Below are 62,531 nucleotides of genomic sequence, written 5' to 3' on the forward strand. Positions count from 1 at the left end.
TTAGTTCTCTCCCTGGATACACCACCACTCCACCTCACAGGAAAACTCCTGCCTGAGCTTTTTACTGTCCCTTTCCACACTGCTAATGCAAGAGGAAGGACTGAAAACACATTACTGTGAAGTAATATAATGATGATTCATGTTTATTATTACCTGTTTTTATGGTCATGTTTTGAAATTATACTTCATTACTATAATGATTATCAATACGCCTGAACATTAATTCAGTCACCTCTGGTCGACAAAAACATATTTTCCTAGTACATTAATTGTCAAATTCATTTTTTAATTTTTTATTTCACCTTTATTTAACCAGGTAAACCAGTTGAGAACAAGTTCTCATTTACAACTGCGACCTGGCCAAGATACAGCAAAGCAGTGCGATAAAAACAACAACACAGAGTTACATATGGGGTAAAACAAAACAAAGTCAAAAATACAACAGAAATAAATATATATACAGTGTGTGCAAATGTAGCAAGTTATGGAGGTAAGGCAATAAATAGGCTATAGTGCTAAATAATTACAATTAGTATTAACACTGGAATGATAGATGTGCAAGAGATGATGTGCAAATAGAGATACTGGGGTACAAATGAGCAAAATAAATAACAATACAGGGATGAGGTAGTTGGGCGGGCTAATTTCAGATGGGCTGTGTACAGGTGCAGTGATCGGTAAGGTCCTCTGACAACTGATGCTTAAAGTTAGTGAGGGAGATAAGTGTCTCCAGCTTCAGAGATTTTTGCAATCATCAACCAGCATCGAGCACTCTGCCTTCTCTCGCAAGCGAGGGGCATGTTGAGGTAAATATGCTAACCGCGACGGTTGCATTATGTAATTTATTGGTGGGCTGGAAGATGCTGTGTTTTTTCTTTTCTATTCAGAGGCTATTTACTCCCAATATGAGATAATTTTATATAGAATGTTTTTATAATGCATGTTTACTAGGGTTGAGGTTAGCGCATCTGAGTAGGGATTATTTGGCCGGGGTTCAATACCTGTCCTACCTATCAATCATATTGCTGCTTGTAGCCTATAACTGATGATCCCCACACTAGAAACACCGAAAACTATCTGTGCTAGCAAACCCCATGTTCCACCCCTCCCCTGCGTAACCTTGAAGTTTGTTAAGAAACAAACACTTGTCTACGAAAAGAGACATGTTTAACGGATTCCGCTTGGCACCCAGCCGAGAGCACACGAAAACCACTTGCAAATTTACCAAAACTAACCAATTACTTGCGGTCTGTTCGTAAGCAATAAACGGAGGCAGATTAGCCACCACAACTCTTATCGAAAGAGGCGACATCTGCACCAACACACCCCTCACAAAAATCCCACTCACAACAAGACAAACCTTTTTCATTAACACAACCACCGCCTTGTTCATTCTGGATGCAGAGTGCAGATGTTCTGCTCTAACCTGTTCGCCGACCATGAGCAAAACTTCCTCCACACCGTTCTCCGGAACGCATCCGAAGAGACAGCGTTTCTTCTCCACTCGGTTGAGGCCATCACGCCGCCCTAACAAACTACCCCTACTCCCCCCTCAAATCTAAACGATAAACAGTGGAAACCAATAAACAAACCCTCCACCATGAGAAAATAAATTCAGAAAATACGCAAGAACCAAAAGAAAAAAAGAATAGTAGCCCTCCTCACGAACCACAAAACTCTCACACAACCAACTTCTTCTTCTATGATATAAAGGCGGTCCACAAACCAACGTTAAAAAGTGCATGCCGCCACCTACTGTGCTGGAGTGTGTGGTCAATCACGGTTTCCAACATTTCTAAATCCTCCTACCTAACTCAGTACTTCTGAGAAAATAAAGAAGAGCCCTACTAACTTCAAAATAGACCCTCCCCCATCCCCAAAATCCCTTCCAAACCCCCCCAACCTCAATGACCCTACACTTCAATCTTTCCGTCTCTTCAACATACTTACAACAATATAACAACACATGTTCCACCGTTTCATCGACCATACCTTCCAGACACAAATCATTCCCATGCTTGCCAACCAGATGTAATGACGAGATCATTGTACAATGTTCTAAGCGCAATTGAGTAAACACCACCTCTTCCTTCCTAATCTGACATTTGAATCTTGGTCCATCGACCTTTCTGTAAAACTGTAAACTATTCATATAAATGCCGGCCCTTGTGCTCAGAGTACCATCTCTTCTGCCACACATCTATCAAAATGTCTCTGATCTTACATTTGGCCTCACCTCTACCCAGTGGAACATTAATATCAATTATATCTCGTTTCAAAGCTCTTTTAGCTAACTGGTCTACAATTTCATTCCTTTCCACACCCAAATGTGCTGTGACCCAGCAGAATCTCACTACTACACCCATTCTCTCAATTCTCCATAATAACATTAATACCTCCAATAGCAGGTAACTCCTATTAGATTTCCCAGATGATAAACTATTCAATACAGACAGAGAATCTGAGCATACTATAATTCACCCACTGGAGGGCAACTATTATCACCAACAGTTCAACTGAGTATACTGACAGTTCATCTGTTAGTCTTCTACATATCTGCACATCAAATTCAGGAAGGTAAACGCCTGCTCCTGTGAGCCCACTATCTGGGTCCTTGGATCCGTCTGTGAAAAGCGGTAGAAAAGCATAAAAACTTCTACCAATGTAATTGTCAACCAGTTTCTCTATATCACTGACTTCTGACCAATCTTTCCTTTTCTCTACCAAGGTTAGATCAACAACAGCGTCTGGGAGTAACCATGGAGGAACATCCCCTATCACCACAGAAGGGCCAACCTCCAACTCCCTCAAACCACTCTCATCAGCAAGCTTTCCAACTGTCCAACCAAAACCACTGCCTTGTCTACTAGTATATTCCCAACAGTCATCTAGAACAGTAGCAGTGGGATGCTCAACCTCACAGCCTTTCAAACCAATAAGATAATGACCATTTTTTACGCTGTATATCCAAAGGCATCTCTCCTGCCTCCACCAGTAAGGCACATACAGATGTTGATTTAAATGCACCAATACATATCCTTAAAGCTATATACTGGATTCTGTCCAGGTTCTGAAGGCAAGTCTTTACCTCTGTTCCATAAACTGTACACCAGTAATCAATTGTCGTCCTGATCAGAGCTCTATAAATATCCATCAACAATTGTCTGTCAGCACCCCATTCATAACCAGAGACCCACACAACCAACTACCGCGAAAGTTAATGAATGAGAGAGACAGAGACATCGTTACAACACTGTACATAGCCATAATATAACGGTTCTTCTTCTTTGGAGTTTAACGGCGGTTGGCATCCAATATGTTGCATTACCGCCCCCAACTGGACTATAATATAAATCCATTATACTTTGTGATACAAAATGGGAAAAGGGGAAATTATAATAATACAAAAAACACCCTTCCAACTAACCCTACACTCATTAAATACCCACTACCCAATTCCACTACTTTGACCCTATCTGCTCCTGCACCATGCCAACGGCCTGGGAGGACGGGACACCACCACTCAACACACCCTGTAACTCTTCTGAAGTCTAATCTTGTATGCCCAAATACTTCTCTGCAGCTGCCACCACAACATCTTTTTTCTTTGATTTACGTTCCATTTCTGCTGTACAATTGATAACCATTGCTATGAACGCTAAAAGCTAACTTTACTGAAGCATATATCACTTGTTGGCCTATCCCTCTGTGCTGGCACAGATCTACAACCTGAAAGAGCGCAGTGGATTCGGCACTATGACTCTAACGGGATAACTGATATATCCTACCATGACTTTGTCGGGTAAAGACTCAAAACTCAAAAGGACTGACAGTGACTCCTCTGTTTCACCACGCTCACCACCGGGTCTGCGTTGCACCAAATGGCGGGAATCACAAACACCAGGAATCTTCAACTTGAATTGCTCCACTTCTACACTTAACGCTACCCCAGAAATCACTCCTTTCAATGGTGCCCTGTTCCTAAGAGCAAAGCAAGAAACAGATCTTGACCAAAGTTGCGTGACACGGAGCGCCCACTCCCTCTGGTCAGAAGAAACACAAACAAATATCACAAGTCCACTACAGGTTACCTTCACTGATTCAACTGCACCCAACTCCTTTCCCACCCACCCTGAAACCACAAATGGATCTGCCAAAAGGAATGGATCCACTTTCTCCAAAAATGTAACTCCTACTGCACCAGATTCTTCTATATCATGTCCATTGATGCCAGGCTCTGGTTCTGAGCTCATCACCACACCTTCTACCTCACTTAACTCTCCCTCATTCATTTCCATTTCACCTCCTGAACTCAGTCTGGCGAATGGCTCACTCTGTTTGCACTTGAGTTATAACATTTGAAATGTCTCTATTCCTTTGAAACTTTTGTGAGTGCAATGTTTACTGTTCATTTCTGATTGTTTATTTCACTTTTGTTTATTATCTATTTCACTTGCTTTGGCAATGTAAACATATGTTTCCCATGCCAATAAAGCCATTTGAATTGATTTGAATTGAGAGAGAGAGAGGGCTCCATGTTAATGTATAGGGGACATGAGTCAGTCATGGTTACTCATGGTTATGTGATGAAGTAACCCTGCCTGCGATTTCAAAATCAGTGTCGGCCCTCAGCCCAATAGGGAATGTCCTCTTGGTGTAACGGTCAAGCTGTTGCTTTCTCCCGCGGTAGACCTGGTTCATATCCCGGCAGTTACATTAAGCAGTCTATTCTCTGAACAGAGTCCAGACAGCCTGTTCCCAACAGTGAGGTCAGTGGGATTGGAGTCCTCTCTCGCTCTCTCTCTCTCTCTCTCTCTCTCACACACTCACTCACTCACTCACTCACTCACTCACTCACTGGAAGAGAGAAGTGAAATTGTGTGTCTCCTCTCGTCAACAATACTCACCTTGAGAGACTCCACAGCCTGTTGGAGCTCCTTCAGCTCCTTCTCTCTCTCCTGGAATCTCTGCTGGACCTTCTGCTGACTCATCCCCAGCTGCCTCTGTGGAGAATCACTCTTCAATGAGCTATCAAGCTTTATTTGTCCAGTAGATCAATAGTATAGTAATGGGACATAGGGCCCATAGAAGATAGGGATTAATATGTTGAGGAAGTGTTTGTGTGAAATTATATTATTATGTTGTTATGTGAATGATTATAGTTTTAACAGTGCACAAAACAGGGAGCTGATTGGGAGTTTGATAACGAATGATAATGGTGTTTGATAATGAATGATAATGATGTTTGATAACAAATTACAATGGTGATACCTTTGGAGAATCTGGGTTAACACATCTATATAATCAAGGTTTGTGTTCATATTTGTTCTGCCATGGATCGATTTCATTTGAATGATCTCATATTCAAACAGCCTTAGTTCCTACTGTATCTTTAATTATTTGTTTATCAGACAGTCACCAACAAGTAGTTCTGGTCTTACCTGTTTCTCAGTCCTCTCTGCTGCAGCTGACACTGTATCATGGCCTTTATGTTCATCCATTGTACACAGATAACAGATACACTGCTGATCGGTACGACAGTAAACCTCCAGCAGTTTGTCATGATCAGAGCAGATCTTCTCCTGTAGTTGTGCGGTGGCTTTGACCAGCTTGTGCTTCTTGAAACCAGGAAATTCATAGTGAGGTTGGAGGTGAGTCTCACAGCAAGAGGCCAGACATGCCAGACAGGACATGAGGGCTTTCTGCTTTCTGGTCCCAGTGCAGAAATCACACGCCACATCTCCAGGTCCAGCATAGCACAGAGCAGGAGGGGGAGCAGCCTGGAGTCCTGTCTTCTTCAGTTTGTCTACCACTTCAGCCAACACAGTGCTTCTGTTCAGAACAGGCCTTGGGGTAAAGGTCTGTCTGCACTGTGGACAGCTGTAGACACCTTTCAGATCATCCTGATCCCAGCTTTCTTTAATACAGCCCATACAGTAGCTGTGTCCACAGGCAGTAGTCACCGGATCCTTCAGTAGATCCAGACAGATGGAGCAACAGAACAGTTCTAGATTGTCAGCCATTTTAGTGCTCTCTCCCGTAGGTTAAGCAATGGCAGTGTCAAAGATTACTTTCTGTTCAGTGTCAAAGGTGACTTTCTGTTTCATGGAACTCTACACCAGAGGACAGGAAGTGGCTTCCTACTTGACTGTGTACTCTGTATGTAGAGGGGGTGTGGTTTCTTTGATAAGGAAGTGTGGGTAGTAGCCAGAGATGTTCAGTATTTCTCTTACATCTATTTGAAATACGTATTTTAATGACTTCTGAGTATTTTGTCATTTGAATCACACTGGGCTGAACTAAACTTTTCAAAATACTAAATACTTTTCTATACCATTTAAAAAAAAATTGTGATTCACATTTTGCATTAATTGAAAGTCGCTCTGGATAAGAGTGTCTGCTAAATGATTACAATGTAAATGTAATTGCAAAAATTAATAATTGCAATCACTTAAAAACTCAATTTAAAGAGATTCTTCGGGATTTAGGCAATGAAGCCCTTTATCTACTTCCCCAGAGTCAGATGAACTCATGGATACCATTTTAATGTCTCTGTATCCTGTATGAAGGAAGTTAGAGGTTGTTTTGGGAGCCAATGCCAACTAGCGTTAGCGCAATGACTGGAAGTCTATGGCATGCTAGCAGTTACTATAGACTTCATAGCGCTAATGTTAGTTAGAAACTTCCTTCAAACTGTAGAGACAAATAAATGGTTCCATTCATTCATTGACTTTTAGAACATTTTCAGGTCATTGTTTGTTTTCAGTGGAAAGTCCAAATACATTATTTTTCAGACGTTGGGTGTAAAACTGGCAAATCTATAATGTTTATTTATGCTCCATAAAGTTGTCCTAGAACCTGTTGTTACCCTGACCTCTCCCACAGATTCCATCAGGTTACTACATTCAGACCATGAACTCTAACCTGCACCTGAACAGCTTCCTCCTGCCCATCAGTGCCATGAACGTCATCAGCATCCTACCTCTGCTGCTGCTGGCCCCTCTCATGGAGTGTGTCACCTCCTGCTACCTGTCCATGGAGAAAACACCCTTCTCCCCCGCCAGAGTCATCAGTAAGCAGACACACACGGCACAGATACACACACAAACACACACAGAGAAAGACACACACACACACACAGACAGACAGACAGACACACACACTCACACACACACAGACACACACACACACAGACACACACACAGCCACACACACACACATGCACAAATACCATCCACATCAATGAGGCAGTCAATGTTAATGTCTCTCTCTCTGTTTCTCTCCCTGTCCCCTCCCTCCTCTCCTCTCTCAGTGCTGGGTCATGCGTGTGCGGCCCAGTCTGTCCTGGTAGCGGGCCTGTCTGAGGTCCACAGGAAGGGCTATCCTCTGACGGAGCAGGCCCTGTCAGGGAAGGTGCTCCAGGTGTCCTCCATGGCCTGCTTCCAGCTGGCTCCCCAGTACATCCTACTGGGGCTGGCTGAGGCCCTCGTCACCCCTGCCTGTGAGTGACAGAGAGCCAGCACGTATTTCTGACACACCTATTGCTGCTACACTGTTCGTACACAGAGACAAACTGGGTTTGAGATTTAGAATGTCAATGGACACCATATGTAGTTGGGATGAAGTTAAAATGTGGAGTGTTGGAACCAACTGCCAACATGGAGGATAGTATTCTGACCTCTGGAAGCTAGGGTTAGGATGCCCCCTACTGGTGTATTAGAGACAGACAAGAGACGTTTGAAACAAATGAATGCTTCTTTCTCTTCCCAGCCTTCCTCTCTTCTCTGTTCCAGGCTCTGTGATCTCCTTCCACCGGACACCCAGTCATATCAGAGGCATCTCCCTGCACTTCCTCCCCCTGTCCTACAGAGGGAGCTATTTCCTGGGAGCCCTCATCATCCAGCTGGTCTACCTACTCTCTGGAGGTAAAGGCTTCACTAACAGATGCATCATCGTAACCATAGAAACTGAAGAGGAACATACATTCATGTTGGAATGGTTGATGGGGTTCTGTCTGCATTATGGTGATTCAGTCCTATGGCCACTGATAGCACTGTTCTCCTGTCCAACTACAGGTAACTTCTACCCAAACACACTGCATGAAGGGAATCTGGAGCATTTCTTCTTCTTCTTAGCCATGTTGATGACCATAAACACTCTGGTGTTCTGGTGGATATCTTCCAGGTCCAGTATGAGAACCTCTCATGTATCAATATAGTCACTGTAGATGAGGCAGAGGACATGAGGAGGAGAGGAAGCCATTAGAGTTCTTTCAGTCTTGGACTTCAACATTTTCAGTCAAACAAATTTGAGAATTTCCTTGACCCCTTGAGGTGACCTGAACAAAGTTTCAATATAGTCTGTGCAGATGATCCAGATGACAATATTGAGACAGGTGACAATATTGAGACAGGTGACAGTATTGAGACAGGTGACAGTATTGAGACAGCTGACAGTATTGAGACAGGTGACAGTATTGAGACAGGTGACAGTATTGAGACAGTATTGAGACAGGTGACAGTAATGAGACAGGTGACAGTATTGAGACAGCTGACAGTATTGAGACAAGCTGACAGTAATGAGACAGGTGACAGTATTGAGACAGGTGACAGTATTGAGACAGTATTGAGACAGGTGACAGTATTGAGACAGGTGACAGTATTGAGACAGGTGACAGTGTGGAGACAGATTACAGTATTGAGACAGGTGACAGTTTTGAGACAGGTGACAGTACTGAGACAGGTGACAGTATTGAGACAGGTGACAGTACTGAGACAGTTGACAGTACTGAGACAGGTGACAGTACTGAGACAGGTGACAGTACTGAGACAGGTGACAGTTTTGAGACAGGTGACATTATTGAGACAGATCCACCCTAGCAGACTCTCCTCCCCTGTGTCCCAGGTACCTAGACCTGAGTGTGGTGCAGAGTAGAGGAGTAGGAAGCAGCCTTCTGGCAGAGAAACTCCTGCAGTACAAGACCTGCCTGTGATTCTACGACACCATGGAACGCTCCTCCACAACAGTCTCCATAGAAACAGTGTTGTGACCTCTACACTACCTTTGTCCCCTGTAGCGCTGGACTTCCACTTGGTTTATTTATGTATGTACTGTGTTTTCTTTTCATTGACAGTCAGTTTTAGACAGTTTAGATGGTTATAGACTTCAACCTTTGTGTTCCTTCCTACTCCAATATAATGTGTGGGTGTATTATGTGTCGTCTATTTCTCTAAATGGATGTACTGGTACATAGATGACTGGAAATAGCTGATTCATTGGGTCAATCAATTCAATAATAGAGCAATTCCAATGTCATGATGATGAGTTTTATTTTGAAAGATCACATTGATTCAGAATCCAGAATTGTTTGTATTCATACATGTACATGGGTGATTTAAATATTCTCATCTGACCATAAATGGATCAACAATGATCCCAGTTTCTGATTTGACTGGTTTGCCAGTACTACAGTTTACGTCAAGAGAAAAAGAGACACATTTACAGAGGATTGCAACAGCCAAGAGGTGATCAGGTAGACAGTAAAAGTCTGAAGCTTGAGTGTCAGTCTGTATGTGCCATCATTCCATCTCTGTAGCTCAATTGGTAGAGCATGGCACTTGTAACGCCAAGGTAGTGGGTTCGATCCCCGGGACCACCCATACGTTAAAAAAAATAAATAATAATATGCACACATGACTGTAAGTCGCTTTGGATAAAAGCATCTGCTAAATGGCATATTATAAGAGCACTAACCGATCTGGGACCAGGCTAATAAGAATGTGCTATGTTTAAAGAATTCTTTTTTTTACAATAATGTTAAAGAAGGGGAATTGAACCAGGTCGTAGGCCTGATGGAAGACTGTTAATAACCAAGAAGCTCTCCATCTATATATCTGAAATAGTTGAAATAATCTATATCTACTGGTAAATATTTTGATATATGATTTTGTACCAATCCCAAACCCAGGATAGAGGGGCTGAGTGAATGTGGTCTGGACTCTGTGGAGGAGGGTCATTGTGTCAGAGACACTGTAGAAGGACAGAGTACCTGCCTTGTGATCCAGGTCCACTCCTACTCTGGAGGACTGAGGGCCTGATACTTTAGTCACAACATTATTGTGTCTGAACCAATAAATACCTCTATAACACAGTAAACTCCAGGACTTGTCATTGAATCCAAATACACCATCATTACCTGTCTCTGTTCGGCTGATGTCTTTATATGAGACTGCTGTAACAACATTACCACTCCACTCCACTTCCCAGTAACAGCATCCAGACAGACCCTCTCTACACATAACCTGGTAGTCGTTGGTGAATCTGTCTGGATGATCAGGATATGGTTGGACTTGGCCTTTATAGGTCACCTTTCTGTTCCCTTCAGACAGAGATAGGTATGTGTGTGCTGTGTTTGGGTCCAGTGTGAGCTGACATGAATCTGGGAGAAGAGCAGAGCAGAGACCAATGAGGGGAGTTAGAACAATAAGTTAAGTCAGATACTGTATCTACCCTGTCTTTGATTAGAGCACAGCAGAGATCAAATCAGAGAGATATGAGGAGTCAGATAGATACCCAGTCTTTGATTAAATCTACTATTGCGACAGTGGCTTGCGAAAGTATTCACCCCCCTTTTGGCGATTTGTATCATTTGATTTACACAACATGCTTACCATTTTGAAGATGCAAAATATTGTTTATTGTGATTGTGCATAACTATTCACCCTCCCCCCAAAGTCAATAATTTATAGAGCCACCTTTTGCAGCAATTACAGCTGCAAGTCTTTTGAGGTATGTCTCTATAAGCTTGGCACATCTAGCCACTGGGATTTTTGCCCATTCTTCAAGGCAAAACTGCTCCTGCTCCTTCAAGTTGGATGGGTTCCGCTGGTGTACAGCAATCTTTAAGTCATACCACAGATTCTCAATTGGATTGAGGTCTGGGCTGACTAGGCCATTCCAAGACATTTAAATGTTTCTCCTTAAACCACTCAAGTGTTGCTTTAGCAGTATGCTTAGGGTCATTGTCCTGCTGGAACGTGAACCTCCGTCCCAGTCTCAAATCTCTGGAAGACTGAAACAGGTTTCCCACAAGAATTTCCCTGTATTTAGCGCCATCCATCATTCCTTCAATTCTGACCAGTTTCCCAGTCCCTGCCGATGAAAAACATCCTCAGATGGTGTTCTCGGGGTGATGAGAGGTGTTGGGTTTGCGCCAGACATAGCGTTTTCCTTGATGGCCAAAAAGCTCAATTTTAGTCTACCTTCTTCCATATGTTTGGGGAGTCTCCCACATGCCTTTTGGCGAACACCAAACGTGTTTGCTTATTTTTTTCTTAAAGTAATGGCTTTTTTCTGGCCACTCTTCCGTAAAGCCCAGCTCTTTGGAGTGTACGACTTAAAGTGGTCCTATGGACAGATATGCCAATCTCCGCTGTGGAGCTTTGCAGCTCCTTCAGGGTTATCTTTTGTCTCTTTGTTGACTCTCTGATTAATGCCCTCCTTGCCTGGTCCATGAGTTTTGGTGGGCGTCCCTCTCTTGGCAGGTTTGCTGTGGTGCCATATTCTTTCCATTTTATAATAATGGATTTAATGGTGCTCCGTGGAATGTTCAAAGTTTCTGATATTTTTTTATAACCCAACCCTGATCTGTACTTCTCCACAACTTTGTTCCTGACCTCTTTGGAGAGCTCCATGGTCTTCATGGTGACGCTTTCTTGGTGGTGCCCCTTGCTTAGTGGTGTTGCAGACTCTGGGGCCTTTCAGAACAGGTGTATATATACTGAGATCATGTGACAGATCATATGACACTTAGGTTGCACACAGGTGGACTTTATTTCATTAATTATGTGACTTCTGAAGGTAATTGGTGGCACCAGATATTATTTAGGGGCTTCATAGCAAAAGGGGTGAATTCATATGAACGCACCACTTTTCCATTATTTATTTTATAGAATGTTTTGAAACAAGTTATTTTTTTCATTTCACTTCACCAATTTGGACAATTTTGTGTATGTCCATGACATGAAATCCAAATAAAAATCCATTTAAATTACAGGTTGTAATGCAACAAAATAGGAAAAATGCCATGGGGGATGAATACTTTTGCAAGGCACTGTATATATTTCTAGAGGGATTGTTAGGAGTGTCAGTAAAAAGAGACTGTTAGTTACTTCAGAATAAAGAGACTCACATTGTAAGAACTGTTCTCTGGTCTTGGGCTCTGGAGGCAGTAAAACATCCACTATATTCACTACAGACACACAAACACATTCACAGAGAGAGGGAATGTTATCATCATACCATATTCCACATGTATATGATTAGTAGGGAACTTTCAATGGTCTAAAGTTGATGTTATTTTATTTTCAACACACCTGTAGTGGAGATCTTGGTCCATTCTCCTTTAAGAAAGTCTTCTAGTTTCTCTCTCAGTTCAGACACAGTCTTACTCACATCTCCAAAGTACTGAAGAGGACCGACAACGATACTGGGTAAGTCTGAAGATACACTGATACTGGAGAGAGACTGATAACTCTGGAGACAGAGAGAGAGACAGATGGACACACAGACAGACAAGAATAGAATTGGAGGTGGAGGGTCCGTCATGATCTGGGGCGGTGTGTCACAGCATCATCGGACTGCGCTTGTTGTCATTGCAGGCAATCTCAACGCTGTGCGTTACATGGAAGACATCCTCCTCCCTCATGTGGTACCCTTCCTGCAGGCTCATCCTGACATGACCCTCCAGCATGACAATGCCACCAGCCATACTGCTCGTTCTGTGCGTGATTTCCTGCAAGACAGGTATGTCAGTGTTCTGCCATGGCCAGCGAAGAGCCCGGATCTCAATCCCATTGAGCACGTCTGGGACCTGTTGGATCGGAGGGCGAGGGCTAGGGCCATTCCCCCCAAAAATGTCCGGGAACTTGCAGGTGCCTTGGTGGAAGAGTGGGGTAACATCTCACAGCAAGAACTGGCAAATCCGGTGCAGTCCATGAGGAGGAGATGCACTGCAGTACATAATGCAGTTGGTGGCCACACCAGATACTGACTGTTACTTTTGATTTTGACACCCCCTTTGTTCAGGGACACATTATTCCATTTCTGTTAGTCACATGTCTGTGGAACTTGTTCAGTTTATGTCTCAGTTGTTGAATCTTGTTATGTTCATACAAATATTTACACATGTTAAGTTTGCTGAAAATAAACGCAGTTGACAGTGAGAGGACTTTTCTTTTTTGCTGAGTTTATAAAGTGCTTTTGTGAGTTCTCCTAGCTGTGCCGTTGAGGAACTAGAGCAAGCACACTTGTAGATGTTTTGTTTGGAACACAACCCTGCATCCTTGCCATCACACAATTACAAATCAAATCAAATCAAATGTATTGGTCACATACACATGGTTAGCAGATGTTATTGCAAGTGTAGCGAAGTGCTTGTGCTTCTAGTTCCGACAGTGCAGCAATGTCATTATCAGAGTGGCATAGGCTAAGATGCAATAGATAGTATAGAATACAGTATATACATATGAGATGGGTAATGCAAGATATGTAAAGATTATTAAAGTGACTAGTGTTCCATTTATTAAAGTGGCCAGTGATTTTCAAGTCTGTATGTAGGCAGCAGCCTCTCTGTGCTATATCTTTTTGGCCTTCCTGTGACATCGGGTGCTGTAGGTGTCCTGGAGGGCAGGTAGTTTGCCCCCGGGGATGCATTGTGCAGACCGCACCAGCCTCTGGAGAGCCCTGCAGTTGTGGGCGGTGCAGTTGCTGTACCAGGCAGTGATACAGCCCGACAGGATTCTCTCAATTGTGCATCTGTAAAAGTTTGTCAGGGTTTTAGGTGACAGGCCAAATTTCTTCAGCCTCCTGAGGTTGAAGAGACGCTGTTGTGCCTTCTTCACCACACTGTCTGTGTGAGTGGACCATTTCAGTTTGTCAGTGATATTTACGCCGAGGAACTTAAAACTTTCCACCTTCTCAACTGCTGTCCCGTCGATGGTGGATAGGGGAGTACTCCCTCTGCTGTTTCCTGAAGTCCACGATCATCTCCTTTGTTTTGTTGACATTGAGTGAGAGGTAATTTTTCTGACACCACACTCCGAGAGCCCTCACCTCCTGCCTGTAGGCTTTCTCATCGTTGTTGGTATTCAAGCCTACTACTGTGAACTTGATGATTGAGTTGGAGGCGTGCATGGCTACGCAGTCATGGGTGAACAGGGAGTACAGGAGGGGGCTGAGCACACACCCTTGTTGGGCCCCAGTGTTGAGGATCAGCGAAGTGGAGATGTTGTTTCCTACCTTCACCACCTGGGGGCGGCCCGTCATGAAGTCCAGGACCCAATTGCACAGGGCGGGGTTGAGACCCAGGGCCTCAAGCTTGATGATGAGCTTGGAAGGTACTATGGTGTTGAATGCTGAGCTATAGTCAATGAACAGCATTCTTACATAGGTATTCCTCTTGTCCAAATGGGATAGGGCAGTGTGCAGTGTGATGGTGATTGCATCGTCTGTGGACCTATTGGGGTGGTAAGCAAATTAAATTGGGTCTAGGGTGACAGGTACGGTTGAGGTGATATGATCCTTGACTAGTCTCTCAAAGCACTTCATGATGACAGAAGTGAGTGCTACAGGAGATAGTCATTTAGTTCAATTACCTTTGCATTCTTGGGTACAGGAACAATGGTGGCCATCTTGAAGCATGTGGGGACAGCAGACTGGTATAGGGAGAGATTGAATATGTCCGTAAACACCCCAGCCAGCTGGTCTGCGCATACTCTGAGGACGTTGCTAGGAATGCCGTCTGGGCCTGCAGCCTTGCGAGGGTTAACACGTTTAAATGTCTTACTCAAGTTGGCCACGGAGAAGGAGAGCCCACAGTCCTTGGTAGCTGGCCGCGTCGGTGGCACTGTGTTTTATCCTCAAAGAGGGCAACTAACTTGTTTAGCAATTGTAGTCCGTGATTGTCTGTAAACCCTGCCACAATGCTGCCATCAATCCATGGTTTCTGGTTAGGGTAGGTTTTAATAGTCACAGTGGGTACGACATCTCCGATACATTTCCTTATAAACCCACTCACCGGATCAGCGTATACGTCTATCTTATTCTAAGAGGCTACCCGGAACATATCCCAGTCCGCGTGATCACAACGATCTTGAAGCGTGGATTCCGATTGGTCAGACCAGCGTTGAATAGTCCTAAGCACGGGTGCTTCCTGTTTGAGTTTCTGCCTATAGGAAAGAAGGAGAAAAATGGAGTCATGGTCAGATTTGCCAAAAGGAGGGCGGGGGAGGGCTTGTATGCATAGTGGAAATTAGTGTAACAATGGTCCAGTGTTTTTCCAGTGTGAGTGCTAAAGTCAATATGCTGATAGAATTTAGGTAGCCTTTTTCTCAAATTTGCTTTATCGTATGTACAATAAATGCAGCCTCAGGATATATGGTTTCTAGTTTGCATAAAGTCCAGTGAAGTTCCATGAGGGCCGTCGTGGTATCGGCTTGAGGGGGGATATACACGGCTGTAACAATAACCGAAGATAATTATCTTGGGTGATAATACGCTCTGCATTTGACTGTGAGGAATTCTAGGTCAGGTGAACAAAATTACTTCCTGTATGTTGGTACAATTACACCATGAGTCGTTAGTCATGAAACATACCCCCCACCCTTCTTCTTCCCTGGGAGATGTTTATTCCTGTCGGCGCGATGTACTGAGAACACAGATGGCTGTATGGACGGGGACAGTATATCCCGAGAGAGCCATGTTTCCGTGAAACAGAGTATTTTACGATCCCTGATGTCTCTCTGGAAAGCAACCCTTGCCCTGATCTCGTCAACTTTGTTGTTTAGGGACTGGACATTAGCGAGTAATATACTCGGAAGCGATGGGTGGTGTGTCTGACTAGGAGACCGCTCCGGCTCCCTCTCCTCCGGCAGCGTTGTTTTGGGTCGGCCTCTGGAATCATTTCAAATGCCCTGGGTGGTGCGGACAAAGGATCCGCTTCGGGAAAGTCGTATTCCTGGTCATAGTGCTGGTAAGTTGACACCGCTCTGATATCCAATAGTTATTCCCGGCTGCATGTAATAACACTTAAGATTTTCTGGGCTAACAATGTAAGAAATAATACATAAAAAAAACAAAATACTGCAAAGTTTCCTAAGGACTAGAAGCGAGGCAGCCCTCTCTGTCGGCGCAATCTCTACACTTTGTTATTTACGCAATCCAAAAACGGTCCACTATAAATCGCAATCTGGGTCAGGTGGGCATCATTTGAAAACGTGTTCTATTGCCAACATGATTAGCTAAGTTATAAGAAAGTATATTACAGAGTTAGGCTTTCACAATAAAATTCCTGGAAACAGATTGTAATTTTGATGCGCATAGGAATCATGAGTGCATTCAGGTGCTTATGCCACGGCTAAATTTATTCACAGTAGACAAACAGGCTCATTCTGTTCAGAATAACCCAGGGTATGACGTCATGTCATCTTGTAACTATACATCAAATATAGTGATCATAAATGTTGACACTGTATTTGACATGAGTTTTATAATAAGGAAATTTGAAGTGCACATTTGGACTCATGGGTGTTTGGCTTGCTTGTATGACATCAAAGCAGTATTTATTATAGTCCTCAACGTCTCATCTTTCAAAATACATTGAGTCCTCTGAAGCGTAGAGCCTGTGGTCTGAAGTCATGTATAGCATGTTACTGTACAGCCACTGCGTACCAATTTAGGCGTTTATCAGTGCCATTTTCAACCTGTATACTGTAAAGGGCTACATACAAATTGTGCAACAATATTGCATTTTTAAAAGCCTGTTATATTAAATGAAGTGCCCTTTAATATAGACCACATGTAAAATTCAATAAATCAGATTTTTTATATGAATAAAGACTTGCAAAAGTGCTAAAATTCTGCATTTTGGCATGTCCCTCTGTGCACCCTCTGTGACTTCTAGGACTATTTTAACCCACTTAACCCCATAATTCCCCCAAGTTTTCAGGATCATTGTAAAGCCCTAGTTATTTTGTTGCTTTGACAAAGTCATTTCGGGAGATTGTGATTTATTTAATGTGATTAGTGATTCATTTTAAAGGGGCAATCAGCAGTTGCAACATCCATTGATTCTTGAAGAATATAACCTATAAATGCCTCATGAGCTTAGTTCAACTGTCGTACCCTGTCACGCTCTGGCTCCGGGACTATGTATGTTGAGCCAGGGTGTGTTCGTTTCTTTGTGTTCTGTTTCTTGGTTGGGTTGTTCTAGGTTGTTGTATTTCTTTGTTTGAGTGACTCCCAATCAGAGGTAACGAGTGTCAGCTGTTGGCTCGTTGTCTCTGATTGGGAGCCATATTTAAACTGTCTGTTTTCACCTTGTGTTTGTGGGTTTTTGTTCCTTTACAGTCATTGTCACTGTGGACTTCACGAATCGTTATTTGTTTTGTTGTTTCGCTTTAATTTAATAAAGCATCAAGTTCGTGCAACACGCTGCGCTTTGGTCTACTCCTTTCCAAGACGATCGTGACAGAAAAACCCACCGTAAAAGGACCAAGCAGCGTGTCCAGGAGCAGGCAGACTGGACATGGGAGGAAGCGCCAGGAAAGGAGATAGAGAGGCTGGCGATGGCCCAGGTGGGCAAAGTGTGGTCCTGGGAGGACATGCTCGGGGGCAAGGGACCTTGGGGTAGGATCAAGGCCCTGGCGAGAGAGGAGCAGCGGCGTCAGCAGTGCCATCGTCGGACGGACGAGAGGCACCCCCAAGAATTTTTTAGGGGGGGCACACGGCATGGGCGACTGGGCAGCAGGAGGCTGCCACAGGGCGTATTGGGCGATTTGGAGAGGAGGCCACCGGGTTTGGGGGGCCAGAAGGCAGGTTCGCGGAGCCTGGATGGAGAGCGGAACCAACTTCCCGTGCTCAGGCATGGCAGCATGGGACGGGGCAGGTTCCGCGGTATGCGGAGCGGCGTACTGTGCCACGAGTGGTCCGGCATAGTCCTGTACGTTCTGTGCGAGCACCCCGCACGTGTCGTGCGAAGGTGGGTATGCAGCCAGGACGGAGTGTGCCGGCTCAACGCGGTCCCGGATTTCCTGCTCCAGTGTCACGTGCTGTTATGCCAGTACGGGTACACAGCCCTGTACGTCCTGTGCGGATGCCACACACAGTGCGTGTGAGGGTAGGCATTCAGCCAGGACGGGTGGTGGCCGCTCTTCACTCCAGGTCTCCTATCCGTCTCCACAGCCCAGCCCGGCCTGTCCCTGCTCCACGCAACAAACCTACGGTGTGCGTCGCCAGCCCTGCCCGGCCTGTTCCTGCTCCTCGCACTAAGCCTACGGTGTGCGTCGCCAGTCCAGCCCGGCCTGTTCCTGCTCCACGCAACAAACTCGTCGCAGCCCGCCGGCCTGTTCCTGCTCTCGCACTAAGCCTACGGTGTGCGTCGCCAGTCCAGCCCGGCCTGTTCCTGCTCCACGCACCAAGCCTACGGTGTGCGTCGCCAGCCCAGCCCGGCCTGTTCCTGCTCCACGCACCAAGCCTACGGTGTGCGTCGCCAGCCCAGCCCGGCCTGTTCCTGTTCCACGCACAAAGCCTACGGTGTGCGTCGCCAGCCCAGCCCGGCCTGTTCCTGTTCCCGCACAAGCCTACGGTGTGCGTCGCCAGCCAACCCGGCCTGTTCCTGTTCCACGCACAAAGCCTACGGTGTGCGTCGCCAGCCCAGCCCGGCCTGTCCCTGCTCCACGCACAAAGCCTACGGTGTGCGTCGCCAGCCCAGCCCGGCCCGTTCCTGCTACTCGCACCAAGCCAGGGGTGCGAGTCGTCAGCCTGGTCCGGCCCGTTCCTGCTACTCGCACCAAGCCAGGGGTGCGAGTCGTCAGCCTGGTCCAGCCCGTTCCTGCTACTCGCACCAAGCCAGGGGTGCGAGTCGTCAGCCTGGTCCAGCCCGTTCCTGCTACTCGCACCAAGCCAGGGGTGCGAGTCGTCAGCCTGGTCCAGCCCGTTCCTGCTACTCGCACCAAGCCAGGGATGCGAGTCGTCAGTCCGATGAGGCCCGTTCCGGCTCCACGCACCAAACCAGGGGTGCGAGTCGTCAGTCCGGTGAGGCCCGTTCCGGCTCCACGCACCAAGCCAGGGGTGCGTATCGTCAGCCCGGTCCGGTCCGTTGCTGCTCCACGCACCAAGCCAGGGGTTCGCATCGTCAGCCAGGTCCGGTCAGTTCCTGCCTCACTCGCCAAGCCAGGGGTGCGCGTCGTCAGTCCGGTGCCTGATCAGGTACCGGGCAGCTGCTCCACAACGGAGCTTGAGCAATCCGCTCCGTCGATGTCCGGTCCAGATCCAGCCAGCGGGGTCAGACCGGACCGGGGGCGCTACGGGGGAATTGTGGAAGGGTGGTGGTCAAGCCCGGAGCCGGAGCCGCCTCCGAGGAGGAATGCCCACCCAGCCCTCCCCTGTTTGGGTTTTGTTAAGGCGCGGTCGCAGTCCGCGCCTTTAGGGGGGGGTACTGTCACGCTCTGGCTCCGGGACTATGTATGTTGAGCCAGGGTGTGTTCGTTTCTTTGTGTTCTGTTTCTTGGTTGGGTTGTTCTAGGTTGTTGTATTTCTTTGTTTGAGTGACTCCCAATCAGAGGTAACGAGTGTCAGCTGTTGGCTCGTTGTCTCTGATTGGGAGCCATATTTAAACTGTCTGTTTTCACCTTGTGTTTGTGGGTTTTTGTTCCTTTACAGTCATTGTCACTGTGGACTTCACAAATCGTTATTTGTTTTGTTGTTTCGCTTTAATTTAATAAAGCATCAAGTTCGTGCAACACGCTGCGCTTTGGTCTACTCCTTTCCAAGACGATCGTGACATACCCCATCAGAACCCAAAATATAAGCTTGTTTTACTCCGATGTTTGTAAACAAAGTAAATGTAAACAAATACTGTAAAGCCTCAAAATATTGTTAAAACTATCATTTTTATGTCATGGATGGTCAGTCCTTGCTTCCATTGCTCTGTATTTGAATTTGAAAGGGATTACATTTCTCCAGCCCCATCCCTCAGCTTTTTACTAAAACAAGAGTTGGGAGTACGCTTTGTTATTGTTTCTACTGCTGATTGCTGCTTTAAGGTAAAACAAAGAAAAAATGTGTCCCTCATTTGAATAATGGTGAAACTATTCCTTTTTTTTTTAAGAAACATTGAACATCTAATAGTAAAATCAGAGTGTAAAAGCAGGTGAGCTTGTTCTACTATTTTCTGATGTTTTGTGGTGGAAAACTGAGCGGGCCGAGCATAACACGTCAACCCTGTTACCCATAGACAGGCTTGATATGTCTTAACGGCCCAGTGCAGTCAAAAACGTGATTTCCCTGTGTGTGTATATATATTTCCACACTATGAGGTTGGAATAATACTGGGAAATTGTGAAAATGATGATAATGCCCTTTTAGTGTAAGAGCTTTGTGAAATTTCAGCCTGTTTTAGTGGGATGGAGTTTTTGCCTGCCATGTTGACATCATCCGGCGGTATTGAGCCTGGTTTAGTGGGATGGAGTTTTGGCCTGCCATGTTGACATCATCCGGCGGTATTGAGATAAAAACGGCTGCATTGGACCTATAACATTTCTAAAAAATGGTGAAGCTTGCATTCAATTCATGCTTCCATTCCTCCTGTCACAAGATGATTAATGGCTGATTTAATAAGAAATCGTCAACCCTGTTACGGTCAACCCTGTTACTTTATTTGGCGCTTAATAGGCACTTGCTATAGATATTATTATTGTTTTACCTCTTGAGATGGGAAAACAGTTTTTTTAAAGTTAGACGTGCTCTTTATGATAGAATGTTACTATTAATATGTTTCACCAAGTTACACTACCCAAAATGGACTGATTTCGTGGAAAGGCCCAACTACACTTTCATATAACACCATTGTTGTGGCAGAAACTTTGTGGCAGTTTTTAATCTTTTGAGCTTGAGTGCTTTTGTTTGAGTGGCAAATTTGGGAATTTACACTAACAACTTCATCCCAATGAGAGTAAAGGCCAGCTGACAACACAGGTTGAAATTGAAACCCCCTGCTCTGTTGAGGGGCAGCTCTCGAGGGGAGCTGTGGGGGGATCTTGGATGGTTGGTGGCCTGGCGGTTGGGAGCTTGGTTCAGGTCCCCGATTCTACTGGGTGGGTGATCTGTCCTTGTGCCCTTGGGCGGGGCGCTTGACCCTGGTTGCTCCTGTAGGTCGCTCTGGATGGGAGTGTCTGCTAGATGACTGAATGTAATGTAAATGTTGAGTGTCTTCACTGCAGGTAGATTGTATGTTTTAAAATTCAATACAAAAATATTTTAAAAACCCTGCTCTGGAATATCCCCCACAGTGTAGATCTGGCATCTTCATTCTACCCATAACAGTAATGGCCAAAATATAACTATGGCATTTACAGCCCTTTAGTTTAGTTTAGTTTATTAATTAGACCATTTTAAAAACAAGCACAAATTAAACTTGAAAAAGCCATACATGCACATGAGTAAAATCATGGAGGATAACACACAATAAAGTCTGGGACCTATTTCCATTGTGGTCCTCTTGTAACAAGATGGCAACACAGTTGTATACAGTATGGCAGTGAGATATAAAAATACAAAAAATACAAAAAGCAAACATTCAAACAAAGACACCATAGCACCTCTTTAATATTTACAGCAGAGTACACCACAAGACCACTGTGACTCTCTATGGGCTCTCCCTCCATTCAACAGAGATGATAAGTATGATCATTACACTAGGCTTGGTGAGCCAAAGCAGATCACAGTTCCTTAAGTGTTAAGGGCGCAGTGGTCTCAGCCCTCTACCAGCCCATAATTAAACGCCTCTGGAGAGCCCAGCAGGTCGAAGGAGGAAGTGCTCACTTGTCAGAACATAAGGGCACACTTTATTTAAAGCGTGCTATGCGGCCTCCCTCAGATATCATGGAGACAATTAAAATGAAGAGGAGGAGGTCATTAATTATGATCAATTTCGCTGGCTCCAGACAGTGGGCTCCAGGTGGAGTGAGATTCCACACACACACACACACACACACACACACACACACACACACACACACACACACACACACACACACACACACACACACACACACACACACACACACACACACACATGTGCATACCAATGTAGGCACTCATTTAAACTTGGAGATGCTTGAGAGCTTGACACACTGAGTTCCAACTAGCTGTATAACGGGCAAGGCAATGAAACTTAATGGAGGAAAGCACACAACTCATTAAACCTGAAGTCGTGCATGGGCTGTCTCTTCTCTTTGTGCACCTTTGAATCCTCATTGGCACAGCCAGATGCAAAAATTTGACAAATGTGTACGCACCTTTGTTAATTAAACAATCTATTATAATTCCCAAATGTTGCATTTATCTCAGTCAGACAGTAATGTACATTTTCTCTCTCCAGGGAGGGTACCTGTGACCCCCGTTCAATACCAGTTTCATTGCCTTGCTCTAAATGGCAAAGACTAGAACTGCTGTTGGGAGAGCTGACCAGTGATCAGTTGGTAAGGCAGAGAGTATGGCTCCAGCCGAATGGCGCTGGGGACATCTGCTCCAGTGCACCGGAGTCGTCCATTTGAGATGACATAACCTGAGTGGACACAGCTGGGGAGGCCTCATAAAATGATGCATCACAGAGCACAAGAGCGGTAACAAAGGCCACACCATCTGTATTCTATAACCCTGACCTGTCTGGACGATGACCAATCTCCCCGTATCGTGCTGTGGTACCTGCCGGTGAGGGACGAGTCATTTATCATGGGCAGAGGGAAAGTTGCTCTCTTGTTGGACTCATCTGTTTAATCTCTTCCTCTCATGGGGGCTGTGTGGAAGTCTCTTCACTATGTGTGTGGAAGTCTCTTCACAATGTGTGTGGAAGTCTCTTCCCTATGTGTGTGGAAGTCTCTTCACAATGTGTGTGGAAGTCTTCACTATGTGTGTGGAAGTCTCTTCACAATGTGTGTGGAAGTCTCTTCACAATGTGTGTGGAAGTCTTCACTATGTGTGTGGAAGTCTTCCCTATGTGTGTGGAAGTCTTCCCTATGTGTGTGGAAGTCTTCCCTATGTGTGTGGAAGTCTTCACTATGTGTGTGGAAGTCTTCACTATGGCCCGTGCATTGCATCCTAAAAGAATGACAGCCCTGTTCAGAGTAAGGGGCTGGAACCCGGAACCCCAGCGATAGCCAGAATGAGGGAGCTTTCATGGTGGCTCACAGTGGTACTGTAGTCTAATTGCGCTCTGGCCCATTAGAAATATAAATTTCATCAGGTCAAATAAATACATTTCTGACAGAATCATAATGCTCAAAACATCCTTCAACAGTTCTAAGTATTTTGGCAGAGACCGATTTTCATTTGACTTCACTCAAGAAAATATGAACATATGTATCACTGCTAGAAAAGCTCTGATATCTCTATCCAGCAGCTGGTTTTGTCAATGCTCATTCTAGACCATAATCCTCATGAGACATAGGGGGCTGTGGCTCTGTCTGAGACATGTTGCAGGGGCCACTGCCTGGGGTTATTTTCATTGAGGCTCAGAACGTTGCAGACAGAAATGTAATCACTAGAGCAGGCATGATTCACTATTCATGACAGACATATCCCTCACAATGTATTTCTATCTGAACATTGTGTAAGGTGCAACCTCCTTGGACACACACACCTCCATCGGTTGATGGTTTGGCTGATGATCTCAAGGTCGCTACTTCCAAGTTGTGTACGAGACCCACCTCTCAGATGCATCAGACTGGAAAAGCTGGGATAGTGTGGGCCTCGTCCCCAATACAGGATGTAAGCTCCCTTCTCAGCAGGTTGTGGCTTTAATGGGGATTCAACTCGTTAGCGCTTTATACAGTTTTTATTGTTGTAGTTTTAAAATAAATGCTGAAGGCTAAATGGCGATGTTCACCCCCTGCGCGCATTCACAACTTCAAACGAACACACCAAAACACACACCAAAACACACACCAAAACACACACTAAAGAACTCTGATTCTCTCTGCATGTATGGTTTCACATTGTTTTGGATGATTGCACTCAGATATAGCATCCATTGCTATAGCATCCATCGCACTAGGGTAGCGATGTCTCTGGCAGGTTTATTTATAACACGGTAAGGGAAACAAAGGGATGTCTCTCTTGTTCTTCCGCCAAGAGCTTGGCAGCTGATACCTTTCTAGCTGAGGCGGCATGCCAGCCCATTGAATCTGAATGAAAGTGCCAGCGACTGGAGGTCCTTTGAGACAATATGGAGACCTGCTCTGCTACAGTACAGTGTGGAAGTTAGCTATAAGACAGGGATAGGATACCTTCTCAGAATGTCAAGCTCTTTGTTATCCCTCATCTCTAGCTCAAGAGCAAAAAACGAAGAAAAAAAAAACATGAGAACAGAACATAGTACAAATATTTCATGTATAATACATGTACACATACATATTGTACTGTATTGTAAAAGATTAGGCTAGAATCAATATAGCATTTATTTACCCTCAATACACAACACTGAACCGACCTCCATTTCCAACGACATAGCAAAACGAATTACCATACTTCACCCTTGATAAGAAAATACAATTTTGCACCGTAATAAAAAAGAAAACCCCAGAGCACAGACATGTGGCAAATTAACCAGCTGATTGTCAAGCATCTATTTGTTAGCACAGCCCATCCCATTGCTGTGTGCAAATTCCATTTTCAATATTCATTCTTTAATAAAAGCACAAACGATAATCTAGCTGGGACTAGTGAAAGCAGGTCGTATGAGAATTTTCCTGTGGCTAAATTATTGAAGTGTTGAGAGCAATACAAATACATCTGCCAGGCTGGTCTCTTCACAAAGGAAGAGTTCAAATATGAAAAAGAACATGGAGAGAGAACCTAGTGGGTAGATCAGAGACTTACAGTATATACCTCTATGTAGCAGTGAAAACCTTGCTATGACTAATGTGAAGTGTTTATTAGGCTAGAAGGTATACCTTCATGGTCTGTAAAGTATATCAAGTATATCAAGGAAGATGATCTTCTACCTTTTTTATGATGGAGATTAATCCAAGTAGGGGCGACTGGGGTTGGTTGTCTCACGGATTGGTTGTCACAGTGCTAATTAGTCCCAATCTAAATGGCGCTGTGTAATATTTTTAAGGTTAAAATGTGAATTGTTTGAAATCATTTATCCATCTGGTCAATTCCTGACAGCATGACAAAACAGTGATGTGAGGGGGATTTACAGTGGGGGAAAAAAAGTATTTAGTCAGCCACCAATTGTGCAAGTTCTCCCACTTAAAAAAGATGAGAGAGGCCTGTAATTTTCATCATAGGTACACGTCAACTATGACAGACAAATTGAGATTTTTTTTCTCCAGAAAATCACATTGTAGGATTTTTTATGAATTTATTTGCAAATTATGGTGGAAAATAAGTATTTGGTCACCTACAAACAAGCAAGATTGCTGGCTCTCACAGCCCTGTAACTTCTTCTTTAAGAGGCTCCTCTGTCCTCCACCCGTTACCTGTATTAATGGCACCTGTTTGAACTTGTTATCAGTATAAAAGACACCTGTCCACAACCTCAAACAGTCACACTCCAAACTCCACTATGGCCAAGACCAAAGAGCTGTCAAAGGACACCAGAAACAAAATTGTAGACCTGCACCAGGCTGGGAAGACTGAATCTGCAATAGGTAAGCAGCTTGGTTTGAAGAAATCAACTGTGGGAGCAATTATTAGGAAATGGAAGACATACAAGACCACTGATAATCTCCCTCGATCTGGGGCTCCACGCAAGATCTCACCCCGTGGGGTCAAAATGATCACAAGAACAGTGAGAAAAAATCCCAGAACCACACGGGGGGACCTAGTGAATGACCTGCAGAGAGCTGGGACCAAAGTAACAAAGCCTACCATCAGTAACACACTACGCCGCCAGGGACTCAAATCCTGCAGTGCCAGACGTGTCCCCCTGCTTAAGCCAGTAAATGTCCAGGCCCGTCTGATGTTTGCTAGAGTGCATTTTGATGATCCAGAAGAGGATTGGGAGAATGTCAAATGGTCAGATGAAACCAAAATATAACTTTTTGGTAAAAACTCAACTCGTCGTGTTTGGAGGACAAAGAATGCTGAGTTGCATCCAAAGAACACCATACCTACTGTGAAGCATGGGGGTGGAAACATCATGCTTTGGGGCTGTTTTTCTGCAAAGGGACCAGGACGACGGATCCGTGTAAAGGAAAGAATGAATGGGGCCATGTATCGTGAGATTTTGAGTGAAAACCTCCTTCCATCAGCAAGGGCATTAAAGATGAAACGTGGCTGGGTCTTTCAGCATGACAATGATCCCAAACACACCGCCCGGGCAACGAAGGAGTGGCTTCGTAAGAAGCATTTCAAGGTCCTGGAGTGGCCTAGCCAGTCTCCAGATCTCAACCCCATAGAAAATCTTTGGAGGGAGTTGAAAATCTGTGTTGCCCAGCGACAGCCCCAAAACATCACTGCTCTAGAGGAGATCTGCATGGAGGAATGGGCCAAAATACCAGCAACAGTGTGTGAAAACCTTGTGAAGACTTACAGAAAACGTTTGACCTGTGTCATTGCCAACAAAGGGTATATAACAAAGTATTGAGAAACTTTTGTTATTGACCAAATACTTATTTTCCACCATAATTTGCAAATAAATTCATAAAAAATCCTACAATGTGATTTTCTTGAAAAAAAAATCTCATTTTGTCTGTCATAGTTGACGTGTACCTATGATGAAAATTACAGGCCTCTCTCATCTTTTTAAGTGGGAGAACTTGCACAATTGGTGGCTGACTAAATACTTTTTTCCCCCACTGTATGTGTTTTTCATAGGTGAAAGTAAAAATACATCTATTTTGGTATTTTCTTTGTAAATGTTTGAATTATAGGAGTATCCATAAACAATTATGTTTGTTGAAAATAGGAAAGGGAGAGCTATATTTCAAACCTATTTCTGAGTTCATAGGTCAAGCCATGTGGTAGCTAGCATATTAATTAGCATTGGGGGGTGGTAGAGGATGGTTGTCACAATCCAATTGCTTGATGACTCACCCTGAATTTAATTCCTCTGCTCTATCAATCGCTACATACCTTTAATTTGAGTCTACTACAAGTCATTTGTGCATGTGACTTCATTGTAACAAATTCATCAGAGATTGGATCGTCTCTAACAAATCTAATCAATCAGAGTATCAAAGTTGATGACGTCATCATGTAGGCCGGCTCTGGCCCAACCCATCAGTTTCTGGGACCAATCAGAACGGTCAGAATGTGTTTTCATTCTAGAAGAAACGTAAGTTTGGCCGGAGCCTTGTGGATGGGGAGCCAGACAAACAATCCAACCCATTGTAACATACTGTATTGTTGGGGACATTGAAACTGTCAGTATACAATAAATCCCAAGTTATTTTGTGCTTGTGCTATAAAGAGTTCCCTTAGTTGCCTCTCTCTCACACACATCTTTTTTCTGTCACACACCCACACACATGGACCCCAGGAAGAGTAGCGGCTGCCTTCGCAACGGCTAAAGGGGATCCTAATAAATGCAAATAGATGAGTGTGCAAACACACGCATACACACACACATTTACTCTAAATGTGATATGTTATTCTCAAGGCATAAAATGCTCAATTCTGTCAGGAATATCGTTCAATCAAAGAATGGCTATTTCTAAGACTGTGCTCTATGTAGCTTCATTTCCTGTTACAAAAGGAATAAGTTACTAGCAAACATTGTGACAACCAACCCCATACTGTGTGATAACCAACCCATCGATGGGGCTGCTTGTCATTAGTGGACAGAGTGTGTTTGATGGCTTATAACTCCATGTTGGAATAAGATATGAGGATAAAAGGGTCTCCATTTCAACCCAAGACCTTGGTCTTTGTCCTGATGTTGAAAAGTATTGTAAGATATACTGGTGCTGAGAAATACACACCAGAGTAAAAAGTGTGACAACCAATCCCGGTCTTCCCTATATCTCCACCTCAACTCCACCAATGCGGTAGGACGGGTGTTTGGAGCAGAAGCATGAAACTCTTCCCACAGTTGACACCCGCCTCTGGCCATATGGCACAAGGGCTGGGTACCTTGGCACCGTCCTCACCTTGGTCACACTAACACACCGGAGAGATGGCGGTGACAAGCACACCTCGCCCCCATGCATGTCTAAACACCTGTGCTAGCCTTCTGTTCTCTGCTCAGCCTCGCCTCGTTCAACACTCGTCGCCTTGTTGCGTGTCTGAGAAATGTTCCTGGTCTATTCGGGGGCAGTCTGTAGGATTTTCTGTTCAAAAGGGCCAGGGTGACACAGAGTAGGATATTGTCTAGGTTTGAAGAAGTGACAAATCAATGTGCCAACTATTGTGAATCTTCTGTTTGCACAAAGAGATTACATCCCACATCACGGACGTGGGCCCACATCAGAATAAATAAACCAATATTCTGTGCAAGACGCAGTACACAAACAGTTTCCCTTCTTGCCATGCATAAATGGCTAAACATGTCTAAACATGGCTAAACGTGTGTGTGTGTGTGTCCCAGAAAGCAGCATCCAACAGTGCAGTGAAAGAGCAGGGGGTTGATGAGCTTAAATCATGCCTTTATTCAGTCACTCAACCACTGTAGTGCATTGACCACCAGCCCTCTGCTAAAGTTGGTGTGCTGAATTGATAACTCATGTGAATAAATATAAACTTGGCAGTTCTCTGATGTCTGGCGATAGATCACTATTTAGCATTGACCTCTCCCCCTCTACTATTACACAGTATTTCCAATACATGTTTATGAGTATTCATCATCTAACACATTATTTGTTCGCAACATGTATGACATTTACTGTAAAAAAAATAAAAAAGAAGAAGAAGAATCAGAGATTCAGAGATTGTTGGAAAAAAACTAATACATTCTTCTTATACGGTCTTGTAAAAGTCAAATTGAGCATTTATTTGATACTTCTTGTCATTGTTCTGGAAAAGTGCGATGGAGACGAAGGGGCTGTGTGTGACATACAGCACTTATCATAAACTAATGGAGCATCTTGTAAAAAGATACTTCCCTGTATTACCTGCTCACAACGATGAAATATAGTCCAGGTGGCTTGGGAGTGTAAGGACACATTGTCTACTCTACGTTCTGTGGTGTTTACAGACTCTGTTAAAGTGATTGCATCAGATATTTCACAATATCTTTGGAAATGAAGATGATCAGTGATCAGGCACTTCAAAAAAAGGGTCCTCTTGACGAAAGTAGCATGTCAGTTGAAAAAGACCGTTTGAAGAGACTGTTCAAATTGCAGCCCAAACTTCTGCTTTCCAAAATTGAACTATGTTTATGTGTCATTCTACATGCAACGTTTCCACCTTCAAATAACTTTAAATGTCAATAGTAATATATAATATATCTCACAACTAAGCAGAAACCAGAGTATTCTCAAACATGTATTGTATACTAGCTGGAGGGAGAAACTTGAGTCTAGAAGCTCAGGCACTTTCTCTGTCACTCAGTGGAAGAGACATCCGTAAACCACGCAGAGCAGCCACACAGCTCTCTGGGGCTTTAGCACATCAATCACACAAATACAGACAGACACACACACACACACACACTGAGGCTGCATCTGTCAGAATGTATTTAATGTGCGACCTCATAAAAAATGTGTGTATTTGTTTATGTGTGTACTTGAGAGAAAGATATAGCTTCTGTATGTTTAACTATGAATCTTTACCTGTTTCTAACCCTTTTCTCTGCTCTGTTAAATCCACACCTGTGTTTACATCCTTCATATTCTCCTGTTCTGTTAGGAGGCATGACTGGACGTGTGATGGTCTGCAGAGTTGCCTTTGAAAGAATGCAGTGTGTAGACATCAGTAGGCTTGCACGTCCTATACATACATGATCTTCTTTATCCCCAGCGATCCTGCACCGGCATGCCTTTCACAGAGAAAAGTCTAATCCATCACTGCCGCTCAGTGGCTGCATCCCAATACTCTAAAATGGCACCCAGCTTGACTCTCCTTGTGTCCGAACCTGAAAATAATTGATGGGAGAATGTCATAGAGGTACCCATGGGTATGCTTTCACCGGTCCATTATTTCTAGAAAGATGCAGATGAAGGAAACAAGACGCAGGTTAGCGTTTTTCAGCATGAATCTTGTACTGGAGGCAGCTCTGCAGAGTGGTCACTAGTTGGCACAGCCACAAAGTCATAACATCGGATTTTAAACCTAACCCTAACCTTAACCACACTGGCAAACTGTGACCTTAAATCAAGACCAAAAAGCACATTTCTGTTTTTCTGAATTTTTACAATATAGCCAGTTTTTACTTTGCAGCTGGCCTACAGTGGCTTGCGAAAGTATTCACCCCCCTTGGCATTTTTCCTATGTTGTTGCCTTACAACCTGGAATTAAAATGGATTTTTTGGGGGTTTGTATCATTTGATTTACACAACATGCCTACCACTTTGAAGATGCAAAATATTTTTTCTTGTGAAACAAACAAGAAATAAGAAAAAAAATATGAAAACTTGAGTGTGCATAACTATTCACCCTCCCAAAGTCCACCTTTTGCAGCAATTACAGCTGCAAGTCTTGGGGTATGTCTCTATAAGCTTGACACATCTAGCCACTAGGAGTTTTGCCCATTCTTCAAGGCAAAACTGCTCCAGCTCCTTCAAGTTGGATGGTTTCCGCTGGTGTACAGCAATCTTTAAGTCATACCACAGATTCTCAATTGGATTGAGGTCTGGGCTTTGACTAGGCCATTCCAAGACATTTAAATGTTTCCTCTTAAACCACAGAAGTGTTGCTTTAGCAGTATGCTTAGAGTCATTGTCCTGCTGGAAGGTGAACCTCTGTCCATGTCTCAAATCTCTGGAAGACTGAAACAGGTTTCCCTCAGGAATTTCCCTGCCATCCATCATTCCTTCAATTCTGACCAGTTTCCCAGTCCCTGCCGATGGAAAAACATCCCCACAGCATGATTCTGCCACCACCATGCTTCGCTGTGGGGATGGTGTTCTCGGGTTGATGAGAGGTGTTGGGTTTGCGCCAGACATAGCGTTTTCCTTGATGGCCAAAAGCTCAAATTTAGTCTCATCTGACCAGAGTACCTTCTTCCATATGTTTAGGGAGTCTCCCACATGCCTTTTGGCGAACACCAAACGTGTTTGCTTATTTTTTTCTTTAAGCAATGGCTTTTTTCTGGCCACTCTTTCGTAAAGCCCAGCTCTGTGGAGTGTACGGCTTAAAGTGGTCCTATGGACAGATACTCCAATCTCCGCTGTGGAGCTTTGAAGCTCCTTCAGGGTTATCTTTGGTCTCTTTGTTGCGTCTCTGATTAATGCCCTCCTTGCCTGGTCCGTGAGTTTTGGTGGGCGGCCCTCTCTTGGCAGGTTTGTTGTGGTGCCATATTTCTTTCAATTTTTTAATAATGGATTTAATGGTGCTCTGTGGGATGTTCAAAGTTTCTGAATTTTTTTTAGAACCCAACCCTGATCTGTACTTCTCCACAACTGTCACGACTTCCGCCGAGGCTGCCTCCCCTCCTTTTTCGAGCAGGTGTCGGCATTCGGCGTCACCGGCTTACTAGCTACTGCCGATCCATTTATCATCACTCCATTTGTCTTGTCTTCAATCACACACACCTGGTCCTTATTCCCTCATTAGTCATTGTATAAGTGTTCCCTCTGCTTCCTTGTCTGTGTGGGTAATTGTTTATTGTGGAGGTTAGTGAAGCTCGGTGGAGCTCGTGTATTTTGTATCGACGGGAGTATTTCCTGTGTGCCTTGTATTATCCAGTGCGCCTGTTTTGTGCCCTGGAGTGTGTTTGACGCATTTCTGCGTATACCTGTATTTTGCTGATTAAAGCCTGTTATTCTGTGATTTACCCTCCTGCGCCTGACTCCTTCAACACCACCTCATCACAACAACTTTGTCCCTGACCTGTTTGGAGAGCTCCTTGGTCTTCATGGTGCCGCTTGCTTGGTGGTGCCCCTTGCTTAGTGGTGTTGCAGACTCTGGGGCCTTTCAGAACAGGTGTGTATATATATAATTATTTTAAAAAAATTCACCAATTTGGACTATTGTCCATTATATGAAATCCAAATAAAATTCCATTTAAATTACAGGTTGTAATGCAACAAAATAGGAAAAACGCCAAGGGGGTTGAATACTTTTGCAAGGCACTGTATCTAAGGGGAAATCTCTCATGTATTTACCAGGACAAGAGTCATGACAATAAACGTCAACCTGCGAACAAGACAAGGAAAGAGACACTTTAGGGTATGCTAGGAGAATACTACTATCATCAATGTTCTCTATTCCTGGTTTTATGTTTCCAGAGTCATTCAAGGTAGGCCTGTAAGGGATGAGGGCACAACAGCACAAACTATGCCTTGTCATCTAAAGGGTTTTGCCAGACAGGTATAATTTTCCTCAATTACAGGTATTATCAGGAAAATGGTGGCCATTTCCATCACAGCAGTATCATAGTCAATACCATACTGCAGTATGAAAGACCTCTGATGAGCTACAGTACATAGAGGAAGAGATAGCTACACCGAGGAAGATTATCTATTGTACCAAGTAAAAAGCTAGACATTTGTTATGTGGTCTCGTGCTTTTCATTTGCCCAAACAGGGTAACAAGTGTCAATAATATTTGCATACAACAACAAAGTTTATCACAATGTTTATGTATATTTTATGTATATTTTTAGCACATGCTATCAGTGAATTAATCTCTTCTATCTCTGCCTGGATTCTGATTATTATCTCTAGAATCACCAAATATATGTCAACATACTGTGTCATTGACAGAAAACACTATGCATGTGTATGCGTGTGTGCATGGGTGAGTGTACGCTTCTGTGTGTGTGCGTGTGTGCGTGTGTGTTTGTGTGCATGCGTAGGGAACAGAGCCGTAGTATGGACCAGCAGCTCCCCCAGCTGTAACACTGAGAGTCAGGCAGTAAGAGAGAAACGAAGTGAGTGAGTGAGTGAGTGAGTGAGTGAGTGAGTGAGTGAGTGAGTGAGTTAGAGAAAAAGGGAGGGGACATAGTGTAGAGAAGCAGCAGAAGCCTGAGGGAAAGAGCGAAAGAGAGAGAGAGTTGTCAGAAGAGAGAAAGAGTGAAAACAGTGGAGTGAGACAGAGAGAGAGAGAGAGCGAGAGAGAGAGAGAGTGAAAACAGTGGAGTGAGACAGAACGATAGAGAGAGAGAGCTGTGAGGAGAGAGAGAGTGAAAACAGTGGAGTGCGACAGAGTGAGAGAGAGAGAGAGAGAGAGAGAGAGAGAGAGAGAGAGAGAGAGAGAGAGAGAGAGAGAGAGAGAGAGAGAGAAAGAAAGAGAGAGAGGGAGTTGTCAGGAGAGAGAAAGAGTGAAAACAGTGGAGTGAGACAGAGCGAAAGAGAGAGTTGTGAGGAGAGAGAGAGTGAAACAGTGGAGTGAGAGAGAGAGAGAGAGAGAGTTGTGAGGAGAGAGAAATAGTGAAAACAGTCGAGTGAGGCAGAGAGAGAGTTGTGAGGATAGAGAAAGAGAGAGTGAAAACAGTGGAGTGAGAGAGAGAGAGAGAGAGAGAGAGAGAGAGAGAGAGAGAGAGAGAGAGAGAAAGAAAGAGAGAGAGGGAGTTGTCAGGAGAGAGAAAGAGTGAAAACAGTGGAGTGAGACAGAGCGAAAGAGAGAGAGTTGTGAGAAGAGAGAGAGTGAAAACAGTGGAGTGAGTCAGAGCGAAAGAGAGAGAGAGCTGTGAAGAGAGAGAAAGAGTGAAAACAGTGGAGTGAGTCAGAGCGAAAGAGAGAGAGAGCTGTGAAGAGAGAGAAAGAGTGAAAACAGTGGAGAGAGAGAGAGGGAGAGAGAGAGAGAGAGAGAGAGAGAGAGAGAGAGAGAGAGAGAGAGAGAGAGAGAGAGAGAGAGAGAGAGAGAGAGAGAGAGAGAGAGAGAGAGAGATAAAAGGTGAAAACAGTGGAGTGAGACAGAGCGAGAGAGAGAGAGAGTTGTGAGGAGAGAGAGAGTGAAAACAGTGGAGTGAGGCAGAGAGAGAGAGAGAGAGAGAGCGAGAGAGAGAGAGAAAGTGAAAACAGTGGAGTGAGACAGAGCGAGAGAGAGAGAGAGAGTTGTGAGAAGAGAGAAAGAGTGAAAACAGTGGAGTGAGACAGAGTGAGAGAGAGTGAGTTGTGAGAAGAGAGAGAGTGAAAACAGTGGAGTGAGACAGAACGATAGAGAGAGAGCTGTGAGGAGAGAGAGAGTGAAAACAGTGGAGTGCAAGCAGAGAGAGAGAGAGAGAGAGAGAGAGAGAGAGAGAGAGAGAGAGAGAGAGAGAGAGAGAGAGAGAGAGAGAGAGAGAGAGAGAGAGAGAGAGAGAGAGAGAGAGAGAGAGAGAGAGAGAGAGAGAGAGAGAGAGAGAGAGAGAGAGAGAGAGAGAGAGAGAGAGAGAGAGAGAGAGAGAGGGGAGAGAGAGAGAGAGAGAGAGAGAGAGAGAGAGAGAGAGAGAGAGAGAGAGAGAGAAACAGTGGAGTGAGTGAGAGTGAGAGAAAAAAGGTGAAAACTGGAGTGAGACAGAGCGAGAGAGAGAGAGAGTTGTGAGGAGAGAGAAAGAGAGAGAGAGCGTGAGTTGTGAGGAGAGAGAAAGAGTGAAAACAGTGGAGTGAGACAGAGCGAGAGAGAGAGAGAGAGAGTGAGAGAGAGAGAGAGAGAGAGAGAGAGAGAGAGAGAGAGAGAGAGAGAGAGAGAGAGAGAGAGAGAGAGAGAGAGAGAGAGCGAGCGAGAGAGATAGAGAGTTGTGAGGAGAGGGAGAGAGAAAGAGTGAAAACAGTGGAGTGAGACAGAGCGAGAGAGAGAGAATTTTGACCCTGCACGTGAGAGAATCACCATGGCAACCAGTGAGCCATGAAGGCTGCTCTCCGTTTTTAAAACTGAAATGGTAGAAATAAATGTAAGCATATGACTCAACACATATCTCCCAATCTCACATGTAAAATCATCCAGTTTCAGGCATGCCAAACTGAGATTGCCTACCTGAAAAAAACATTTTCCAGCTGAATACGTTCTGGCTGTTCTAGTAAGCAGATGCATTATGACAAAATTTTAAGATTATTTTTTTAAAACACACAAATGATCATGCCAGACACTATCCTGGTGACTCACACTAAATTATTCTGCTGCTCTGTCGTTCGCTACATATTTTAGTCTGAGACTGCCATCATTGAAGCCGTTTGTGGTGACGAGGGGCGTCATCAGCGATTGGATCGTCTCTAAGCAATCAGAGTATCAAAGCCAATGTTGAATTTTCAAACCGTAGCTTTACCCACGTATGTTCTGGCTCTGGCCCTGGCCCAAACCATCGGTTTCTGGACTAATCAGACGGCCCCGAATGTGTTTGCATTTGGTGAAAGGTCGGCAAGGTACTCAGATCCAGACTCATTGCAGGCTAACAAATGATGTGCAAATAGCATACTAACCTTTTGTTGATGTCAATATGTATGAAGGTTTATATTTGCTTACTGTACTGTGTGCTCACGAATATGCAACGTCCTCCTGATATAGTGATGTTAACTAAATTACCTATTTAGTTGTATCTGTGCTAACCAGACATTTACACAATAACTGAATTACCTATTTAGTTGTATCTGTGCTAACCAGGCATTTACACAATAACTGAATTACCTATTTAGTTGTATCTGTGCTAACCAGACATTTACACAATAACTGAATTACCTATTTAGTTTTATTTTACATTTACATTTACGTCATTTAGCAGACGCTCTTATCCAGAGCGACTTACAAATTGGTGCATTCACCTTATAGCCAGTGGGATAACCACTTTACAATATTATATATATATATTTTTTTTCTTTGGGGTGGGGTAAGGGGGGGTAGAAGGATTACTTTATCCTATCCCAGGTATTCCTTAAAGAGGTGGGGTTTCAAGTGTCTCCGGAAGGTGGTGAGTGACTCCGCTGTCCTGGCGTCGTGAGGGAGCTTGTTCCACCATTGGGGTGCCAGAGCAGCGAACAGTTTTGACTGATCAGAGCCTGAAGGTACGGAGGTGCCGTTCCCCTCACAGCTCCGTAGGAAAACAAAAATGGTCTTGTAGCAGATGCGAGCTTCAACTGGAAGCCAGTGGAGTAATAATAATAATAATAATATGCCATTTAGCAGACGCTTTTATCCAAAGCGACTTACAGTCATGTGTGCATACATTTTTACGTGTGCGGAGGAGCGGGGTGACGTGAGAGAACTTGGGAAGGTTGAACACCAGACGGGCTGCGGCATTCTGGATGAGTTGTAGGGGTTTAATGGCACAGGCAGGGAGCCCAGCCAACAGCGAGTTGCAGTAATCCAGACGGGAGATGACAAGTGCCTGGATTAGGACCTGTGCCGCTTCCTGTGTAAGGCAGGGTCGTACTCTCCGAATGTTGTAGAGCATGAACCTACAGGATCGGGTCACCGCCTTTGATGTTAGCGGAGAACGACAGGGTGTTGTCCAGGGTCACGCCAAGGCTCTTCGCACTCTGGGAGGAGGACACAACAGAGTTGTCAACCGTGATGGCAAGATCATGGAACGGGCAGTCCTTCCCCGGGAGGAAGAGCAGCTCCGTCTTGCCAAGGTTCAGCTTGAGGTGGTGATCCGTCATCCATACTGATATGTCTGCCAGACATGCAGAGATGCAATTCGCCACCCGGTTATCAGAAGGGGAAAGGAGAAGATAAGTTGTGTGTCGTCTGCGTAGCAATGATAGGAGAGGCCATGTGAGGCTATGACAAAGCCAAGTGACTTGGTGTATAGCGAGAATAGGAGAGGGCCTAGAACTGAGCCCTGGGGGACACCAGTGGTGAGAGCACGTGGTGCGGAGACAGATTCTCGCCATGCCACTTGGTAGGAGCGACCGGTCAGGTAGGACGCAATCCAAGAGTGAGCCGCGCCGGAGATGCCCAACTCGGAGAGGGTGGAGAGGAGGATCTGATGGTTCACAGTATCAAAGGCAGCAGACAGGTCTAGAAGGACAAGAGCAGAGGAGAGAGAGTTAGCTTTAGCAGTGCGGAGAGCCTCCGTGACACAGAGAAGAGCAGTTTCAGTTGAATGACCAGTCTTGAAACCTGACTGGTTTGGATCAAGAAGGTCATTCTGAGAGAGATAGCAAGACAGTTGGCTAAAGACGGCACGCTCAAGAGTTTTGGAGAGAAAAGAAAGAAGGGATACTGGTCTGTAGTTGTTGACATCGGAGGGATCGAGTGTAGGTTTTTTGAGAAGGGGTGCAACTCTCGCTCTCTTGAAGACGGAAGGGACATAGCCAGCGGTCAAGGATGAGTTGATGAACGAGGTGAGGTAAGGGAGAAGGTCACCGGAGATGGTCTGGAGAAGAGAGGAGGTGATAGGGCAGGTTGTTGGGCGGCCGGCCGTCACAAGTCGGAAGACTTCATCTGGAGAGAGAGGGGAGAAAGAAGTCAAAGCATAGGGTAGGGCAGTGTGAGCAGGACCAGCAGTGTCATTTGACTTAACAAACGAGGATCGGATGTCGTCAACCTTCTTTTCAAAATGGTTGACGAAGTCATCCACAGAGAGGGGGGAGGGGGAGGATGATTCAGCAGGGAGGAGAAGGTGGCAAAGAGCTTCCTAGGGTTAGAGGCAGATGCTTGGAATTTTGAGTGGTAGAAAGTGGCTTTAGCAGCAGAAACAGAGGAAGAAAATGTAGAGAGGAGGGAGTGAAAAGATGCCAGGTCCGCAGGCTGCCATTTCCGCTCGGCTGCCCGGAGCCCTGTTCTGTGAGCTCGCAATGAGTCATCAAGCCACGGAGCAGGAGAGGAGGACCGAGCCGGACGGGAGGATAGGGGACATAGAGAGTCAAAGGATGCAGAAAGGGAGGAGAGGAGGATTGAGGAGGCAGAATCAGGAGATTGGAGGGAGAAGGATTGAGCAGAGGGAAGAGATGATAAGATGGAAGAGGAGAGAGTAGCGGGAGAGAGAGAGCGAAGGTTGCGACGGCGCATTACCATCTGAGTAGGGGCAGAGTGAGTAGTGTTGGAGGAGAGTGAGAGAGAAAAGGATACAAAGTAGTGGTCGGAGACATGGAGGGGAGTTGCAGTGAGATTAGTAGAAGAACAGCATCTAGTAAAGATGAGGTCAAGCGTATTGCCTGCCTTGTGAGTAGGGGGGGACCGTGAGAGGGTGAGGTCAAAAGAGGAGAGGAGTGGAAAGAAGGAGGCAGAGAGAAATTAGTCAAAGCTAGACGTAGGGAGGTTAAAGTCACCCAGAACTGTGAGGGGTGAGCCATCCTCAGGAAAGGAATTTATCAAGGCGTCAAGCTCATTGATGAACTCTCCAAGGGAACCTGGAGGGCGATAAATGACAAGGATGTTAAGCTTGAATGGGCTATTGACTGTGACAGCATGGAATTCAAATGAGGAGATAGACAGATGGGTCAGGGGAAAAAGAGAGAATGTCCACTTGGGAGAGATGAGGATTCCTGTGCCACCACCCCGCTGACCAGATGCTCTCGGGGTATGCGAGAACACATGGTCAGACGAGGAGAGAGCAGTAGGAGTAGCAGTGTTTTCAGTGGTAATCCATGTTTCCGTCAGCGCCAAGAAGTCGAGGGACTGGAGGGTAGCATAGGCTGAGATGAACTCTGCCTTGTTGGCAGCAGAACGGCAGTTCCAGAGGCTGCCTGAGACCTGGAACTCCACGTGGGAGTTGTTGTATCTGTTATTATTACTATACAACTATTAAGTTGTATCTGTGCTAACCAGACATTTACACAATAACAAAAAATGGCATCAAACACACATCTTATAACATACCCCGTCTTAAGCAACAAATGCACAATACCAGAAGCATTCCCCAACTCCCTCATGAAATGAAAATGAAGATATGTAGGCTATGCTGTATCAAGTGTGTGAATGCACACTTCTGAGGAGGAAGCTCAGGAGAAATACCTCCTAGTCTGGATAGATGAGCCAGGGCATTTTTTTGTAAATCTCAATCTGGCAACCGTCAATCTGCCAACCGTCAATCTGGCAACCTTCAATCTGGCAACCGGGGGCATATCTGATCCTGTTCATTTCAGCTGAGCTTTCATGCGACCCTCACAGCTTGTATGGAGAGAGAACAGCCATCTAAGAGTACGTTTGACATCAGGGTTCATGTCTCGTGATGTGTCCCAGCAATGGGAGCTGACTTTCTTTCCTAGTCTCTTTTCCTGGTCTCCTTTCTTTGTCTCCTCATCCAATTGGCAAGGATCCCCCAGAACCTATTTCTCAATAACATACGGTACGTACTCAGAATGTCTGTGAGGCAGACAGCCCTGTGGCTGATTTCTATATACACCTACTTTAATAGACTGTGCAATGACTGGATTATTGATCACATCCTGAACTAGAGGGCACTATCCCACAGCATTATCCAGCTGAGAATATGTGTTTGAATATGTATTCATGCTGACATATAGGCATTTGACTTGTATCTCCATTAAGCTGATGTATTGGCATGCACAGAGACAGAGAGAGGCCGAGAGAGAGAGGGAGGGCGAGAGAGAGAGGGCGAGAGGGGGGAGAGAGAGAGAGAGAGATAGATATATATACATCTCAAGCCATGCATGTTTGGATACTGGACGGGTGCAATCTCCATACAGGGCAGACTGGGAAACAGGCGCAACCAACCATGGATGTGGTGGGGGTGGGGTGTGGGGAACTTGACGACAACTTGCGGACAGTGGGTTTAGAACAACAATGGCAAAAACTGTACACAAAAAAGTATAAATATACCACCAAAAGGGCACTTGTGAGTGGGAGGGCAAAGGGCAGGTGCTCAGGCACAGGTAGACCCCTATCTGTGAATGAGGTTTCATTTCCAGTTTTTAGGACTACAAACTGGCGAGCTCTATGGCCACAACCATCTGTGACAATCTAAAGAGAGAAAGAATGCTTTGAGTACAAAACTGTGGATACATTAGAGACCATTAGAGACCATTTTTTCTGGCACGCTCAATTCTCTTAGCATATCTTTCAAGTCTAATGCGACAAAATAATTGTTGAGAATCTAAGGCTGGTGACAATTTTTTTTTGAAAGTTAGGAATCTGGGCTAATATCCATACAGTTTCTCTCTAGCAAAACACAGAACAAAGAATTGGTCTTGACCTGACCCTTAAAAAGAATGTGCACACACAAACATTTGATGCTAAAATTATTTTTATTATTTTATAATGCTTGAAGAATTTTATATAGAAATGGATATAGAAAACAAGGGAAAGAATGAGAATGAATTTCAGAAAATATTTGTAAAATTGCAGAGGTCACTTGTTAGGAAGGAAAACGTCAGGAACTGAAAAAATACAAAAAGGTATCATTGTTAGAATCATGTAATACTGTGTGTCAAACAAACTTCAGTCATCAGCTTTAACATTCTCTGAGTTGTAACATTCTCCTCTCTTACCTATGCATTATGCCTTCGTTTTTCTGCACACAAGGGTTTTCAAGAATTTAGCAAAGCGATTTTTCCCAGCTGCAAATATAGAGACATCAGAGAGAGAGAGAGAGAGCGAGAGAGAGAGCGAGAGAGAGAGCGAGAGAGAGAGAGAGCGAGAGAGAGAGAGAGCGAGAGAGAGCGAGAGAGAGAGAGAGAGAGAGAGAGAGAGAGAGAGAGAGAGAGAGAGAGAGAGAGAGATGTTGATTCAACGTCATCACATAAAAACAAAATTGGGTGGAAAGAAGGGTGATTCAACCAGAAAACTCCACTGATATCAGACAGCTAAATGCGTCGTTAGATTCTTTTTGCCCTTCCGTCACTTTCTACACAGAAGACATCCGCTAAACATAGAATCAAGCTGTTTATCTGTCTCTCTGTGACTGACGATAACTTCGGCAGGAAGTTGACTACAAATACAAAGTTGCCAATATCTTTGCAATTCAACAAGCGAAGGATAAAAATATGCTTCAACTGAAAACCGAGATGACTGCATTAGAAAAAAATCCAGTTGGCTGTATAGGCCTATATTTCAATCATATTGAAATCAATTTCATGTTCAGTCAATTTACTTCTATTTGTAGGCTACACTGTCTGTAATTTTTACCTCAATAAATTTCATGATGTGTAACAACATGTGCGCACTGATGGGCCAAATGAATCTGTGATTTAGATCATTATTATAGGGTAAGCATTAGAATAAGCCGCCTCAATATTTGCAGCCATAAGGTGGTAATGGCTCTCTAGGAGCTGATCCGTCATCTGTATTGTGGAATAATTATAATGTTAAGGTAAGATTTAAATGGAGAGATCTGATCAGAGAGCAGCCCTGCCTTTCTTTCGATCAGTATCGAGACCTACTCCAATGACGCACTTAGTGAACGTTCTCTCTGCATGGTGTTTTGGGAAACGCATGTGACATCTTTGGCCATTATAAAAACGATGCATTGTTAAAACACTAGTAAGCTTAAGTTCCATTGCTATCAGGAAACCGGGCCCTGGTCTTTACCTTTGCACTTTGCTGGCTGGTCCTTCTGAGGGTTCAGAGTCTTTGACTCAGTTGCAGTAACCATGGAGACATCTGACAAGACAAAGGAAAATGGAGGATGTTAATACCATCAGAGAGAGAGAGAAAGAGAGAGAGAGAGAGAGAGAGAGTGTAGCTTCGACTATATACAGACTCAGTGAGCATAGCCTTGCTATTGAGAGAGGCCGCCGTAGGCACTGCCCACAAAATGAGGTGGAATCCCTAAGATTACACAGACCCACAAAGAATTTTGAACTATTTGCCCATCGTTACAACACTGTATATAGACTTAATATGACATTTGAAATGTCTTTATTCTTTTGGAACTTCTGAGTGTAATGTTTACTGTTAATATTTATTGTTTATTTCTCTTTTGTTTACTACCTACTTCACTTGCTTTGACAATGTTAACATACGTTTCGCATGCCAATAAAGCCCTTAAATTGAAATTGAATTGAGAGAGAGAGAGAGAGAGAGAGAGAGAGACCACATTTACACCCTCCACACTCTAATTGACAAACAAGTCAACAAAAACAAAGGCAAAATCTACTCGTGTTTTGTAGACTTCAAGAAAGCATTTGATTCAATTTTGCACTAAGGTATTTTATTACAAACGAATAGTAAGTGGTATTGGAGGGAAAACATATGATGTTATTAAATCAATGTACACTAAAAACAACTTAAAATCGGCAACAAGCCGAGACTTCTTCTCTCAGGGACGTGGAGTGAAACAGGGCTGCCCAATAAGTGCAACACTATTTAACCTCTATGAATTGGCAAAAACATTAGAAGAATCGGCAGCACCTGGTCTCACCCTACACAACACTGAAATCAAGTGTCTGCTGTATGCAGATGACCTGGTGCAACTGTCTCCCACTTAGGAGGGGTTACAGCAGCATCTAGATCATCTGCACAGGTTCTGTCAGACCTGGGCTCTGACCGTTAATCTAAAAAAAAATGAATATAATGATATTCCAAAAAAAGGTCAGGAAATCAGGATGACAAATATAAATTCTATTTGGACACAGTTCTATTAGAACACACCAAAAATTACACGTATCTAGGACTAAATATCAGCAACACAGGTAGCTTTCACATGGCTGTGAATGAGCTGAGAGACAAAGCAAGAAGAGCCATTAAAAGGAATATTAAAATCGAAATTCCAATTAGAATCTGGCTCAATCAGTTATAGAACCAAGTGCTCTATATGGCAGCGAAGTATGGGGTCTGCTCTCTAATAATGAATTTCTCTCTGTCTCTCTCTCTCTGTCTCGCTCTTTCTCTCTCTCTCTCTCTGTTTCTCTCTCTGTCTCTCTCTCTGTTTCTCTCTGTCTCTGTCTCTCTCTCTCTCTCTCTCTCTGTCTCTCTCTGTCTCTCTCTCTGTCTCTCTCTCTGTCTCTCTCTCTGTCTCTCTCTCTTGTCCTTTTTTGTCTCCCTCTCTCTAGATCTCTCGTCCTTTTTATCTTTGCACTGTGTCATCAAATACTTTGTGAAAAGTCTGTCCCTCTCTATCCCCCTTCATGTTTTACCTTTGCATTTTGGTGACTGTTGATCATGCGGGTCCTTGCTCTTTAGCCCTGATGCAGTGAAAATAGAGTAATCTAAGGACAGAAAAGGAATATATATGAATGGAGATTTGATAGGACAATAACACACAGCAGTAAAAGTAGAGTTAAGTCCTATAGGCTGTTTCAATGCACCAGAGGAGTAGTCACACATAACTCAGTACCTTACTGAGATACACTGCTGTTACTTAAATGTAATACAGTTTTATTAGCCTCCCCATGGGGATTAAGATGGCATCGTATGAGTATAATGTGATGCTAAACCACCCTGAAGGATGCAAAGCAGAAACATCTGTGTACGCTATCCCTCATGCAGTGAAAAAGACAAAAACAAAAACAAAAAAAATGACGTCAGCTTTATGCGACATCTTTTTGAGTGCGGACCATCACACTTTATTGCTTATTTGAATTTAAGGGTTTTACGCACCAACCTAACTTTAGGGAGAGCATGATGGTGCTCTTTGCTTTTAAACCACAGAGAATGAAATGTTTTGTGTTTGAGTCCCTTGTCACTTTGCCTGGTCCTACCTTTACATTGTGGTTGTCTGGTCTGTTTGCCTGTCAATTCCGGATTCTTTACCCTGTCCAGGTGTTCCTGTAAGGCCTTCTCATTCCTCAGCCTGCGCTGCTCTTCTTTAGACAGCACCTCCTCCTCCTTTCTCTTTCCCTCTATCTCTTTGGCCTGGTCTTTATCTCTCCTATCCTTCTGACAAGGCCAAATTCTCTCCTCTTCTGCCATCCTCTCAAATTTGTCCATAAGGAGCTCTGCCTCTGTCTTTGGCGCTGTTATTTTGTCATTCCCATCTTTCTTTTGGACACTCTCACTTTTATTACTCACTTTGACCTGCAGAACCTGGGGGACCTTGGCCACGCCTTGACTGCTCGTGGAAAACACAGAGAAATCTGAGAGAGAGAGAGAGAGAGAGAGAGAGAGAGAGAGAGAGAGAGAGAGAGAGAGAGAGAGAGAGAGAGAGAGAGAGAGAGAGAGAGAGAGAGAGAGAGAGAGAGAGAGAAGCTTTGACTATATACAGACTCAGTGAGCATAGCCTTGCTATTGAGAGAGGCCGCCGGCCCACAAAATGAGGTGGAATCCCTCAGATTACACAGACCCACAAAGAATTTTGAACTATTTGCCCATCGTTACAACACTGTATATAGACGTAATATGACATTTGAAATGTCTTTATTCTTTTGGAACTTCTGAGTGTAATGTTTACTGTTAATATTTATTGTTTATTTCTCTTTTGTTTACTACCTACTTCACTTGCTTTGACAATGTTAACATACGTTTCCCATGCCAATAAAGCCCTTAAATTGAAATTGAATTGAGAGAGAGAGAGAGAGACCACATTTACACCCTCCACACTCTAATTGACAAACAAGTCAACCAAAACAAAGGCAAAATCTACTCGTGTTTTGTAGACTTCAAGAAAGCATTTGATTCAATTTTGCACTAAGGTATTTTATTACAAACGAATAGTAAGTGGTATTGGAGAGAAAACATATGATGTTATTAAATCAATGTACACTAAAAACAACTTAAAATCGGCAACAAGCCGAGACTTCTTCTCTCAGGGACGTGGAGTGAAACAGGGCTGCCCAATAAGTGCAACACTATTTAACCTCTATGAATTGGCAAAAACATTAGAAGAATCGGCAGCACCTGGTCTCACCCTACACAACACTGAAATCAAGTGTCTGCTGTACGCAGATGACCTGGTGCAACTGTCTCCCACTTAGGAGGGGTTAGAGCAGCATCTAGATCATCTGCACAGGTTCTGTCAGACCTGGGCTCTGACCGTTAATCTAAAAAAAAACGAATATAATGATATTCCAAAAAAAGGTCAGGAAATCAGAATGACAAATATAAATTCTATTTGGACACAGTTCTATTAGAACACACCAAAAATTACACGTATCTAGGACTAAATATCAGCAACACAGGTAGCTTTCACATGGCTGTGAATGAGCTGAGAGACAAAGCAAGAAGAGCCATTAAAATGAATATTAAAATCGAAATTCCAATTAGAATCTGGCTCAATCAGTTATAGAACCAAGTGCTCTATATGGCAGCGAAGTATGGGGTCCGCTCTAATAATGAATTTCTCTCTGTCTCTCTCTCTCTGTCTCGCTCTTTCTCTCTCTCTCTCTCTCTTTCTCTGTCTCTCTCTCTGTTTCTCTCTCTGTCTCTCTCTCTGTTTCTCTCTGTCTCTGTCTCTGTCTCTCTCTCTCTCTCTGTGTCTCTCTCTCTGTCTCTCTCTGTCTCTCTCTCTGTCTCTCTCTCTCTCTGTCTCTCTCTCTTGTCCTTTTTTGTCTCCCTCTCTCTAGATCTCTCGTCCTTTTTATCTTTGCACTGTGTCATCAAATACTTTGTGAAAAGTCTGTCCCTCTCTATCCCCCTTCATGTTTTACCTTTGCATTTTGCTGACTGTTGATCATGCGGGTCCTTGCTCTTTAGCCCTGATGCAGTGAAAATAGAGTAATCTAAGGACAGAAAAGGAATATATATGAATGGAGATTTGATAGGACAATAACACACAGCAGTAAAAGTAGAGTTAAGTCCTATAGGCTGTTTCTGTCATGAGCACTCTCTCTCCCTGGTAGCAACATTAATTGCATTCAATTATCTTCCACTCTGCTCACCTCCCTCTCTCTACTCAGCCTAACTAGCTCCACCTGCCCTGCTCTGCTCTTGTTACCTGGCCAGCTGCACTGCATTTCCCACTCACCATCCTCACCTTGCCTCACTCTGTTCTAATTACTCTGCCAGCTGAACTGCATTTCCCCACTACCTCTCCCAGTATATCAAGCCCTGGTTTTCAGCCAAGCCCTGTCAGATCGTCTTCAAACCCGGACCAGTAACCTGCCTGTCTGCGCTCTGACTCCTGTTTGTGATACCGATCCTTTCTTGACTGCCTCCTTGTTCTACTGCCCCGTCTATCCCAACCTGCCTTCTGGACCTCGACTACTCTCCGATCTTCAGCCCCTCCGGTAACTCGTTTCTGCCTTCTGTCTCTACCACGATATTTGCCCAGCCCTGATCTGTACTTCTGCCTGCCATTCATATTGCTGTTGTGTGTGTGTGTTCCCCCAGGTCTCCGACCACCAGATGAGCGTGCCCAGACGTTTCACCACCCTCAGCCCGATACGCCGCTCCATCACTGGGGAACACACACTAAGCACTTGGACTGGACACCCCCGGACATTTGGTGACCCCCGGAGCACAGGTACCCACAGGAGGACCCTGAAAGACCCCTGACACCCCTGGGACTCCTCTTCCCGCCTGTAACCTTGAATAAAGAACTCTGAATTTGAACTTGCGCTCTTGGGTCCTCTTCTGTTCGTGACAGAACGATCTGACCATCATGGACCCAGCGCACTCCCTGACCACGATGGAGGAAGAGCCAGAGAGGACTGCCCTACAGCGACTGGAACGCTCTGAGGGAGACATAAATCGGATGGCTGGCGACATCGCTTCCCTTCTCCAGCTATTCAACCAGCAGCAACAACAGTTCCAACTGCAGCAACAACAGCTAGCCCAAGCCCTGCAACTACTCTCAAGCCCGGCTACTCCACCTGCACCCCCCTGGTCCTTTTGTTCCTGTACCACCGATACTCCTTCATCCCTCCGCTGGAGGTCCCAATGCTGCAGGCCCGGCAGTGCTGCCACCAGATCCCCACGCTCCTGAACCAAGGATTGGGAACCCGGAACGTTTGATGGCAACCAGAAGCAAGTAAGACCATTCTTGAGCAGCTGCCGAATCCAGTTTGCACTACAGCCCAGGACTTTCTCAACAGAGGGAGCCAAGGTGGGGTATGTCATCACACATCTCACCGGTCGAGCTCGGTTGTGGGGAACGGCGGAATTCGACCGGCAAACCCCAGCCTGTGCCTCCTTCAGTGCCTTTGAGGAGGAGATGTTAAAGGTCTTTGACCTAGGCTCGCCAACAGCCGAAGCGTCACAAGCTCTGCTCACCATCCGTCAGGGCAATCGGACAGTGGCAGACTTCTCCATTGACTTTCGTACCCTGGCCAGTCAAAGCTCGTTTAACCCAGAGGCACTGGTGCAAGCCTTCCTCCATAGCCTGGCGGACTATATCAAGGACGAGCTTGTTTCCCATGACCCGCCCTCAACGCTTGATGCCGCCATTGACCTTGCCGTTCGCGTGACCGCCGTATACAGACCCGGAGGAGGGAGAAGGGCCGTCTCAGTCAACCTGCCATCCGTACTCGGGTCGATACCGCTTCTGTCCAGCCCCTGCCTGTCAAGTCCCATAGCCAACTCAATCAGCCTGAGCCCATGGAGATTGGCCGTGCCTCTCTGACTCCCGAGGAGCGTCGGCGCCGTCTAAGCTCCAACCTTTGCCTCTACTGTGGTGGCGAGAATCACCGTGTCGCTACTTGTCCGGCAAAAGCCGCAGCTCACCAGGTGTAGGGGAGATCCGGGTGAGCTCAACAAGCCTTCAGTCTCCCTCCATCCGAAAGACCCTGCTTCATCTCCGCCTTCAGCTTTCTGACAAGACTCATACATTGGCCGCCCTTGTGGATTCCGGAGCCGAAGCAAACATCATGGACCCTGAGCTTGCACAGCAACTGGGCGTGAACCATCATCAACTGACACAACCCATTCCTGCACGAGCCCTGGATGGGCATCATCTTGGCACTGTCACTCATATCTCCGCCCCTGTGACAATCCTGCTGTCAGGAAACCACCAGGAGTCCATCCAGTTTCACCTCCTACACTCACCTGGCCAACCACTCATTCTTGGATACCCGTGGCTCCGTCAGCACAACCCCCACATCGACTGGGAGACAGGAACAGTCCGTGAGTGGGGGAAGGAGTTGTCACCAGACCTGTTTAAGGGGGGCCACCCTGCCCGTTCACCGGGGAAGGATCTAGCGCTACCTCCGACATATCCAATGTTCCGGCCTGTTACCACAGCCTGAAAGAGGTGTTCAACAAATCCAAGGCGACATCTCTACCCCCCACACAGACCCTATGACTGCGCGATTGATCTCCTGCCTGGCACAGCACCTCCCAAGGGTCGTCTGTATTCACTGTCAGCCCCGGAAAGAAAGGCCATGGAGGACTACATTAATGACTCTCTTGCCTCCGGGATAATTAGACCGTCGTCTTCCCCCGCAGGAGCGGATTCTTCTTTGTCGGCAAGAAGGACCGGTTCTCTTCGTCCATGCATAGATTACCGGGGTCTGAACGACATCACGGTTAAGAATCGCTACCCACTGCCCTTACTTTCGTCTGCCTTCGAACTGCTGCAGGGAGCCACTGTATTCACTAAGCTGGACCTTCGCAATGCCTACCATCTGGTGCGGATGAGGGAGGGAGACGAATGGAAGACAGCGTTCAACACACCAACCCGGCCACTATGAATATCTCGTCATGCCCCTTCGGCCTCACCAATGCCCCAGCAGTTTTTCAAGCCCTAGTGAATGATATCCTCAGGGACATGCTAAATACGTTCGTATTTGTGTACCTTGGCGATATTTTAATATTCTCAAAGACTCTGTCAGAACACACGCACCACGTCCGGTTGGTCCTGCGCCGCCTGCTGGAGAACTCTCTTTTCGTGAAGGCAGAGAAGTGCGAGTTCCATGCCAAGACCGTTTCATTCCTGGGGTATGTGGTGACCGAGGGCAGCATTCAGATGGATCTCACGAAGGTGTCGGCTGTCACTTCCTGGCCAGTTCCTGAGTCTCGGAAGAAGTTGCAACAGTTCCTGGGCTTTGCCAACTTTTATAGGAGATTCATCAGAAACTATAGCACAGTGGCTGCACCCCCTCACGGCGCTAACCAGCACTAAACAACCGTACCAATGGACATCAGCTGCTGATAAGGCCTTCAATATCCTCAAGACATGTTTCACTTCTGCTCCCATCCTCCAGATGCCAGATGCAGCAAGGCAGTTTGTGGTGGAGGTAGATGCTTCGGACGTGGGAGTGGGTGCAGTGCTTTCTCAAAGAGCAGCTGAGGATGGCAAGATGCACCCCTGTGCCTTCTACTCCCGTCGGCTAACCCCTGCCGAATGCAACTACGACATTGGGAACCGCGAGCTGTTGGCTGTCAAGCTCGCCCTTGAAGAATGGCGGCACTGGTTAGAGGGGTCAAAGGAACCATTCGTAGTGTGGACAGACCACAAGAACCTGGAGTATATCCAAACAGCCAGGAGGCTGAACTCCCGTCAACAGCGGTGGTCTCTGTTCTTTACGCGCTTCAATTTCACGCTCTCCTACCGCCCGGGATCTCGCAACATCAAACCTGATGCTCTTTCCCGGATGTTTCAGAAGGACGAGACCACCGCCATGACAGCTCCCATTCTTCCCAGCCACTTGGTCGTAGCGGCCCTCACCTGGGAGATCGAGAAGCAGGTCATGGAGGCTCTTCGGGACCAGCCAGGTCCAAGCACCAGCGCCCCCAACCGTCTGTTTGTTCCAGCAAATCTCAGGTCACCTGTGATTCAGTGGGGGCACGAATCCCGTCTGGCCTGTCATCCCGGCATCACTCGCACCCTTCATCTGGTCCGCCATGCGGTTCTGGTGGCGGGGGATGAGACGGGATGTCCGAGAATTCATCCGAGCTTGTCCCACTTGTAACCGAAACAAGACTCCCAACCAGCCTCCTGCTGGGTTGCTGCAACCCCTACTCATACCCAAGAGGCCCTGGTCCCACGTTTCACTGGACTTTGTTACGGGCCTTCCGCCCTCTGACGGACACACAGTCATCCTTACCATTGTTGACCGCTTTAGTAAGATGACCCACTCCGTGCCCCTTCCCAAACTACCCTCTGCTAAAGAGACCTCCCAGGTGGTCCTGGAACATGTGTTTCGTATCCATGGCCTACCCCCAGGATATAGTGTCAGACCCGGGGCCCGCAATTCTCAGCAACCTTTTGGAAGGAGTTCTGTCATCTCCTTGGGGCCACCGCCAGCCTATCGTCTGGATTCCACCCGCAGTCAAACGGCCAGACTGAACGCATGAACCAGGAGCTGGAGAAGGCACTGAGGTGTGTGGCTTCCCAAAATCCCCGGGCCTGGGCTCAACACCTGCTCTGGGTGGAATATGCCCATAATTCACTCACCAGTTCCTCCACCGGGCTCTCCCCCTTTCAGTGTGTCTACGGGTATCAACCTCCACTGTTTGCCAGCCAGGAGGCGGATGCCACCTGTCCGTCTGCTCTTGCGTATGCCCGCCGCTGCCGCCGCACTTGGGCCCAGGCTCGCACTGTGCTCCTGAAGTCTGGAACCAGCTACGCCGTCGGTGCCAACCGACGGAGGACCCCAGCACCTACTTACCGGGTTGGTCAGAAGGTCTGGCTGTCTGCCCGGATCTGCCGCTGCGGGTTGTATCACGAAAGCTGGCCCTCGCTTCATTGGTCCTTTTCCTGTGCAGAAAGTCATCAGTCCAACGGCGGTCCGACTTCAGTTGCCCGCTTCCATGCGGGTCCACCCCACCTTCCACGTCTCCAAGGTCAAGCCGGTCCATGAAAGTCCCCTGGTCCCTGCAGCTCCGGCGCCACCTCCTCCGCGCCTCGTAGATGGCGGTCCTGTCTTCACCGTCCCGGCGGCTGCTCCGCTCTAGGCGAAGGGGTAGGGGTCTCCAGTACCTCGTTGATTGGGAGGGATATGGTCCAGAGGAGAGGACCTGGATCCCGGCCAGGAGGATAGTGGACCGGACCCTTATCACTGACTTCCACCGACTACATCCTGATCAGCCTGCAATCCGTAGGGGGCCGTCCAAGAGGGGTTCCTAGCCGTCCGGCCCGCCCTGCTCCTGTCTCAGTGCCTGTCCTGTCTCCCGACCGTGACCCTCCAGCTCCTTCTGAGGATGAGGAGATTCACTCGGACCGCTCGGAGGAGTTCTGACCCGCCGCCTGCTCCCCTCCACCCTCCCGGCATGATGTTGTTCTTGGGACTTCTGGGGCCGTCCCTTGGAGGGGGGTCCTGTCATGAGCACTCTCTCTCTCCCTGGTAGCAACATTAATTGCATTCAATTATCTTCCACTCTGCTCACCTCCCTCTCTCTACTCAGCCTAACTAGCTCCACCTGCCCTGCTCTGCTCTTGTTACCTGGCCAGCTGCACTGCATTTCCCACTCACCATCCTCACCTTGCCTCACTCTGTTCTAATTACTCTGCCAGCTGAACTGCATTTCCCCACTACCTCTCCCAGTATATCAAGCCCTGGTTTTCAGCCAAGCCCTGTCAGATCGTCTTCAAACCCGGACCAGTAACCTGCCTGTCTGCGCTCTGACTCCTGTTTGTGATACCGATCCTTTCTTGACTGCCTCCTTGTTCTACTGCCCCGTCTATCCCAACCTGCCTTCTGGACCTCGACTACTCTCCGATCTTCAGCCCCTCCGGTAACTCGTTTCTGCCTTCTGTCTCTCACCACGATATTTGCCCAGCCCTGATCTGTACTTCTGCCTGCCATTCATATTGCTGTTGTGTGTGTGTGTTCCCCCAGGTCTCCGACCACCAGATGAGCGTGCCCAGACGTTTCACCACCCTCAGCCCGATACGCCGCTCCATCACTGGGGAACACACACACTAAGCACTTGGACTGGACACCCCCGGACATTTGGTGACCCCCGGAGCACAGGTACCCACAGGAGGACCCTGAAAGACCCCTGACACCCCTGGGACTCCTCTTCCCGCCTGTAACCTTGAATAAAGAACTCTGAATTTGAACTTGCGCTCTTGGGTCCTCTTCTGTTCGTGACAGTTTCAATGCACCAGAGGAGTAGTCACACATAACTCAGTACCTTACTGAGATACACTGCTGTTACTTAAATGTAATACAGTTTTATTAGCCTCCCCATGGGGATTAAGATGGCATCGTATGAGTATAACGTGATGCTAAACCACCCTGAAGGATGCAAAGCAGAAACATCTGTGTACGCTATCCCTCATGCAGTGAAAAAGACAAAAACAAACAAAAAAAAATGACGTCAGCTTTATGCGACATCTTTTTGAGTGCGGACCATCACACTTTATTGCTTATTTGAATTTAAGGGTTTTACGCACCAACCTAACTTTAGGGAGAGCATGATGGTGCTCTTTGCTTTTAAACCACAGAGAATGAAATGTTTTGTGTTTGAGTCCCTTGTCACTTTGCCTGGTCCTACCTTTACATTGTGGTTGTCTGGTCTGTTTGCCTGTCAATTCCGGATTCTTTACCCTGTCCAGGTGTTCCTGTAAGGCCTTCTCATTCCTAAGCCTGCGCTGCTCTTCTTTAGACAGCATCTCCTCCTCCTTTCTCTTTCCCTCTATCTCTTTGGCCTGGTCTTTATCTCTCCTATCCTTCTGACAAGGCCAAATTCTCTCCTCTTCTGCCATCCTCTCAAATTTGTCCATAAGGAGCTCTGCCTCTGTCTTTGGCGCTGTTACTTTGTCATTCCCATCTTTCTTTTGGACACTCTCACTTTTATTACTCACTTTGACCTGCAGAACCTGGGGGACCTTGGCCACGCCTTGACTGCTCGTGGAAAACACAGAGAAATCTGAGAGAGAGAGAGAGAGAGAGAGAGAGAGAAGCTTTGACTATATACAGACTCAGTGAGCATAGCCTTGCTATTGAGAGAGGCCGCCCGGCCCACAAAATGAGGTGGAATCCCTCAGATTACACAGACCCACAAAGAATTTTGAACTATTTGCCCATCGTTACAACACTGTTATAGACGTAATATGACATTTGAAATGTCTTTATTCTTTTGGAACTTCTGAGTGTAATGTTTACTTTTAATATTTATTGTTTATTTCTCTTTTGTTTACTACCTACTTCACTTGCTTTGACAATGTTAACATACGTTTCCCATGCCAATAAAGCCCCTTAAATTGAAATTGAATTGGAGAGAGAGAGAGAGAGACCACATTTACACCCTCCACACTCTAATTGACAAACAAGTCAACCAAAACAAAGGCAAAATCTACTCGTGTTTTGTAGACTTCAAGAAAGCATTTGATTCAATTTTGCACTAAGGTATTTTATAACAAACGAATAGTAAGTGGTATTGGAGGGAAAACATATGATGTTATTAAATCAATGTACACTAAAAACAACTTAAAATCGGCAACAAGCCGAGACTTCTTCTCTCAGGGATGTGGATTGAAACAGGGCTGCCCAATAAGTGCAACACTATTTAACCTCTACGAATTGGCAAAAACATTAGAAGAATCGGCAGCACCTGGTCTCACCCTACACAACACTGAAATCAAGTGTCTGCTGTACGCAGATGACCTGGTGCAACTGTCTCCCACTTAGGAGGGGTTAGAGCAGCATCTAGATCATCTGCACAGGTTCTGTCAGACCTGGGCTCTGACCGTTAATCTAAAAAAAAACGAATATAATGATATTCCAAAAAAAGGTCAGGAAATCAGGATGACAAATATAAATTCTATTTGGACACAGTTCTATTAGAACACACCAAAAATTACACGTATCTAGGACTAAATATCAGCAACACAGGTAGCTTTCACATGGCTGTGAATGAGCTGAGAGACAAAGCAAGAAGAGCCATTAAAATGAATATTAAAATCGAAATTCCAATTAGAATCTGGCTCAATCAGTTATAGAACCAAGTGCTCTATATGGCAGCGAAGTATGGGGTCCGCTCTCTAATAATGAATTTCTCTCTGTCTCTCTCTCTCTGTCTCGCTCTTTCTCTCTCTCTCTCTCTCTTTCTCTGTCTCTCTCTCTGTTTCTCTCTCTGTCTCTCTCTCTGTTTCTCTCTGTCTCTGTCTCTGTCTCTCTCTCTCTCTCTGTGTCTCTCTCTCTGTCTCTCTCTGTCTCTCTCTCTGTCTCTCTCTCTCTCTCTGTCTCTCTCTCTTGTCCTTTTTTGTCTCCCTCTCTCTAGATCTCTCGTCCTTTTTATCTTTGCACTGTGTCATCAAATACTTTGTGAAAAGTCTGTCCCTCTCTATCCCCCTTCATGTTTTACCTTTGCATTTTGCTGACTGTTGATCATGCGGGTCCTTGCTCTTTAGCCCTGATGCAGTGAAAATAGAGTAATCTAAGGACAGAAAAGGAATATATATGAATGGAGATTTGATAGGACAATAACACACAGCAGTAAAAGTAGAGTTAAGTCCTATAGGCTGTTTCAATGCACCAGAGGAGTAGTCACACATAACTCAGTACCTTACTGAGATACACTGCTGTTACTTAAATGTAATACAGTTTTATTAGCCTCCCCATGGGGATTAAGATGGCATTGTCTGAGTATAACGTGATGCTAAACCACCCTGAAGGATGCAAAGCAGAAACATCTGTGTACGCTATCCCTCTTGCAGTGAAAAAGACAAAAACAAAAACAAAAAAAATGACGTCAGCTTTATGCGACATCTTTTTGAGTGCGGACCATCACACTTTATTGCTTATTTGAATTTAAGGGTTTTACGCACCAACCTAACTTTAGGGAGAGCATGATGGTGCTCTTTGCTTTTAAACCACAGAGAATGAAATGTTTTGTGTTTGAGTCCCTTGTCACTTTGCCTGGTCCTACCTTTACATTGTGGTTGTCTGGTCTGTTTGCCTGTCAATTCCGGATTCTTTACCCTGTCCAGGTGTTCCTGTAAGGCCTTCTCATTCCTCAGCCTGCGCTGCTCTTCTTTAGACAGCACCTCCTCCTCCTTTCTCTTTCCCTCTATCTCTTTGGCCTGGTCTTTATCTCTCTATCCTTCTGACAAGGCCAAATTCTCTCCTCTTCTGCCATCCTCTCAAATTTGTCCATAAGGAGCTCTGCCTCTGTCTTTGGCGCTGTTACTTTGTCATTCCCATCTTTCTTTTGGACACTCTCACTTTTATTACTCACTTTGACCTGCAGAACCTGGGGACCTTGGCCACGCCTTGACTGCTCGTGGAAAACACAGAGAGAAATCTGAGAGAGAGAGAGAGAGAGAGAGAAAGAGAGAGAGAGAGAGAGAGAGAGAGAGAGAGAGAGAGAGAGAGAGAGAGAGAGAAGCTTTGACTATATACAGACTCAGTGAGCATAGCCTTGCTATTGAGAGAGGCCGCCGGCCCACAAAATGAGGTGGAATCCCTCAGATTACACAGACCCACAAAGAATTTTGAACTATTTGCCCATCGTTACAACACTGTATATAGACGTAATATGACATTTGAAATGTCTTTATTCTTTTGGAACTTCTGAGTGTAATGTTTACTGTTAATATTTATTGTTTATTTCTCTTTTGTTTACTACCTACTTCACTTGCTTTGACAATGTTAACATACGTTTCCCATGCCAATAAAGCCCTTAAATTGAAATTGAATTGAGAGAGAGAGAGAGACCACATTTACACCCTCCACACTCTAATTGACAAACAAGTCAACCAAAACAAAGGCAAAATCTACTCGTGTTTTGTAGACTTCAAGAAAGCATTTGATTCAATTTTGCACTAAGGTATTTTATTACAAACGAATAGTAAGTGGTATTGGAGGGAAAACATATGATGTTATTAAATCAATGTACACTAAAAACAACTTAAAATCGGCAACAAGCCGAGACTTCTTCTCTCAGGGATGTGGATTGAAACAGGGCTGCCCAATAAGTGCAACACTATTTAACCTCTATGAATTGGCAAAAACATTAGAAGAATCGGCAGCACCTGGTCTCACCCTACACAACACTGAAATCAAGTGTCTGCTGTACGCAGATGACCTGGTGCAACTGTCTCCCACTTAGGAGGGGTTAGAGCAGCATTTAGATCATCTGCACAGGTTCTGTCAGACCTGGGCTCTGACCGTTAATCTAAAAAAACCCGAATATAATGATATTCCAAAAAAAGTTCAGGAAATCAGGATGACAAATATAAATTCTATTTGGACACAGTTCTATTAGAACACACCAAAAATTACACGTATCTAGGACTAAATATCAGCAACACAGGTAGCTTTCACATGGCTGTGAATGAGCTGAGAGACAAAGCAAGAAGAGCCATTAAAATGAATATTAAAATCGAAATTCCAATTAGAATCTGGCTCAATCAGTTATAGAACCAAGTGCTCTATATGGCAGCGAAGTATGGGGTCCGCTCTCTAATAATGAATTTCTCTCTGTCTCTCTCTCTCTGTCTCGCTCTTTCTCTCTCTCTCTCTCTTTCTCTGTCTCTCTCTCTGTTTCTCTCTCTGTCTCTCTCTCTGTTTCTCTCTGTCTCTGTCTCTGTCTCTCTCTCTCTCTCTGTGTCTCTCTCTCTGTCTCTCTCTGTCTCTCTCTCTGTCTCTCTCTCTCTCTGTCTCTCTCTCTTGTCCTTTTTTGTCTCCCTCTCTCTCTAGATCTCTCGTCCTTTTATCTTTGCACTGTGTCATCAAATACTTTGTGAAAAAGTCTGTCCCTCTCTATCCCCCTTCATGTTTTACCTTTGCATTTTGCTGACTGTTGATCATGCGGGTCCTTGCTCTTTAGCCCTGATGCAGTGAAAATAGAGTAATCTAAGGACAGAAAAGGAATATATATGAATGGAGATTTGATAGGACAATAACACACAGCAGTAAAAGTAGAGTTAAGTCCTATAGGCTGTTTCAATGCACCAGAGGAGTAGTCACACATAACTCAGTACCTTACTGAGATACACTGCTGTTACTTAAATGTAATACAGTTTTATTAGCCTCCCCCCATGGGGATTAAGATGGCATTGTCTGAGTATAACGTGATGCTAAAACCACCCTGAAGATGCAAAGCAGAAACATCTGTGTACGCTATCCCTCATGCAGTGAAAAAGACAAAAACAAAAACAAAAAAATGACGTCAGCTTTATCGACATCTTTTGAGTGCGGACCATCACACTTTATTGCTTATTTGAATTTAAGGGTTTTACGCACCAACCTAACTTTAGGGAGAGCATGATGGTGCTCTTTGCTTTTAAACCACAGAGAATGAAATGTTTTGTGTTTGAGTCCCTTGTCACTTTGCCTGGTCCTACCTTTACATTGTGGTTGTCTGGTCTGTTTGCCTGTCAATTCCGGATTCTTTACCCTGTCCAGGTGTTCCTGTAAGGCCTTCTCATTCCTCAGCCTGCGCTGCTCTTCTTTAGACAGCACCTCCCTCCTCCTTTCTCTTTCCCCTCTATCTCTTTGGCCTGGTCTTTATCTCTCCTATCCTTCTGACAAGGCCAAATTCTCTCCTCTTCTGCCATCCTCTCAAATTTGTCCATAAGGAGCTCTGCCTCTGTCTTTGGCGCTGTTACTTTGTCATTCCCATCTTTCTTGGACACTCTCACTTTTATTACTCACTTTGACCTGCAGAACCTGGGGGACCTTGGCCACGCCTTGACTGCTCGTGGAAAACACAGAGAAATCTGAGAGAGAGAGAGAGAGAGAGAGAGAGAGAGAGAGAGAGAGAGAGAGAGAGAGAGAGAGAGAGAGAGAGAGAGAGAGAGAGAGAGGAGAGAAGCTTTGACTATATACAGACTCAGTGAGCATAGCCTTGCTATTGAGAGAGGCCGCCGGCCCACAAAATGAGGTGGAATCCCTCAGATTACAGACCCACAAAGAATTTTGAACTATTTGCCCATCGTTACAACACTGTATATAGACGTAATATGACATTTGAAATGTCTTTATTCTTTGGAACTTCTGAGTGTAATGTTTACTGTTAATATTTATTGTTTATTTCTCTTTTGTTTACTACCTACTTCACTTGCTTTGACAATGTTAACATACGTTTCCCATGCCAATAAAGCCCTTAAATTGAAATTGAATTGAGAGAGACAGAGAGACCACATTTACACCCTCCACACTCTAATTGACAAACAAGTCAACCAAAACAAAGGCAAAATCTACTCGTGTTTTGTAGACTTCAAGAAAGCATTTGATTCAATTTTGCACTAAGGTATTTTATTACAAACGAATAGTAAGTGGTATTGGAGGGGAAACATATGATGTTATTAAATCAATGTACACTAAAAACAACTTAAAATCGGCAACAAGCCGAGACTTCTTCTCTCAGGGATGTGGATTGAAACAGGGCTGCCCAATAAGTGCAACACTATTTAACCTCTATGAATTGGCAAAAACATTAGAAGAATCGGCAGCACCTGGTCTCACCCTACACAACACTGAAATCAAGTGTCTGCTGTACGCAGATGACCTGGTGCAACTGTCTCCCACTTAGGAGGGGTTAGAGCAGCATCTAGATCATCTGCACAGGTTCTGTCAGACCTGGGCTCTGACCGTTAATCTAAAAAAAACCGAATATAATGATATTCCAAAAAAAGGTCAGGAAATCAGGATGACAAATATAAATTCTATTTGGACACAGTTCTATTAGAACACACCAAAAATTACACGTATCTAGGACTAAATATCAGCAACACAGGTGCTTTCACATGGCTGTGAATGAGCTGAGAGACAAAGCAAGAAGAGCCATTAAAATGAATATTAAAATCAGAAATTCCAATTAGAATCTGGCTCAATCAGTTATAGAACCAAGTACTCTATATGGCAGCGAAGTATGGGGTCCGCTCTCTAATAATGAATTTCTCTCTGTCTCTCTCTCTCTGTCTCGCTCTTTTCTCTCTCTCTCTCTCTTTCTCTGTCTCTCTCTCTGTTTCTCTCTCTGTCTCTCTCTGTTTCTCTCTGTCTCTGTCTCTGTCTCTCTCTCTCTCTGTGTCTCTCTCTCTGTCTCTCTCTCTCTCTTCTCTCTCTCTCTGTCTCTCTCTCTTGTCCTTTTTGTCTCCTCTCTCTCTAGATCTCTCGTCCTTTTTATCTTTGCACTGTGTCATCAAATACTTTGTGAAAAAGTCTGTCCCTCTCTATCCCCCTTCATGTTTTACCTTTGCATTTTGCTGACTGTTGATCATGCGGGTCCTTGCTCTTAGCCCTGATGCAGTGAAAATAGAGTAATCTAAGGACAGAAAAGGGAATATATATGAATGGAGATTTGATAGGACAATAACACACAGCAGTAAAAGTAGAGTTAAGTCCTATAGGCTGTTTCAATGCACCAGAGGAGTAGTCACACATAACTCAGTACCTTACTGAGATACACTGCTGTTACTTAAATGTAATACAGTTTTATTAGCCTCCCCATGGGGATTAAGATGGCATTGTCTGAGTATAACGTGATGCTAAACCACCCTGAAGGATGCAAAGCAGAAACATCTGTGTACGCTATCCCTCATGCAGTGAAAAAGACAAAAACAAAAACAAAAAAATGACGTCAGCTTTTATGCGACATCTTTTTGAGTGCGGACCATCACACTTTATTGCTTATTTGAATTTAAGGGTTTTACGCACCAACTCTAACTTTAGGAGAGCATGATGGTGCTCTTTGCTTTTAAACCACAGAGAATGAAATGTTTTGTGTTTGAGTCCCTTGTCACTTTGCCTGGTCCTACCTTTACATTGTGGTTGTCTGGTCTGTTTGCCTGTCAATTCCGGATTCTTTACCCTGTCCAGGTGTTCCTGTAAGGCCTTCTCATTCCTCAGCCTGCGCTGCTCTTTCTTTAGACAGCACCTCCTCCTCCTTTCTCTTTCCCTCTATCTCTTTGGCCTGGTCTTTATCTCTCCTATCCTTCTGACAAGGCCAAATTCTCTCCTCTTCTGCCATCCTCTCAAATTTGTCCATAAGGAGCTCTGCCTCTGTCTTTGGCGCTGTTACTTTGTCATTCCCATCTTTCTTTTGGACACTCTCACTTTTATTACTCACTTTGACCTGCAGAACCTGGGGGACCTTGGCCACGCCTTGACTGCTCGTGGAAAACACAGAGAAATCTGAGAGAGAGAGAGAGAGAGAGAGAGAGAGAGAGAGAGAGAGAGAGAGAGAGAGCAGAAACATCTGTGTACGCTATCCCTCATGCAGTGAAAAAGACAAAAACAAAAACAAAAAAAATGACGTCAGCTTTATGCGACATCTTTTTGAGTGCGGACCATCACACTTTATTGCTTATTTGAATTGAAGGGTTTTACGCACCAACCTAACTTTAGGGAGAGTGCGATGGTGCTCTTTGCTTTTAAACCACAGAGAATGAAATGTTTTGTGTTTGAGTCCATTGTCACTTTGCCTGGTCCTACCTTTACATTGTGGTTGTCTGGTCTGTTTGCCTGTCCTTTCCGGATTCTTTACCCTGTCCAGGTGTTCCTGTAAGGCCTTCTCATTCCTCAGCCTGCGCTGCTCTTCTTTAGACAGCACCTCCTCCTCCTTTCTCTTTCCCTCTATCTCTTTGGCCTGGTCTTTTATCTCTCCTATCCTTCTGACAAGGACAAATTCTCTCCTCTTCTGCCATCCTCTCAAATTTGTCCATAAGGAGCTCTGCCTCTGTCTTTGGCGCTGTTACTTTGTCATTCCCATTTTTCTTTTGGACACTCTCACTTTTATTACTCACTTTGACCTGCAGAACCTGGGGGACCTTGGCCACGCCTTGACTGCTCGTGGAAAACACAGAGAAATCTGAGAGAGAGAGAGAGAGAGAGAGAGAGAGAGAGAGAGAGAGAGAGAGAGAGAGAGAGAGAGAGAGAGAGAGAGAGAGAGAGAGAGAGAGAGAGAGAGAGAGAGAGAGAAGAAGCTTTGACTATATACAGACTCAGTGAGCATAGCCTTGCTATTGAGAGAGGCCGGCCCACAAAATGAGGTGGAATCCCTCAGATTACACAGACCCACAAAGAATTTTGAACTATTTGCCCATCGTTACAACACTGTATATAGTGTGATGTCACGAGAGGCTGTGTCCTGGAGGGACGTTACATCCCCCTGAGGTGGCTGCAAACCCAGACAGCTATGGCTCCATCTGCTGGTATGGTCGGGAACTCCAACCCTCTATGGCCAATCTTCCCACGCAGCTGAAACCAATCAGGAGCTGATGAGCTGAAGGTTTGTTGAAGGGAAGGGAACACGGTCTCCAAGCGGGGCTCTCTGGAGGACAAGAGTGCTGCACGTCCACTTCCATGAGGAATATAAGGATTTGGAGATACTTACCTTTGGGAAATACTCACCTTTGGATATATGCACCTGTGGAAATACGTGGCCGGGACATTTGGAAGGACGTTTTGCTGGGTTGGCCACTAGCTGCAACGTGGAATACAGTAAGACTGGGGAAAAGTTATTTGAGCGAGGGAGAGTTGTGATTTTGGATGTGGAAGAGACATCCCTGAACTGTTAACCCTTAAAGAGCCACCAGAGAACAGAATTGTGTTATACTTTCGTTAGTTTCCCAAGACCTTTAATAAAATCCTTGTTTTGGTTGAACCTGGTCTCCTTGCACTACTTGAGCAATCCCGCTGAAAGCTGTGTAGCCTCTCGTGACATCACAGATGGTGGAGAATACGGGCAAGCTCAAGCGTTAATAGTGCATGTCAGAGGAGGATACCGAAGGTTTGATCACCCAGTTTTCCGAGTTGGCCGTAGGCTCCCCGCCGACTGAAATGGAGGACATATTGAAAGCCCTTGTTGCTGGCCAGCAAGCCCAGATGCAAGCAAACGTGGCTCTCTTGAAGGAGGTCCAGAAGAAGGCAGAGGAGAAGTACAAGGTGTTGGAGAACAAGATGAAGAATGCGGAGGCAGAGAGAGAGAAGGAACTGAAAGCTGCTCAACAGAAGCTAAACTCTGCTAAAACCAAGGCTGATGCGTTCAGTAAGAAACTCAAGGAGAGACAACAGGGAGGCTGAGTCCCTGGTCCTAGAGGTGGAGGAGTTGGAAGAGAGAGCAGGCTGGCAAGCACCACGGCAATGCGGACGCCCTCTCCCGGCGTGATGCCTTCTTCGCTGCCTTTACCCGGCGACGGGACGTCGGTCCCGAGGAGGGGATGTGTGATGTCACGAGAGGCTGTGTCCTGGAGGGGACGTTACATCCCCTGAGGTGGCTGCAAACCCAGACAGCTATGGCTCCATCTGCTGGTATGGTCGGGAACTCCAACCCTCTATGGCCAATCTTCCCACGCAGCTGAAACCAATCAGGAGCTGATGAGCTGAAGGTTTGTTGAAGGGAAGAGACACGGTCTCCCAAGCGGGGGCTCTCTGGAGGACAAGAGTGCTGCACGTCCACTTCCATGAGGAATATAAGGATTTGGAGATACTTACCTTTGGGAAATACTCACCTTTGGATATATGCACCTGTGGAAATACGTGTGGGACATTTGGAAGGACGTTTTGCTGGGTTGGCCACTAGCTGCAACGTGGAATACAGTAAGACTGGGGAAAAGTTATTTGAGCGAGGGAGAGTTATGATTTTGGATGTGGAAGAGACATCCCTGAACTGTTAACCCTTAAAGAGCCACCAGAGAACAGAATTGTGTTATACTTTCGTTAGTTTCCCAAGACCTTTAATAAAATCCTTGTTTTGGTTGAACCTGGTCTCCTTGCACTACTTGAGCAATCCCGCTGAAAGCTGTGTAGCCTCTCGTGACATCACAATAGACGTAATATGACATTTGAAATGTCTTTATTCTTTGGAACTTCTGAGTGTAATGTTTACTGTTAATA

At 45.2% G+C, this 62,531-nt stretch overlaps 2 protein-coding genes and 1 pseudogene across 2 annotated transcripts; 1 reads left to right on the plus strand and 2 right to left on the minus strand.

Annotated features, from left to right (window-relative positions):
- Positions 1 to 4,858: 4,858 nt before the first annotated feature.
- LOC121540827 (E3 ubiquitin/ISG15 ligase TRIM25-like) lies at positions 4,859 to 6,044 on the minus strand (the record flags this gene model as incomplete). Its single annotated transcript, XM_045219887.1, has 2 exons — positions 5,442 to 6,044; positions 4,859 to 5,003 (listed from the first exon to the last, which is right to left on the minus strand). Coding segments are annotated over exons 1-2 (727 nt in total), but the record flags the coding sequence as incomplete, so codon positions are not given.
- A 61-nt stretch (positions 6,045 to 6,105) lies between these two features.
- Positions 6,106 to 9,137, plus strand: LOC121540113 (annotated as a pseudogene).
- A 31,221-nt stretch (positions 9,138 to 40,358) lies between these two features.
- Positions 40,359 to 57,151, minus strand: LOC121540830 (stress response protein NST1-like). Its single transcript, XM_045219886.1, has 8 exons — positions 57,038 to 57,151; positions 56,475 to 56,546; positions 52,243 to 52,617; positions 45,513 to 45,584; positions 43,629 to 44,003; positions 43,065 to 43,136; positions 41,518 to 41,589; positions 40,359 to 40,547 (listed from the first exon to the last, which is right to left on the minus strand). Exons 3-8 carry the CDS (start codon positions 52,469 to 52,471, stop codon positions 40,486 to 40,488), a joined length of 882 nt encoding a protein of 293 aa, XP_045075821.1. The 5' UTR covers positions 52,472 to 52,617; positions 56,475 to 56,546; positions 57,038 to 57,151; the 3' UTR covers positions 40,359 to 40,485.
- Positions 57,152 to 62,531: the final 5,380 nt, after the last annotated feature.

Source organism: Coregonus clupeaformis, unplaced genomic scaffold (assembly GCF_020615455.1).
Source record: "Coregonus clupeaformis isolate EN_2021a unplaced genomic scaffold, ASM2061545v1 scaf2859, whole genome shotgun sequence".
Classification (NCBI taxonomy): domain Eukaryota; kingdom Metazoa; phylum Chordata; class Actinopteri; order Salmoniformes; family Salmonidae; genus Coregonus; species Coregonus clupeaformis.

Excerpts from the sequence above, each read along its gene's own strand:
- LOC121540830 (XM_045219886.1), bottom strand. The coding sequence starts at position 52,471 with ATGGACAAATTTGAGAGGATGGCAGAAGAGGAGAGAATTTGGCCTTGT. Across the intron at positions 45,585-52,242 it reads CAGACAACCACAATGTAAAG|ATTACTCTATTTTCACTGCA; the intron begins GTAGGACCAGGC and ends TTCTGTCCTTAG. Across the intron at positions 44,004-45,512 it reads ACAGTCAGCAAAATGCAAAG|ATTTCTCTGTGTTTTCCACG; the intron begins GTAAAACATGAA and ends TCTCTCTCTCAG.